The following is a 67,554-nucleotide window of genomic DNA, read 5'->3' on the forward strand; positions in this document are numbered from 1 at the left end:
GTTGTAGGTGTTGGTCTTGTGGTGGTGGTCTGTGACCTCCTAGTCGTGGTGGAGGTTGAACTGGTGGTTGTGGCTGCTGCTGCCGCTGCTGCTGCTTCGACCGTCAGTGCAGGTTTGTGAGGCGGCCTCCTCCTCACCGCTGCTTTCTTCTCCGGTGTCCTGCTACTAGGGCTGTCACAATTATTACATAATCGTCTAATCGTGATTATTTGACATTATCGCAATTATTTTGTCATAATCGTCATAATCGTGAATGTTGAAAAATGTCAGAAATAGTGGAAATAGCAGATCTACAAGCTCACAACGCGTCGCATCGCGACGCGTTGTGAGCTTGTAGATCGGCTATTTCCACTATCAATGTTATTTTTTTAAGTATAGTAAGTTGTCAAATATGTCAGTAATGTATTTGTGTGTTTAGGTTATATGTCATATCTGCCATATGCAACTTCAAAGCCTAAACAGAAATCTAATTATCAACGACAAAAACACAATTAAATCGTTAATCGCCAATTATTTGAGTGACAATTAATCGTCATGTAAAATGTCACATCGTGACAGCCCTACCTGCTACTCGCCGCCCCGGCGCCTCGCGCGCCGCCCGCGTCCCTCGCAGCAGCTCCCGGAGCAGGCAGCGATCCCACCACCTGACCCTCCACCCTCGGAGGCAGCGCTCCAACCACCTGACCCTCCACCCTCGGAGCAGGCAGCGACCCCACCACCTGACCCTCCACCCTCGGAGGAGGCAACGATCCCACCACCTGACCCTCCACCCTCGGAGGTGATCCCACCACCTGACCCTCCACCCCGGCCGCCTTGCAGCGCTGCACGAAGCCCCTCTGTCTGGCCTTCTCCTGCTTGCGGACGGGGCTCTGGTCCATCACCTCGTAGACGGCCTCTAGCCTGACCGGGTAGGGATACCTCTCCTCCACCTAGATACGGTAGATAGATAGATAGATAGATAGATAGATAGATAGATAGATAGATAGATAGATAGATAGATAGATAGATAGACTCAGCACAAAAAGAAAGGAAACTTGACTTCAGTCCATTATATCTCCCATTTAATAATACCAAATTGTATTGTGTTTTATATCATTTTTATCGTTGATTTGTCACCTTTACAACAAGGTACAGTTTGTAAGCATCGGGCATTCGTGGAATGAGCCCCACAGCCAAACGTGTGGGTAGCGCCGAACCAAAACGTGCCAAGATTTGGTCTATTATGTCTCCCCTTTGATTATGCCAAATGGTATTGTGTTTGATATCATTGTTATCGTTGATTCGTCACCTTTACAATGGGGTACAGCTAGTAAGGATCTGGCATTCGTGGAATGAGCAACACGGCCAAATGTGTGCGTAGCGGCCCTCCAAAAATGGTCAAAATGGCCTGGCAGGCCTGTAATACTGTTCTTTTGGTGTTCATCTTTTTTGCTTGGTTCATTGAATGATTGCACTCTCCCACAGTAATAAGGAAAAGAAAAAAAACAACACATGTTGGCCATTTTTACACTGTTAATGTTAAGCTCAGTGTCAGGGAAGCCCAAAACGAGAGTAAATTCCAGCAGAACAGTATTGCAAGCCATTTTGGCAAAACTTTGGTCTGCGCTACCCACACGTTTGGCTGTGTAGCTCATGCCTCGAATGCCCGACGCTCATAAGTGAAACAGCAATACTTAAAGGAGCTATAGTCAACTTTTTCATTGTAGGGCCGACACTTTGTTTACATCCTAGTCTATAGACTAGAATGTAAACAAAGTGTTGGTCTGACAATGGCCAAAATGATTATTTTATCATTTTTTTGGCTATTTTTTGAATAGAAACACATATATGGAGCTTATTTTTTTATAAAATATTTTCGAAACATTATTTTTATTTTAGCATCCGTTTTTCAAGAAAAAGTTGACTATAGCTCTTTTAAAGAAGAAGAAGAAAAAAGAAAGAAAATATCAATACTTAAAGGAGTAGTTCACCCCCAAAATGACTTTTTTTCTATTGATTAGTCACGCCATGGAGAGTAGAGTTCAATAATATGTTTAGTTTTTTGTCGCATTCCTAAGACAAAAATGTGATAACAATAAATTTACCCCGATTCGTTCCGGATGGAGACCCGTTTCGAAACGGGTCCCCATCCGGAATCAATGGGGGTAAATTTTCTGGAATCAAATTTTTGTCTTAGGAATGCGACAAAAAACAAAAAATATTATTGAACTCTACTCTCCATGGCGTGACTAATCAATAGAAAAAAGTCATTTTGGGGGTGAACTACTCCTTTAAGCACAACTATCAATAAAGTACCAAACAAAAGTGTCCATAACAGTCAATGCTAGTCAGTGCTACAAGTATCTCACCACCATGTCAAACACAAGCAAAATACTCAATACTACTAACACAATCTAATAGTGCAGAGCCAAACAACAACAAAAAGATCACACCCAATGTGAAGTGAGCGGTGGTCGTGCTTGCATAACGTCTTCAGACTAGGATATAGGTCTAGGATGTAATTGGTGATGTAATACAGGCCACACACACGCACATTGCTATGGCAAAACACTGAGGAAAAAGTGGCTACAGACACACACACAGCCACTCTATGGAGCGGTTTACCACCGCTCCAAAAAAAAAAAGTGTCCATTGGTCAGTGCAAGAAACACTAAAAGAAAACAAGAAAGGGTGACACAGCAAGACGCACATGAGCACCCTCCCTGGAAGGTCCTTAGAGGTCAGAGTCAGTACAACTACAGTCCCAGTTAAATAAGGTTACCTGCAGGTTCCTCCTCAGAAGGACCATAGAGAACCATCCCTACCTGCAGGTTCCTCCTCAGAAGGACCATAGAGAACCATCCCTACCTGCAGGTTCCTCCTCAGAAGGACCATAGAGAACCATCCCTACCTGCAGGTTCCTCCTCAGAAGGACCATAGAGAACCATCCCTACCTGCAGGTTCCTCCTCAGAAGGACCATAGAGAACCATCCCTACCTGCAGGTTCCTCCTCAGCAGCACCATGGAGAACTTGCCCTCCTCCAGCTTCAGGAAGCTCATGAGCCTGGGTACGAGTGTCGGGTCCAGGGCCTCCTCTGTCAGCTCCCCGCGGCCGGACACCCGACGCACCGTCCCGCCCGCCTGGCCCTCCCCGTGGAACACCACCACCTGTATGAGGGAAAAACAGTCATATCCAGTCGGGTGATGTTGACAATTTATTAAGAACATTCAGCAACAGAGAAACGGCATACACAGCACCAGAGCTCTGGCCTGCTGGTCGGAGTTTGAACCCATGTGGGGCAGGAGACCTCCTGAAGTGTCATATGGCAGTGGTCGGGACCCCCAGGGGGGGTCTCCAGATGATTAACATAATGTGCAACAAACCAGATTAAGGTATACGTGTATAGAGGGTGTATGCACATTTCTAAAGTGGCAATGTGAGGACTTTTTAATACCTCTAAAATGACAAATTAAACATTGGTCAAATTGTCAAATATTAGAGGCAGACATTGTCAGACAGACAGGCAGATCTACATGCTCACAAGGCAGATCTACATGCTCACAACGCCTCGCAACACGAGGCGTTGTGAGCATGTAGATCTGCTATTTTCACAATAGAACTGTGTTTTACAAAATGCAATGCCCCAACTCTTAGTGCTCGTTAGGGTGGGGGGAGGGGGGGGGGGGTCCCCAGATAAAATATGATTATTTTGGGGGTCGGTGCCTGAAAAGGTGGAGAACCACTGTCATATGGGACTCTTATACACATACTGTAGATGCTCTCCATAAATGGAGATAGAATAGAACCACTGTCATATGGGACTCTTATACACATAGATGCTCTCCATAAATGGAGATAGAATAGAACCACTGTCATATGGGACTCTTATACACATACTGTAGATGCTCTCCATAAATGGAGATAGAATAGAAACAGCTATATTATAACAAGGCTGACTGGTTAAGTTAGCAGTGACCATGTCTTTTAGGACATGCTGACACGGGAGAGTGTTTTTTGCAGGTCTTTCAGTCAGTCTGAGTGTATCAAAAAGCAAGTGTTAAACTGGTGGGACCAACGGTGCTTAACCCAGTTGCTTTATTGATACACTCGGACTGAAAGACCTGCAACAAAACTCTCTCTTGACACTGCGAAGTAGAAGTCACAGTCAGCTGTTGGTATGACAGCTGCAGGCAAATGTACAGTACATTAGTGTGAGATTTGCTTTAAACTAAGTTCTATACAAAGTTGAATGTAAGTATAGGATAAATACTCTATAAATATTTCTACCACACCTGCTGCATGTGGCGCTCCGCCATCTCGCAGTAGATGTCCGGAGTCAGCAAGCTCGCCATCAGCCTGCCATATGGGAAAATACAACATCAGGATATTTGTCAAAGCTGTAATCACGATACACAATCTTATCACGATCCTTTTTCATGTTTTTTTTTTTAATGGTTAAATTAAATAAAAAGGGGTAACAGAACATTTAGACCAGTGGTCCTCAATGTAGGGTCCAGGGACTCTCTGGGTTCCTTTTGGGAGGTCTAAATTGAGCCTTACAAGTATGTAACTCTGACAGTATACAAATGACAGTATACAGGTCCATTTGGGTTCATTTGTACACTGTCAGAGCTGGCTAATACGACAAATATGCCGGGTGGACCATATATGGGTCTATTGGCTGGAGCCACTGAAAAGGCTTATCATGGAGACATGGTATCGTCTTAGCGATATATTTATCACCCTATCGCCCAGCCCTACCTGTAGTAGCCGTCCGACGGGTGCGGCGCCGAGATGACCAGCACGCGGTTCTTCCCGGCGAAGCTGGCCAGCACGTTGAGCGAGCCGCCGGCGTTGGAGGAGGAACCAGAGAGCGTCCTGGTGGGAGGGGGCGGGGCCGCCACGGTCTGCGGTTTGATGCCGACACCTAGGGTCACCATTAGGACATTATACATGACGATTAATTGTCACTCAAATTAATTGCGATTAACGATTTAATTGTGTATTTGTTGTTGACAATTACATTCCTGTTTGGCTTTTAGGCTTTGAATTTGCACTTGGCAATCATGACACATAACTTAAATATACAAAGAAATGCCTGACATATTTGAGAACTTTATACTTAAAAAAGAACATTGATAGTGGAAATAGCCGATCTACAAGCTCGTGATGCGTTGTGAGCTTTGTGAGCGCGTTGTGAGCGTTGTGAGCTCGATTATGACGATTATGCGAAAGTATTGCGATTATGCAAAAGAATTGCGATTAGACGATTATGTAATAATTGTGACAGCCCTACCGACACCACCACCACCGTCCGGGGTAGTGGAGGAGGAGGTGTGGTTGGTGGGGGGCCACGGCTGCGGCCCTCGCCTGTTGGACGGGACCCTGACCCTCTTTGGTCCCGTCCTTCGACCCGGGTCTCCCTGCTGCTGCTGCTGCTGCTGCTGCTGCTGTGTGCCTTGGTGATGTGCTGAGCGCTGGGCGCTGCCGTCGGCTGCACTCAGGCTGTTGGTGCTCCTCTCTTTGTTAGCGACGTGGAGGTTCTGCTGCGTTCTGTAGGACAGCAGGGACGTGCAGAGAACGTTAGAGAGGCAGTAGTCTCGCCTAGCCAGACAACTATTCCACAATCTCTGAATGCTATATAGAGTCTGGAACAGCAGCTCCCTAACGGCGAGTAATGGAAACGGGCGTTACCGTTCAAGAAAATATATTTTAAAATGTCATTTCTGCTAAGCAGCAAGCTAAACATGCTTATATGATTTTTATTTATACAATGATAAATGTGTGCGATGTGAGACTGAAACGGAAGTGACGAGGGGGCTTCACTTCCGCTTCATCTCGCACTCATCGTTTCTATTTCCCTTTCCCAGACTGTATGCCGGGAGTATTTGACCAAATCGCGAGACTAGTGCCGGGAGCATTTGACCAAATCAGACTGTATGCCGGGAGCATTTGACCAAATGAGACTGTATGCCAGGAGCATTTGACCAAATCAGACTGTATGCCGGGAGCATTTGACCAAATCAGACTGTATGCCGGGAGCATTTGACCAAATCAGACTGTATGCTGGGAGCATTTGACCAAATCAGACTGTATGCTGGGAGCATTTGACCAAATCGCGGAGGCAACAGTCTGGCCACGCGAGACTAGAGAGGCAGGGGCTGAAATCTCTAAAAGGGCACATTTGGTGAAAACATCGAAAATAGCTAGCAGGGCCTTTCTGTGTGGAGTTTGCATGTTCTCCCCGCGTCTCCTATAGGGTAGGTACCCTCACAAAAACATGCAGTAATCCTGGTCTCTATACTGCCTCCCACTGGCCAGCCGGGGCGCCTGATGGAGGGGAAAGGAACTGGTTGGAATAATGTGTTCCTTCCACGGGTTACGTCCATACCGGGGAAATCCCCCCTGTCAGGTGAAAAGAAACAACTTGGGCAAGTCATGCATAGAAGGAAGCATGAGGTCAGTCCGTTGTCTCCCCCAGAGGGAGAGCAGAGCCAATTGGCACTGGGTGAAAATGGGTTACAAAATCGTGGGATAAAAATTATATATATATAAAAAAAAAAAAAGAAGATAGAGGACCTCCAAGCTCATAGCCTGGGCTGGCTTCCAATTTCGGGCTTTTGATCCGGTAGGGAGCGGAAGAGCTCCTACGTTTTTCTGTAGTCCAAAACGGACTACGCTTTGGCCGGAAACAACGACCGGAAACAGTTTTAACCCGTACTTGCGCATGCGCTAACTACTTGCGCATGCGCTAAACTGGGTTGAAACTGTTTCCGGTCGTTGTTTCCGGCCAAAGTGTAGTCCGTTTTGGACTACAGAAAAACGTAGGAGCTCTTCCGCTCCCGACCGGATCAAACGGCCCGTTTAGTAAACGAAGACCAGGCTTTCTCTCAGGGGAAAGCCTGGTGATGCGAGGTTACCAAGCTCACAACGCGTCGCAGCTGTGAGCTTGGAGGTCGGCTATTTTCGGTGCTTGATGTCACAATGAAATAATCATAATCAAGTGGTGTAACGGCATGGAATTTCTACACAGAGAGGGCAATTCTTTCAACATAAAATGCTGCATTCAAGTTCAGGAGAGTTTGGACAAGGCAATTCTCTTGAATGCTGCCTTCAGGTATGGCATGGAAAGAGGGGGCATTTGCATTGCTTTCACCATAGTAGAAACTGCATTCATGGTCTGGAGAGGGCACTTTTTACAGATGGATAAAAGCAGTGCTGTGTTCTAGCTGTAACGCACGTATACAGCGTCTGCTGTCGGAAATACAAATATGTCAGCAAATGACTAGTCCGCGTTTTCTCAGCCCCTACCAGCGCTCAACTTCAGTCAAAATAAACTAAACTCCTTTACTACTCACCAAACCAAAGGTAGTTTTACGTCGTTGAAAGTCTATTCTCCGCGGTGGTGAGCCCCTCAACACCCCACCCACTCTGTAAAATACATTATTTTTCTCATGAAATAAAACGCACCCACCTCGAGCCACCCAGCGGCCACCGCAGATACAATGGTTCACAACCCGGAAATAAGCGGCGGTCAAGTTGGATGCACTTTATTTCATGCCAGAAATAGTGTATTTTACAGAGTAGGTGGGGTGCTGAGGGGCTCACCAATGTGGAGAATAGACTTTCAACAATGCAAAACTACCTTTGGTTTGGTGAGTAGTGAAGTAGTTTTGTTTATTTTGACTGAAGTTAAGCGCTCGTAGGGGCTGAGAAAACGCGGTCTAGTCATTTGCCGACGGGTCTGTCAGAGCATCACTGGAGGTGACGCGATGGACCAGAGCTACTTTCAAAGTAGCGTATTTGATAGGCATTATGCACTGGCGTCTGCCCTGGCCACACGAATAGCAGCTGATCATAGATTATATATGCCCTAAATAAAATGCCTAGAACACACCACTGGATAAAAGGGCAGGGGCTCAAGCCCCCTTTGATGTCAGTGTGTGCACCACATGCCTGTTGGACGGGCCCCGGTGGAAGGCGCTCTGTCTGACCATGGTCCTGGAACCCTGGCCGGAGGCGTGTCCGCTCATGTGCAGTAGGAACATCACACCTAACTGTAATGTCCACCTCATGTTGGCGCGTCCCCAGGAGATCCTACCGTTAGAGACCACTGATGATCATAGGGAGAACTGGTTCGGAGAGAAGGAACGCATCGTCTTCGTCTAGCCTGCAAGAAAAACACTTTTTTAAAATACAACTATTTTTGAAGCGGTGAAAGCCGCTTCCAAGGAGTGGCTTTGTCTGTCCCGTACATGTCCATATATGGTCATTCCAGTCCAGAATGAACAGGCTTTTGTCTGTCCCGTACATGTCCTGTACATGCAGGATTGAGGATTGGTCAAGCTTCACATGACAATTTGGCCCTCCAGACAAAATCATTCATTCATTCAGAATTCATAAAAAAATATAGAACTAAAGCACATAGAAAGTATAGATCTAGAACACAGATGTCATAGCTCTAGAACACATAGAATAAAAATTCACCGCTTCACTTCGAACCGAGGTTTGATTTTTTTAAATCCATGATGGGCTTTGTTTATGTAAAGTTTTGCATCTTCTATTGTCAGTGAGAGTGTAGCCTATGTATGGCAATGGCAGTGATGGAAAAAGTACTGATTTAAAGTATCAATACTACATCGTAGAAGTACTCTGTCACTTACAAGTAGAAGTCCAGAATTCAAAATTTACTTGAGTAAAAGTACAAAAGTATTGTCATCAAAATGTACTTAAGAGTACTAAAAGTAAAAGTACAAAATGTTTGAAAATAGCAGATCACAATGCGACATGTTGTGATCGACTATTTTCAAATAGTCAAGGTAGGCTATAAAATAGGGCTAAAGTGGTGTATGTATGTTTTATAATATTATAATGTATATCTGCAAAGTAACTAAAGTGTTCAAGTAATTGTAGTGGAGTAAAAGTCCAATATTATGATCCAAGATGAATTAAAAGTATTGGAAATTGGAAATACCCAATAAAGTACAAATACCTCCAAATTGTACTTAAGTAGGCTATACAGTAGGCCTACTTAAGTAAATGTACTTATTTAGTTAGTAGATACGTTACACACCACTGATGAATGGTAGACTATATTGTCCTTTAAACACTACCATCAATGCAGGACAAAGAAAGCTATACGTAATATAGACTACCATAAGAAAAATAATGTAACTTAAAAAGCCCACCTTTTTACTTTCACATTGCCAGGCAAGAAGGGAAATCCTCGCAACATTCAGTTGCTTTGCATAAAACAACTGTAATTCCCATAGGCTGTACAGGGCTGTAGGGCTCTAGACTGTAGCCTAGAAGTAAAGCAAAAATAACGGTAATCAGCTCTCGCCGAAAAACGATTCTCCCCCTGGATTAATAGGTCTACATCCGAACCGACGTTGGTCGTTCACAATGCCTTGCTGTGTCTGCATTGTCTCCTTGTTCTCCCCCGTTAATAAACGAGTTAAAGTTGTGCGGCTGGTGTTGATAGAAGAGGCTCCATGCAGGCTGCAGACAGTCTAGAGATGGGATTTATGGCTCTTTGAAGTGAGCCGGATCTCTGGGATCCGTTCCTTTCAAAGAGCCGTTCACAAGACTGGCTCATTTTGGTCTACTTTGTAGATTTTGATTATAATTACAAATCACTTCAACCCTATAAACATTTCGGCCATATATAGGTAGGCCGACATTTCCCCTATTTCTTTCTACATTTTATTCATTGGAAAACGTGTCATATGGATGAGACATTCTGCAATGTGCATAACTACTTTCTACTATTGGTAGCCACTTTAAGTAGCAAGTAGCCTACATTTTAATTCCAAACTTCTACTTGTGGCAGAGTATTTCTACATTGGAGCATTTGATACTTTTACTTGAGTAAAGAATTTACTACCCCTCATCAGTTGCATAGTGTTTTACAACAACAACAACAACATTAAATATCCCATAACCCCCCCCCCCCCCTTTCATAGTTCCATCATTAAAACATGGAAGCCTCAATACTTGTGTCATCCCACAACCTAATTAGAATGGGTGGTGTGTATGTATGTCTGTGCATCTGCAACTCCACGTTCAGTAGTTGTTCAATTGTCTAAAAAACATAATACAAAAATCAATAACGCATATACCTTGCTGACCATCAACTTTTTTTTTTTTTTTTCTTTTTAACTAGATGGGAGCGACCCAAAGGGCCGCGAGCCTCTAGTTGTAATTATTTGACGGTTGACCCGTAGCTTTAACTATCTGGATATGGTTTAGATTCATGTTAATTGTCTCACAATTCATTCACACATTCACTATAGAATGTTTTACATTTTTTAAATTGTTTCCCCCCTTTTTTCCTGACTATATCTACTGCATAGTACTGTGTTCTATCCACCTGTCATTCCATGTTATATGAGATACTTCAATGGTTTCCTGTGGAAATAAGCTTAGTCTTTTCTAGGATCTCCTTTTAGTAGACCTTGTACTAGTGAACTGTACCGTCATGAAACTGTACTTTTTCCTATGCAAACTAATAAAGTCTTCTTCTAATAAAGTCTTCAATCAATCAATCAATCAATCAATCAATCAATCAATCAAAAAGAGGAACGGCTCCCAATACTGCGAACCGGATCCCATCGTTCATTTCAAAGAGCCGTTCAAAAGACTCGATTCGTTCGCAAACGTCCCACCTGTCTTGTCTTGTCTTGTCTAGTCTAGTGTGGTGGTGGTGGTGAGGCTGAGCTCTGCGCTGTGAAGGCAGACATGTAGGAGCGAAACCACGGCCTCCGTCTGCGCTCTGTCCCCTCCTAGGACCTGGAGGGGGGGGGGGGGGGGGGGGAGGAGGGGAGGGGGAGGAGGGGAGAGGGGAGGGGAGGGGAGGAGGGGGGGAGGGGAGGGGAGGGGAGGGGAGGAGACCACGTTGCCAGATGTTGCGAGAGACAAGCAAACAGCTCTATGAAAACATTTAATTAGGATAATAAAGTTGGTTCTTTCCTTTTCTTTATGTATCGAGACTTTATTTAGGTGCTTAGAAAAGCCCTATATGAATCTGAGCAGATTGTATTACGATTGTTATGATTATTATAATCACACAAAGTTTGTGTAAACAAAATGTCATCGAAAACATTATTATGCTGACATTATATTGCATATTCCGGTGAGAATAAAAGTTATGGCAGCCATGTTGATTGTTTTCACTGCAGAGCAGATGTAGGCCTATACACCAGACATGTGACATGTACTGTATGATCAAATGAATGAATGCGATGATAACAGCAGACCGAATGATTGCGACCGTCAGGTCGCAAGTTACTATGAAAAGCTCCACCGGCTGTCCATCAGTCAGTCCGTCTAGCCTCGGGATCGGGCTTTTCAGCATCCGTCAGTCAGTCTGTCCATCATGTCACGTCACGTCTCTCCATGTCACACTTTTGCCCTACTCTTATCTCGGGCACAGTTGCCCCTAATCATGCCAAACTTTGCACACACACTCCTTGGATGGCAAACCACAACCATCCACTCATTTCTCACATGGCCCTCTTCTAGCGCCACCATCAGGCCGATTTTAGCAAAACAAATGTTTGGACACTGCTCCTACAGATTTTGGCCTAAAATCACACAAAGTGGTACGCAGTCATCAACATGGATCTGTCCCATTTCCCATATTCCCTCCTGATTGGCTACCATTGCCTTCTAAAGTTTGTGTATGCAACGTGACGGTCGCTTATCTCCCGATTATGGAGTCTTACTGGTATAAAATGTTAGTAGAGGAATACTGTGTGAAACAGGCCATGACCAAAGCAATGTATAGATGATAACTACCTACTGAGTGACAGTAGGTAGAATCTCTACTATGGCACTGATTACAGTTGATAACGGCTGTTTACTTAATGTGCTGATAACATTCAAAGCAGGTGAGTTAATATAGATGGACCGCTGGTTAGATCACTCTGTTAGTGTTAGCTGCAGCACATACCACTGTACAGTCACTATGCAGCACACACCACTGTACAGTCACTATGCAGCACATACCACTGTACAGTCACTATGCAGCACACCACTGTACAGTCACTATGCAGCACATACCACTGTACAGTCACTATGCAGCACACACCACTGTACAGTCACTATGCAGCACATACCACTGTACAGTCACTATGCAGCACACCACTGTACAGTCACTATGCAGCACATACCACTGTACAGTCACTATGCAGCACATACCACTGTACAGTCACTATGCAGCACACATGCTTTGTTCTGACCTGATGCTCACAGGTAGTCAAAGTGCTCTAACTAACAGTATACCAGTAAGACTCCTACGGTCGCTTATCTCCACAAATAGGGCAAAAAAATGTTTTTCCTAAATCTTCCTGATCCATGTTGATGACATGAGTGTAGACATGCTGTGTAGTGATTTTCGTGATTGTAGGGCAAAATCTGTAGGAGTTACGGCATTTTATGTGAGCTGCAGTGGAGGGGGTCCTCCACTGGGGGCGCCACCACTTTTGCATCCGTTCTGGAGCACCAGGAGTGGGTGGTCCCCAGGAATTCCCCGTGAGCAGCCCCGTTGGGGTGGTCATTTGGTCATTTTTGCACTTTTGTTCATTTTTTACACCTGGGGGTCCCCCAGGGTCCTGGAGGTCCCTGGAGCTCCGGGGGTCCTTGGAGGTTGTAGTTTGACAGGTAAGGAGTGTGTGTGCAAAATGTTGCATGGATGGGGGCAACGGTTGTGGAGATATGAGCAGGGCAAAAGTGTGACGTGTCACTCACAGAGGGACATTTTTTTACACCTGGGGGTCCCCCAGGGACCTGGGGGTCCCTGGAGCTCTTGGTAGTAAATGCGACCTACGGTCGCAATTAACTGGGATAAAAAATTGTCCAAAGTGTACATAGAGAAACAAGGACAGAACCCACAGTCAGTATAGATAGTGAGACATAACCGGTCTCTCAGGTCTGCCTCTGCCATCCAACTGACACCCCCCCCCCCCCCCCCCCCCCCTGACAAACCCTCAGCCTGTGTCTCCACCATGGGGTTACGAGCTTTCAGCCGCTCTGCCCCTCACCTCTGGAACTCCCCCCCCCGACATCAGAAACTGTGAATCACTCCCCACATTTAAAACCCACCTCAAAACTCACTTCTTTAGGCAGGCATATGCCTGACCTCTTTGTTGCTCTGCTGCTAATTGTTCTGTTTTTATTGTGATTTTGTGATTTGTTCTGACTGCTGTTTTTATATTGTTGTGCTCTGCTGCAAATTGTTCTAGTTGTGATTTTGTTTTGTCCTTTGTATTAACTGCTGTTTTTATACTGTTGTACGCCGACCTTGAGTGCCTTGAAAGGCGCCTAAATAAAATGTATTATTATTACTATTATTATTATAACCTTTGAAGTTGACTTCATCATTGATCAATGATCATTAAATGTGTGTTTATTCATGATATCTCATTTAAGAAACTAAATGCCCTTTCAAACGGTTGATTGTGAAACATGAAGGACCCGTTTATTGTTGGAATTGAAGAAGCAGACACAGACTTTGCCATGCAATTTCCTTTATTTCATTTTCTATATTTACTGTGTAGGGTTATATAGGGTTAGAGTGGTGAAACAGTACGGAACAAATATAGAGAAACCTTAAAGGTCTGTTAATATATTTCACTTTGAGAGGAGTAAATCATCCAGGAAATACTAGTAAGTAAATATCGAAGGGAAGATGAGATTCATCATCATTTCTGGATCACTGACAATATTTTATATGAATCAAAAAACATCAAAATCATTATGTAAAACCAAATCAAATCAATTACTAAACGGAATATGTTGTAGTCATTTAAAGATGCCCACTGGTTCACACGGCTGGCTTTTCCCCTGAAGATCCAAAGCAGACAGAAAACACATTTAGTTCAACTCCAACACTGCTGACATGTCACTATTTTACATCCTTCTATTTTGCATTCGGGTACACATTATTGTGTATCATTATTTTATGCTTTAACTATTGAAAAATAGCAGATATACAAGCTCAAAGAGCAGTGCTTGTAGATCTGCTATTTTTGATCTTGAAAATTAGAATTTTGAACCCAATTCTATAAGTGTCTTTTGAATCCTTCTAAGACTTTTTGAAAAACCTATGTTTCTATGTCAGCAATCTGGCCAGCCATCGTCAAAGAAAAGGTCACTTAACTGGAGCTCAGTTAGTCTGTTCTTGAGAGACGACTATGTCAGTGGTTCTCAAACCTTTTCATGTGAAGGACCCCCAAAATGATATTTATTTGGCCACGGATCCGCATCTCAAAATATTTCGTTCCAGGGACCCCCCAGAAGCAACATTTGAGTTACAAACGTTTGCTTTGAAAATATTCAAAGATTTGCACTCGGTGCCGCACTGTGAGCTTGTATATCTGCTATTTTTCACTGGTTAAAGCATTCAATAATTCTAGGCCTAAATGGGTTAAGATGTTATTGTTGATACTCACAGGTGATTGGTCCAATGGTGAGGGGCTTGATGGGTACAGATGTGGAAACAGAGCGAACTCGCCTCCCTGAGCAAACCTGTCAATGGTGAAGGAAGAGGAGTAACGTCACACGTAAGCCTGCAGCACCACTGCTAAGCAACTTTGTTCAGCTTCAGCTGGACATTAAAGAGGTGGTGCCATAGTTTTGTACGTTTTCTGTTTTTCATGTGTCTAGGAGGTTGAAAGTACTTCATTAGACACCCTGGTGTGGTTTTCATGAGCAATTATGTATTCTCTTGGTATTTGTTTGTTTTCTCTTGGAGGCTGCCACCTTGTGGTCAAAAGTGTCAGTTAAAAAACACAGATACTAAGTATGTCACAGTATCAACTCCTCCCCCAATTACCATTCACCCAACACTGTGGGGTGTGGCTAACTTCAGCTGGGTCACCACCCACCATGACATCCATGCATACTTAATGAACTGGAGGTGTGGCCACATAAAAACCCAATTTTAACTATTTCTGTATACTTTTTTGGAAAAAATCTTCCTCCTAGTATAATCATAATACCTGATAATCATGTTTTAGAGGGGGGAAAAATCATGGCACCACCTCTTTAAGAACAAGATCACGTCATTGTGAGAAAACAGACTAACGCAGTGTCAACTGCTGTATATAACTCTTAAAAAAAATCACACCTAGTGTGAAGTGATATTTGTGCTATTTATCTTGTGATGTCAGTTATGAAATTGCTATCCTCAATCGTGACTGGACGTACAACAAACATAAAGAATGTAGGCCAGAATGTAGGCCCGGTTTCCCCCCAGTTTTCGACCGGACAAAAGAATGTTTGCGAAAGGATGTAGGCCATATCTAGGCCTTATGTATTTATGAGTTAATGTCATTAAGCGTCCTGCTAAAAATGGCTAATTTGGGATGAGGCCTTATGTCACAAAACATTTTGAGCCCTTTGTGCCACAATGTGGGCCAGATCTAGGCCAGATGTAGGCTTCAGAGCCCGGATAGAGTCTGAGTACTTTTTTACACCTAGTGTGAAGTGAGTAGTGCTATTTATAGGTTCATTTAAAAACCCTCTAAGGCCCACGGTTGTAATATTACAACGTTTGTATTTTATCCAAAAAAAGGTTTAAATCATTTTATTTTAGCTCCCCCTACCACCTAAACACCACCATTGGATTCTATTGTTTAGTATTACAATGCCATTGGCCACAATATTTGCATATAAATACCCCCCACAGGGGCTGACATTCACACCCGCCACACCCGCTGAAATTCCAGAGTTTTGACGAACAACATCTCACTTTTTCATGGAAGCTATACCTCACAAAAACATAAGTAAAATGCCTGTACTATTTTTTTTGGTGATCATTAGAATGTCTAGAACATGTACATATGTTATTATTGTGAAAAATATCCCCCATATGTAAATTAGAGCATGATTTATGATTTTTGATTTATGGCTATAAAATCTTACAAAAACATTTTTTTGAAAAAAACATTACATTTTCCTCTTAATAGGACTCCTACAACACCATCTGATTTTTTTCAATTTTTTATTTCAAGTATTTCTTAATGCGGGCCTTAGAGGGTTAATCAAGCGTCCCACTAGCCAATCACAACGTGTCCTGCAAAGCTTGGCCAATGGGACACTGGCATAAAACACACTTTGTGGTGGACATTTTTTAACATGGACAACATACTTTGAGCTGTTTGTGCCAGGATGTAGGCCAGAAATTCAAGTCCGCGCTTCAATTTACTACATTTAATATTTTTGAATGTGTTTTCCCATTGGGCCCTGACCGGACAAAGCCAGATGAAGGAGCTAAAATAGAGCATCGCTTAAAAAAGGAGGTAAGTTAGTAAGGTAGCTTAACACTTTCCATGCCAGGGCCAAAATGGCCCAAGGTCCCTGTGCCAGGATTTTGTATGTTTTTCTTTACTATGCAAGATTCGCACTTTTAGATTCTTTCCCCCACAGAAACAGACACAGTTGTTGTGATTCAGTGGCAACAATAATTTTGTCAATCAGACAAATGGTTCCAGAGATAGAGCTGAATGAATAAAAAAAAGTGTCCATCCACTAGAATGGCCTGGACACACATTTTCTCAATCAGCTAAACGAGGGAGCCAACACACAAACAGAGAAAAGCACCTCTCTGATCTCAGGTCATTTTGACATCTTTAAAAAAAAATAAAAAAAAAATGAAAAAAATTAAAAATAAAAATAATTAATAATAATCTTTTTTTATTATTCTCGTGACATATGCTGCCAGCTTTAGACGAACAGGAATCACAACAGACCTTCATAACTACTGTATATTTACAGTACTGTATCACCAGACAACTGTATATTTACAGTATAATGTAGAGTGAAACTTACAGGGGAACAGGAGGAGGCTCTGTTGTCACACAGCTGGAGGCTGCAGTGAAGGTAGACATCTCTGTTGTCCCCCTGGAACAGGAAGAACAGGGCAGAGAACCCAGCATGGAGGGAAGAGCCGCTCTCAACCACTGTCACCTCACGACGGTCACTAGGACACCTGGGGGAAAAGAAGAACCACTGTCACCTCACGACGGTCACTAGGACACCTGGGGGAAAAGAAGAACCACTGTCACCTCACCACGGTCACTATAGGACACCTGGGGGAGATGAAGAACCACTGTCACCTCACCACGGTCACTATAGGACACCTGGGGGAAAAGAAGAACCACTGTCACCTCACGACGGTCACTAGGACACCTGGGGGAAAAGAAGAACCACTGTCACCTCACGACGGTCACTAGGACACCTGGGGGAGATGAAGAACCACTGTCACCTCACCACGGTCACTATAGGACACCTGGAGGAAAAGAAGAACCACTGTCACCTCACGACGGTCACTAGGACACCTGGGGGAGATGAAGAACCACTGTCACCTCACCACGGTCACTATAGGACACCTGGGGGAGATGAAGAACCACTGTCACCTCACCACGGTCACTATAGGACACCTGGGGGAAAAGAAGAACCACTGTCACCTCACGACGGTCACTAGGACACCTGGGGGAAAAGAAGAACCACTGTCACCTCACCACGGTCACTATAGGACACCTGGGGGAAAAGAAGAACCACTGTCACCTCACCACGGTCACTATAGGACACCTGGGGGAAAAGAAGAACCACTGTCACCTCACCACGGTCACTATAGGACACCTGGGGGAAAAGAAGAACCACTGTCACCTCACGACGGTCACTAGGACACCTGGGGGAAAAGAAGAACCACTGTCACCTCACAACGGTCACTATAGGACACCTGGGGGAGATGAAGAACCACTGTCACCTCACCACGGTCACTAGGACACCTGGGGGAAAAGAATGGTCAGTTTGGAGGCTCACGACACATCACTATTTCGTCCTTCATTCATCTAACTAGAAAAGATGCAGAAAGAAAGAAGCTCGGAAGTATTAAAGAAAAGGTGTGGTGAAGGTGCTCTTTGGTGGGGAACTGGAGGAACAGGTGAAAAAAGAAAACCAAGGCACTAAGCCTTTAATAAGTGTTGGCTAAATCATAATTGAAAAAGAGGTTAAAAATGGGATCACCCACACGTTTCGGCTCCTTTGAGCCTTCCTCTGGGTATGAAAAGATGCAAATGGAAATTGCAAGTGTGGTTGCTGACTATATTCTGCAGTAAGCTAACTGTCATGTGAAGCTTGACAAATTCATTCCCTATTCATTATTCATTCCCACTTTGATTCATACTGATTCCCACTCCCATTGATTCCCTATTGATTCCCATTCCCAATGATTCCATCAATTTCCAATGGCAGCAGAAAAGTTACGCTAGTAATCAAGTCACGTCATTGATGATGAAAGTTACAACATTTTTGAGGAGTAAAGGTGGTTGCACACTGCAGCGTTTTTCGTTGCGAAATGCGTTTTTCAGGGCAAGGAGAGAGAGATTGATAGAGAGAGCAAGGGACCGAGTGGTGCGCGAAATGGGCGGCAGTGTGCAAACGTGATTGATTTTTAGGTTGATTTTTTTATTTGCGTGCTCCGAAATTCACTCCGAAATTCGGCCCGAAAAACGCAGCAGTGTGCAACCAGCTTTACCCTGCGATTTCCAAGCAGAAAAAAAGTCCATAAAAAGTTACAGGTTACTCTAGAAGTCTATAAAGTTTCCCTAGAACTATAATGTGTGTTATCTAATAAAGATATCAAGGAGGTGGCATACATTTCTCCAGTAGAAGTTCAGTTTCCCTTGTCTTTGTTTGATTGGCTCAGTAGCAGATTTGAACTGGAAACAAACGTGACACTGATTGGCTTGGCACCAGGTTCAAACAGGAATAAGATAAAGGTGTGCCACGTTCTGAATTCCCAGGACTACACAAACTGTCACAAACCACCTGCTGATGCTTAAGACGGAAACATACTTGTTTTGAATGAAGAAGTGTCGCACAGGGGCATCAGAGCTGGAGGTGTGAGTGGCGTAGCAGTCGTCCAGGACGACCACCAGGCTTGGATCAGTTTCTTGTACAGATACTCCCACATACAGGACAGAGCCCACTGGCAGGGTGACTGGACCTGCTGGGTAAGGCTCTGTGTAGTTGGAGTCTTGGAACAAGAACATGGAGGCGTTGGCTTGTGAACCCACACCTGAAATGTCACCTTCAACCCCACGACCTTCAGTCCTGTCAAGGAAACATGACACTTACAGGAGCATCTTGTACTTATGGTCAGACATGTTTAGCTCATTCATATACAAAATGTTTTCTAAAGCAGTCTGTGATTTTCAAGATTCAGTTCAATTCAGTGAGAGTTTGATATATTCTGGTAGGTTTTCCTGCAAATAAAACGTTAGCCTTGACTGAAGCTTGGCTAATTAAAGACAGAAATCTATAGCCTCTTATTTTATGGCAGAAAAAGACATTACAACAATGGGTGATGATTTAGTCTGATATCTGTCATTAATCAAATCTGTTCTGTGAAAGCCACCTTAGCACAGTTTAGAGCCTCACTAGCTTCACTTATTATATCTACATTAAAAGGTATTAAAGGACAACTTTAGTTTTTTACAACAAGGGTTCATATTTTCGATTGTAATTAAAGAATATAAAAGATGAGCGTTAAATTGATTTCATTTACTTCTTTCTATTGTTTTAGAGATTCTTATTTCAGTGGTTGGGGGCATGCGTACAAGTGGCTAAATATGTAATTTTACACAGAATAAGTCCATTCCCAAGATACAACGCAACATTTCATGGTTGGATGTGACTTATGTGGGGGCTAGAAGTGTTACTGTAAATAGCAATAAAGAAACTGCTGGCTTATTGTGTCTAAAAAGACATATTTAGCCACTTGTACGCATGCCCCCATGCATACTCATGTCCCACATTTTAGCATGGTAAACGCGATAAAAAGATAAAACGAAGCAAATGAAAACATTTTAACACTCACTTTTTCTTTTCTCTAATTACAATCTAAAATATGAACCCTTGTTGCAAAAAAACAAAGTTGTCCTTTAACTGTGTTCATCACAGCTATCATTGTTATTAACTACTGTGAACTGGTTACTAACCGAATGTATGGTCTGATGGCCCCAGTGAGGCTGGTCTCTGTGTCCAGGGGATAGGCACAGGAGAAGGGAAAACTCTCAGGAGTTGAGGCATTATTAAGGTAGAAGAATACACTGTTGGAGTAGATGGCATGGGTGCTGTTGGTCTGAAAGACAGAGGTGAAATCAGTTGAGTGAATCATCAAGCCAGCTGCAAACATCCACCACACAGTATGAGTGAAACACAATGCATGAAGTTAATACAACCAGTAAAGCCGACATCATAGTCGCCTGGGCGGTGGAAGGCTTTACACCGCGGTGTAGTCTTTTCGAGTCTTTTTGAGTCATGAAACTACAACGTTACATCATTCCTCGCGGTGGAGAGCTTTCCACCGCAAGTCCCAACACATCTCTCTGTTTTTACTATCAGACAGACAGGCTCTACACCTTGTTCACTGATTGGTCAATCTAGACTACACCGCGGTGTAAAGCCTTCCACCACCAGGCGTACTATGATGTCCTGCACTTATTTTCTGACTTGAGGTGGAAAGCTTTCCACCGGTGGATAGCTCTCCACCGTACACTCTGATACGGGCTTAACACTCCCTAAATCGGGAGATAAGCGACCGCCAGGTAGCATACCCAAACTTTAGAAGGCAATGGTAGCCAATCAGGAGGGAGTATGGGAAATGGGACAGATCCTTGTTGATGACATGACTTTAGAGATACTGTGTACCGCTTTGCGTGATTTGAGGGCAAAATCTGTAGAGCAGTGTCCAAAAATGTGTCTTGCAAGAATCGGCCTCATGGTGGCGCTAGAAGAGCGCCATGTGAGAAATTAGGGGTATGAGTAGGGGAAATCGTCGTGACTGTCTGTCTGTCTGTCTGTCTGACTGACTGACTGACGGACGGACGGACGGACGGACGGACTGACAGAGGGACAGCCGGTGGAGGGTTAATACAATAAAAATACAATTCATGGTTTTACCTGCAATGACTATAATTAGAAACTTACATCGCAGGAGAAGAGAAAGGAGATCATTTTTGTGCAGTGAGAAGATCATGCTTCACAGACAATAACAAGTTACAGTAGCAGATATACTATACTGTATCCTCACCGTCAATAAGTTCCCACAGGAGTCGGCCTGACGTTCCACCCGGAACCACACTGTCCCGTCACTCTGTGTGAAAGATGAGCAGGCTGGATCGGCCAGGTGACCAGAGAATCCATTCAACCCAGAGAACCCTAAACTGGACAGTCGCAGGCCAAGTTGGATTCGAGTCTGACCACAAATCAGTTCAGAAGCTGAAGATGGCCGAGGAGGTTGAGTAACTGAACCTGGACTTGGAGGCTGAGAACTGACTAGAGCATAAGTATGGAAAGGTGAGAGAATTGTTTCAGCAATCTTAATATAACATAAGTAGTTTTAATATATTGAAAAATAAAGTATTTAAAATAATAATAATAATAAATAAATACATACATCTTCAAGTCCAAGATTGATAGATATGTACACTTTTACATCATTAATATATTAAAGGACCACTTCACCTCTGGGACAAGCAGATCTTATTTTATTGTTGTTTGGGACACGATCAACAGAATCCTAGAGTTATTCTTTTGTGTTCAATCTGTGTTTTTAGATATTTTAGTATTTCAGCATGCTACAAAGCATCATATGATGCATTTTGCATTATATGATGCAATATCATGCTACAAAGCATCATATGACCAGTTATAGCATGCTGAAATACTAACATATCTAAAAACACAGATTGAACACAAAAACATAACTCTTGTGTTGATCGTGTCCCAAACAACAATAAAATAAGATCTGGTTGTCCCAGAGGTGAAGTGGTCCTTTAATATGGCTTATGTGGTTCATATTCTATGAACTTTACTTTACCTGCACAATAGTTGTATTCAAATTCTGGAGGTGATACAAGCTTGTAGACTAAGTAGTTCTGACAGTTCTTGACATGGATGGCAGGCCAGGTAAACTGGCAAGAGCTGTACAACCGCCGCTGCCAATTGCCTCTTTTGTTGCTCGCATAAAAACTACAGGGTGTGCGCTGTACAATTCCATCCGACACAGAAGGATTATTCTGGTTAAACCATAAACTAACACCCCCGCACGCCCCACACCCTAGCCCAGCTCCTACCCAACAGAAGGTGGGTATCTGAGCGTCGCTTTTCCCCAGGAAGAATCTATACCAGCCGTGCCAGCTGAAGTTCTTGCCACAGTGCGGGGTTTCTTTATAATGCGTCCCATATATTGATCTCCAGGTCTCATTGAGTACGGTGTAATGTTGGCATGGATCTGCACAGCGAGAGCTCCCGTTAACACTGATGCAGTCCTCACCTAGCGGACAAAGCTCTTCATCACAGGAGAAGTGAACAGTGGACCTGGCCGTGGAGGGAGGCACGAGGCACTGAAAGGAGCCAGGTGTGTTCACACAGAGCTGAGAGCCATGGCTGCTGCAGGGGGCCTCAGGGAGCGAGCACTCATCAATGTCCACACAGCCTCTCTCTGGTGACCATCTGTAACCATGGTGACAGCAGGAGGAGTCACTGCACAGCTCTACATCCCAACAGGCGAGGCCGTCACCGACAAAGCCGTCTTTACACACGCAGGACACTGATTGGCTGGAGAAGGTGTTAACTCTCTCTGTGTTGACGGGTGACTTCAGGCATTTAGCGTGAGCGTGACATGAGTCACAGCTGAGGATAGTTGGACCTGGGAAAGGAATTAGTCCTTTTTTTGTCAAATTTAAATAGAATCCATGTCCTTATAGGGTGATAATTCATTACAAAGTAAACCATAACCAAGTCATTTTGTTCAATTGTCTGTTTTAATCCTTTTTTCTTTTTTTTATCTGCTCCCTTTGTCTGCTGAATATTGCTTGTACGGACTTATACTGTTGTTCCACAAATAGGCCTATACTGGTTTTCCACTTTCCATAAGTATTATGTTAAGTAAAAAAAAAAACATAATGAGGGGGGAGTGCATTAAGAATTTAACAGATTAAAAACTTCTAGTTTGTGGTTTACAGTCTGGTAAATAAAAATAATATATATATATATATATATATATATATATATATATATATATATATATCTATATTCAAAATGTTAAAATACTGACTTTTTTTCATCTCAGGTACTTCAGTCAGATTCTTCCCTATCCCAGTGGTTCTCAATCCTTTTTGGCTGCAGTTCCGTGGCCAAATACATATCATTTTAGGGGTCTTTCAAATTAAAAAGTTTGAGCACCACTGATATAGAAATCTAGGTTAAAAAAAGGATTTGAAATATTCAAACACTTGTACAAACTTTCACGATAAAAAAATTAAATAACAGATCTACAAGCTCGCAGCTTGTAGATCTGCTATTTTTCAATAGTTAAAGCACAAAATGTGAGGGATTCCTTGTACCCAGGGGCCAGAATTTGGTGTGACAACCCTGACCACAAGGCCAAAACACCTCGCTTTTGTTACTTTTGATGCTTCTTGTGTGTGTGATGCTGGTTTTTGGCTGCAGTTAAGTAAGAGGTTACACTGCTTTCCAAAGCCAAGTACCCCCTTCCCCTGACTACAGCAAAATTGACATCTAAAGTCCAGTTCCAATACCAATACGTAAAAAAATAAAACAGCATAATGGCAAATAAACATTGCTTTCTATTCATAAACTGTTACTACTAGTCAAGTAATTGATGTAATTTGGTTTAGAAATGTACAGATGAGCAAGCTCACACAAACTCTGTCAATGTTATCATCATTAAAGGACAACTTTAGTTTTTTACAACAAGGGTTCATATTTTAGATTGTAATTCGAGAAAAGAAAAAGTGAGTCTTAAAATGTTTCCATTTGCTTCGTTCTATTGTTTTATCGCGCTTACCGTGCTAAAATGTGGGGCATGCGTATGCATGGGGGCATGCGTACAAGTGGCTAAATATGTATTTTTAGACACAATAAGCCAGCAATTTCTTTATTGCTATTTACAGTAACACTTCTAGCCCCCATAAGTCACATCCAACCATGAAAGGTTGCGTTGTATCTTGGAAATGGGCTTATTCTGAGTAAAATGACATATTTAGCCACTTGTACGCCCCCAACCACTGAAATAAGAATTTCTAAAACAACAGAAAGAAGTAAATTAAATAATTTTAACACTCATCTTTTATATTCTTTAATTACAATCTAAAATATGAACCCTTGTTGTAAAAAACGAAAGTTGTCCTTTAACCATAACAGTAAAATACATATACCCATGTTATAGTTTGTCTCACGTACCCCCTGCTGTACCCGTGCAGTGGAGGCTCCTGGGAATAATCGGCGGGGGGGGGGGGGGGGGGGGCTTCAATTTTCCAAACGGGGCACTTAGGTAACCTTTTATTTTCATTAAACTATTAATTAATTTGAAAATGTATATTTATAATAATCAACAAAGAGCACATAGGCTATTATTAACACATGTAAAACATCTTAAAACAATGGTGGGGTAAGATATACTGGCCAATCTGGACTGGGGGGGGGCACAAAGTCTAATCTGGGTGGGCATTGCCCCCCAATGCCCCCCTGTGTACCCCTAGGGGTACACGTACCCTAGGGTGGATCTTAAATTACCTTTTTTAGATTTTCTTGAGTCTTACCCCCCAATAAACCCTTTTGCAAATCCCGCCCCATTCTGCCCTGTTACTATGATGGGACATTAACCCTGGGCAGATTGTTTTTTATAGTGGAAGTGGATGGTTTTTTTTTTCCCTTCATAGCCTCATTACAGCTATATAAAGTACCAAAGGAAAAACACCTAGGTGATATTAATAAAAAGGGAAGACAAAGGTACAGTAGTTACATTGCAAAACAGGGGATTTACCCGAAAATATATGTTTTAATTTGTTTAATCCCAGTGGGACAGAATCCTCTTTGCAGATTCTTTTATAGTGGTAGTGGATGCGATTTTTTTTCCCTTCATAGCCTCATTACAGCTATATAAAGTACCACAAAAAACACATCTACGTGATATTAATAAAAAGGGAAGAAAAAGGTACAGTAATTACATAGCAAAACAGTAGTTTTCCCCCGAAAAATAAATGTTTTAATTAGTTTAATCCTCTGGATCAGAGATAGAAAGAGAAGCGCATTGCATCTTGGGTACTAGGAAGAGGACAGAGAGAATGTTTCTCCTCACATAATAGGCTGGCTTTTCGTAATTCTGCCCATTTAAATTATATGTACCCAATCGTGACTCTTAGACCATTGATAAGGTACATGTGAACTAGTTTGTTGAAGCTTATTCGTTATGATGAGCGAGATCGCTTGACGCTTGCCGTCGCTATCACCGTACCGGCCGATCTCCGTGTCGCGCACTGCGGACAGTTTTTGAAAGGCTGAAGCAACATTCTCCACTGCACAAACTCCACCCCCGATAGCAAAAAGTGAATGTTTTTTTCTGGTTGGCCAGTCAGGGAGTCTCAGGGACCAATCAGAAGGCTGACAAACGGTCTATTGTGTTCCAATGTACAAAAAAATGCTTTGGTTAAAATTTGGTTGAATTTCAAGCATATTTAGAGGTAGCTCAATCAAGTCAAAGATTGTACATTTTATTGGTCAAAACGAATTGCACTGCAGGTACATTTAAGTTATACATTACACATTATTCTTACACTAAGCACAGAAATGATATTTTTTAAGCTTACAAATCTAAACACAAATCTGATTACATGTTTGTCATAATATGTCAAACCAGAAGTAATGTATTCTAGGAAATAGCAAAGCAAAGAATGACAAATTGCTATTTTTCATTTAACATGCACAATGACATGTCTTTATTGCACACTCTTCATAACCCTAACCCAATCATACTCACAACACACAACAAGCACACAGCCCCACTTCCTTGTTTACCCCCAAAACCCCCGAAAGTCTCTGCAGTATAGTAATTCGGTAGTTACTGATCAATTAAAGTTTGTTTACGGCTATCGGGATACTTGTGCCGATGGTTCTGCACAATTTGCAGCAAGTATTGGAGTTGGGACTCACTCATCTTTAGTAATGAGACCACAATATTCTTGTAGTAGGGAAACCCCCACGCTCTGCATGATCATTGACAACATTCATCGCCTTCGCTACAGCCAGAACTTCTTGGTAGTCCACCCTGGGCTCCCACTCATCGGGATCAACGTCAAGGAAGTCATCTGGGAGATCCATCATTTTGAAAAGCACCTTGGATTTGGGAGACACAAAATCTTCAGTGTTCTTCCTTGCAATTGTTCCAAGGTCAACAGTAATTCTCTTCATATGCCCCTGTTCACCATAAGTGATTGGAAAACTTTTGAGAAGCAGCTTTAGACACCTCAGCATTTATTGATGAATAAAGAGCTCCAGGAGCTACCCATCATGCCCGTTGGATGGCAAAGGTTATTTATTGTTTGAAGATCTGGATGTTTCATGGCCAATTCAAACTGACCCTCAGGGAAGAAAAAGCATGCATGGATTTGTGCATTTTGCATTTATGTGAAGGCATGGATGATGGCAACTGTTGCTGTCAGCGCTCCACTAAATGACTTGGCAGCTGTTAAAATCGTTGCTGGAATATTCATCAATAAATGCTGAGGTGTCTAAAGCTGCTTCTCAAAAGTTTTCCAATCATTTGGCTCCAGAGATCGTCGGACTTGCATTGTTTGACAGTCAAGTGAGCGCGCAAACGAAGAGGCTGATGGTGAGAGCCATGAAAGATGGAAATGAAGATGATGAACAGGGGCATATGAAGAGAATTACTGTTGACCTTGGAACAATTGCAAGGAAGAACATTGAAGATTTTGTGTTTCCCAAATCCAAGGTGCTTTTCAAAATGATGGATCTCCCAGATGACTTCCTTGACGTTGATCCCAATGAGTGGGAGCCCAGGGTAGACTACCAAGAAGCTCTGGCTGTAGTGAAGGCGATGAATGTTGTCAATGATCATGCAGAGCGTGGGGGTTGCCCTACTACAAGAATATTGTGGTCTCATTACTAAAGATGAGTCCCAACTCCAATACTTGCTGCAAATTGTGCAGAACCATCGGCACAAGTATCCCGATAGCCGTAAACAAACTTTAATTGATCAGTAACTACTGAATTACTATACTGCAGTGACTTTTGGGGGGTTTGGGGGTAAACAAGGAAGTGGGGCTGTGTGCTTGTTGTGTGTTGTGAGTATGATTGAAGAGTGTGCAATAAAGACATGTCATTGTGCACGTTAAATTAAAAATAGCAATTTGTCATTCTTTGCTTTGCTATTTCCTACAATACATTAATTCTGGTTTGACATATGACAAACATGTAATCAGATTTGTGTTTAGATTGTGGAAGCTTAAAAAATACAATTTCTGTGCTTAGTATAAGAATAATGTGTAATGTATAACTTAAATGTGCCTGCAGTGCAATTCGATTTTGACCAATAAAATGTACAATCTTTGACTTGATTGAGCTACCTCTAAATATGCTTGAAATTCAACCAAATTTTAACCAAAGCATTTTTTTGTACATTGGAACATAATTGGGGGGTAAGACTCAAGAAAATCTAAAAAAGGTCATTTAAGATCCACCCTAACGTACCCCCATTTGAGAAACACTGCTCTATAAGAGGGAATTAGAGTCAGTTTACCTGGTGAGTTCCCACTAACATTCTGTATGAACACAACTAACACAACAGCTGCCACCACTCTGGTCCACATTCTGAACATCTGAAAAAAAAAAAGAATAAAAAAAAGAAAGAAAAATAGAAAGAAGTATATGGATTTACATTTGATTCATTTACACAATACAGCAACAGAATGAAAACTAAATATCACTGGTTCAATGCAAAGATAGAAACATTTTTTAGTAAGATATTAAGATTATAATTGAATATGTATGCTCTATAGATGTGAATATGAAGTTTCTTGTCTTTGCTCTTACCTTGCAGAGGTTGTGTAGGTGAAGCTGGAGGTGAGAATTTATAAGCCTCTGTTGTCATTGTTGGGACCAAACCATGTGACTGTCTGATACAGGGACATGTGTACACAATCAGATAAACACTGCTCTATAAGCCTATAGTAAATATAGAAATAATTAACTGATAAAAAATGTCTTTAGAGTGTTCCAAGCGGCCAGACAGTTGGTGTAGACTATATCTATATATTTTACAATGTTACACACAGGGGTGTCACACCAATTTCTGGGCCCTGGGTACAAGGATTCACTGCGGGCCCCCGCACAATTATTTTGTGCTTTAACTATTGAAAAATAGCAGATATACAAGCTCACAGCGCGGTGAAAAATAGAGGTTCAAGAAAACACATGCAGTCTTGTTTTACACACATTTATGTTAGAGGTAAACAATTAAGTCTCATGGTGGCTCTAGAAGAGGGCCATGTGAGATGAGTGTGCACGTGCAAAGTTTGGCATGGATCGGGGCAACGGTGGCGGAGATATGAGAAGGGCAAAAGTGTGACGTGTGACTGACTGACAGACAGCCGGTGGAGGTTTTGATAGTAACTGCGACCTTACGGTCGCAACTATTCCACACTTTCGGGACAACAGCTGAAAATGTGCAGCCACCATTTACACTCCTTCATATCCGTGAGAAACGACAAGTCATTCTTATCACTGTGAGAGTTGGAACGAATGAATTAAACTAATGTATGAGTTTATTTGTCTGGACCAGTGGTTTTTAACTTCACACTGAAGGTCAGGTCCAAATCTCTAGGCACAAAGGTATTCATATCCGTGAGAAATAGCCTGCATGAGACCTGTTATCACTCTGTAAATGTCTAATTGTATTAACTAATGCCAAATAAAAGGTATAAGCAGTTACGCCCCAATTCATAAGACTAAATATTTTTAGATGGGGGCCGTAGCCAAATACCTATTATTTTGGGGGCAATTCACAGAGTTTGAGCACCACTGACAAAGAAACATAGTTCAAATAAAAAAGGATTTGAAATATTCAAAGACTTACAAAAATGTTCACGATTCACAAAGTTAGAGGTATAAACAAATATCTCAGACGATGCTTACCATAATTCAAGTGATTCAAGAGAATGAATAGAGAGAGAATTATGAATTATGTTTTCACTTTATTTCTCACAATAATAATACAATTCTTCCCAATCGACACCTATGGAACTTGCATGCTATTTAACTTCTTATCGTTGGTTAAAGAGTGATCTTGGTCGTTTCATTAAGTGTACAAAAAATACAGCATAAAACTTTGATCAGATATTAATTAATGAATGGCAGCAATAGGAACAAAGGCGTGGCCACTCATGTAAACATCAATCAAGAATGTGACAGCCATAGATACTGAATAGTATAACCAGATCATAAGCACACTAGGGCATTCACGAATAGTGATTTTTAGTATTCGAATTATTCGACCTCAAAGTATTAGAATAGTCGAATATTTGACAGGACTGGCCAAACTGTCAAATATTAAGTAAGCAAGAGGTGAACATTGTGAAAATAGACGATCTACAAGCTCACAACGCCTCACAACGCCTCGCAACTGCGGAACCGAGTCACATTAAATGCAATACTTACAATCCCAAGTGCTTGTCAGGGTGGGGGTCCCCAGTTCATATATGAACTGGGGACCCCCACCCTGGTATAGAGCATTAACAGATTCATCCACCAGGGACATCGACAACTCATTCATATGACTTCCTATCTAGCCAAGCTTTAGAAACTATACATTTTTAAAGAGAAAACAATAAAAATAAGCGAATATTCGACTTCGGTGAATAATGTCGAATAGTGACTTTGATATTCGAATATTGTAATATTTGGTGAATGCCCTAATGCACACACATTGCTGGGAGTGTGGCTTCTGAAGGTCTAATTGTGAGTATTCGGTCTGTGCGGTAAAACAAGTTGAAATTAAATGTAATGAGAGCTTTGATCCATGCAGTTTAGTAAAAACCCATGACATGCTGGGCAGCTTGGGGCAGCAGTGGTTCAGAGGGTAGAAGTGACCGCTTGTGAACCGGTTCGATCCCGGGCTCCCCCAGAGTTAGTGTGGAAGAGTCCTTGAGCAAGACTCTGAACCCCTAACTGCTCCTGATGAGCAGGTTGGTGCCAAGCATGGTTTCCTCTGACATCACTGTGTGAATGGGTGAATGTGTTATATGATATACATTTACCATTAACAGTACTTTGTGTGACACAAAGAAGAAGAAAACAACAACAACAAAAAAACAACAAGAAAACGTGTTTACACAAAAGCAAAAAAAAAAAAAAAAAAACACGTAGTCACTGTGACACCCCTCCCAAAAACAAAGGCGTTTCCTGAGCCCAAACCAAGGTTTGCTGCATGTGGGAGGCTCTCTCCATTCCGACATGTCGCCACTCCGAAATTGACTTCTTATTGTCGGAGTGGCGACACTCCCATAGGGGTTAGGTTTAGGGTTAGGGTTAGAGATAGGGTTAGTGTCGGAATGGAGACATGTCGGAAAGGAGAGATATCGGAGTGGAGAGAGCCTCCCGCTGCAAGTCACCCCCCATCTCTCTCCTCATTTCCTGTCCTGTCAATAACGGCATAAAAGCCCCAAAACATATATTATATTAAAAAGAAACTAAAAAATAAAAAAACAAAGGCACTTGAGCTAAAGTAAGGCACTGATCTGATTATCTGGCTCTGAACCAAGGACCTCTGGTGACAACTATAGACGTAGAGGATGTTTGAGGACCACATTAGTCATAGTGTTTTGGATAAAGTTGAATTTAGTTTTAGTCACATTTACAAGCTAGTCATCGTAGATGTTTTAGTCGACTAAATATCGTAAGATTTTAGTCATGAATGATTTTACACTTGGTTGCATGCTGAAAATAGGAGATCTACAAGCTCACAGCGCGTTGCGCTAGATCTGCTATTTTCGGTGAAATCTGGCTATTTTGACGTCCCATCATTCCGACTAAGGGTTAGGTTTAAGGTAGCCGGGGGTATCTTCACTTTTCGGGGTTTGATCCGGTCGGGAGTGGAAACCACTTTACGTCATGTTTCAGTACTCAAAGAACTACACTTTGACCAGAAAGATCAAACCGGATTCAGTTTTAAGCCAAAATAATTCCCCTGCGCTCAAGGACATACTTTTAGGACCTACCAAATAACCCTAACCCTTGATGCAGAGTAGTTTTGCTTTTGGAAAATTAGTTTGGTATATGCATCTTTTAGTCCAACTGTTAGCGACTGGCAAGACTACACTAGGCTACTCAAGCATTTTAATAGGGATTGGGGAAACAAACGGGGGAACAAAAACAAAGCGACGCTGCTTCTTCTGCTTGTGGTTTCCGCCCAGACCGGATCAAACGGCCTGTTGTAAAACGAACATGGTGACGCGAGGTTAGGGTTATGGTTAGGTTTAGGCATAGTGGTTAACATTCACCAGGTTAGCATTCACCAGCGTAGAAAAGATGTGCCGTCGAACAGATGTTACAGTAAGTGGAAATGACGACACACTCCCATGTTCAGCAACCAAGACATAAAATAACTCGTCTTTTAGTTCTATTAGTCCCTCCCTTATGCTGCATTCACACTGCAGATATATAGTTGAACGTTTTGCTTGCTTGGTCAATGTTATCTCAATGGAAACCAGCTTTAAAGATACAGGAGATGCTCAGAACAAAGCTTTGGAAGCTTTAAAGCTGGTTTCCATTGAGATTACATTGAATTACCAAGCAAAACGTTCAACTATATATCTGCAGTGTGAATGAGGCATAAGTCTAGTTTTTGTTGACGAAATTGACACGTTTTTTTATTTAGTTTTGGTCAGTGTAAAGAGGTAGTCGACGGAGATTTTTCGTCATAGTTTTAATCTACAAAACGGACCCTGGAACAAAGGAGCTCCGGTGCTGTGACAACTGTTACAGATGGAGAGGATTTGTGAAGACCACGTTAAAACTCACACCTGATATTAAAACTCTACGTCTGTGTTCAAACATCATGCATCACATGTACACCAGGACAGTGGTCCATTCTCAACCTTTTCAGGCCGTGAATAGTTATGTTTGAACTGGGGACCCCCAAAAATATCATGTTTGAACTGGGGACACCCCAAAATAATCATATTTGAAATGGGGACCCCCCAAAATAATCATATCTGAACTGGGGACCCCCCAAAATATCACATTTGAACTGGGGACCCCCCCCCCAAAATATCATTTATGAACTAGGGACACCCCAAAATATCATATTTGAAATGGGGACCCCCCAAAACAATCATATTTGAACTGGGGACCCCCCCCCAAAATATCATTTATGAACTAGGGACACCCCAAAATATCATATTTGAACTGGGGACCCCCAAAATAAAAAATGATCATATTTGAACTGGGGACCCCCCAAAATATCATATTTGAACTGGGGACCCCCCCCCCCCCCAAAAAAAATAAAATAAAAAAAATCATATTTGAACTGGGGATCCCCCACCCTAATAGGCACTTGGAATGTAGGACTTGAGGCATTACATTTTCAGTTCCACAGATAAATATTGTGAAATTAGCAGAACTACAAGATAACAGTGAGCTTGTAGATCGTCTATTTTCACTATTTTTGTCTCTTTCTCATATTATTTGACCATTTGGCAAATGTTTCACCAGTTTTGATTTTGATGCATTAATGTATTTTTATTTTCTTTCTTTTTTTATATAAGTCCTTAAATTGTCACTACACTGTCATCTGAACTCAAAAAGGCAACAATATCATTCAACATTTACTCCTTTGAGGTGCTTGGAATCTGGGGCTTAGATTCTAAGCCTTTGGTGCCCTCTAGCTGTAGCAGCAAAACACATACAGTACATACTGGGTTGGTGTTGTTCTGATGAGACTGTTTTTCATAACTAGTAAAGTAAGACAGGAATGAGGCTGATGATTGTGCGATGCTGGATTGTCGTCTGGTAGCAGGGATTGTGTGTTGTCTTCGTGCCTTCACATGAATCCAGCGCTACGGAGAAGAACAAAGAGAAAAGTTAAATCATGGGTCTTCAACAGGGGGTCCGGGACCCCTAGGGGGTCCTCATAGTTACTACAGGGGGTCCTCCAAATCTTTGAGTGATAGAAACCTATTTTTCTCTTTTTTTTAATATTAACCACTTGAACCCTAGCATCCACATTCTGAGAACTTTAGCCAAAAATTGCAGATCTACAAGCTCACAATGCCCGTTGTGAGCTTGTAGATCTGCTATTTTTTTCCCCCTCCGCTTTGGTGCGGAGGGGGAAAAAGAGCAGACTAAGTACAGAGTGAAAGGTCAAGTTTATTAAGTATTGACGGTTCAAGTGGCTAAATATCTGAAAACACAAATTGACATGAATCCAAAATACACTGATGATTGAAACTATATGGAATCTATGAAAAGGTTGTGGGGGTCCCTGCTTCATCTCTGTCTCAACTAAGGAAGGGGTCCTTGGCCTGAAAACGTTGAAGACCCCTTAGTTAAATCATTTAAGGAAATATTAGCGTGTAGTTTAAGAATAATGTTGGTTGCAGTGATTTGATGAGATGAAAAGGGACTCGCTCGCACTACGGTTGAAACAATATAACTATAATTTTGGAATCCAACCCTTGATGCTGAGTTCCAAGCAGGGAGACATACTGTAGAGCAGGGATACTCAACCTTCTGAACCAGTGGGCCAAATGCCAAGGGGCCACGGGTCAGTTGATAAAATGACATTACTTGATAACCTCTCTCTTTTATTTGCTTTATTTCCACACAACGTAAGACAAGTGCAATGTGCATTATTTTATGGCTTGGAATTCCATTAATATTCTGTCAATGACACAATTTGCAATAAGTAATTTGCAAAATGTTCTCTCTTTTTAATAATTCCCTGTTCAATTAGCATATTCCACACAGACATTAAAACAAATGTACATTTGTCTGCTATTTGTCTGGTTTGTTGTCTATCTGTCTGCCTGCTATCAAGTGGGATAACATTAAAAATAGCTGAGCACATCTGTCTTTCAATTGCGTCACAGTTTTATTTTTTGCAGAAAATAAACTTCCCAGACGGTTTAGCTACCAAATGGCTAACGATGCAGTTGTTAAGTAAAGTACACAGCTGGGAGCTCTTGTCTGCCCCGAGTCGACGTTTCATCCGGCAAGTTTCTGCATCTGGAAGGTGGCCGATCTGCAAGTGTGAGCTTGTAGATTGGCCACTTTTGGCACGCAACACAGTGATGTGACGGACGAGGCCTGCACACAACAGCGCCGTAAAATAAACATCCGATGCAAGGTACAGTAGTTGGGAACACGGGGCCAACATGTTAGCCAAATCCATATCATGCGAGTTCAATGCAATTTAATTAAAAACCTCTTCGCTTAGTGTTTCCATTTCCCTTTTGCGCATTTAGTTTTTTTGATAAAGCCTCAAAATCCACCTCCTCCAAGCGCATAAATGTTTTTTTGCAAATAATGAGAGTTTAGAATTTCCATTAAAAGAATTATGCGCAAAATCCATTTAGACCTGGTTGTTTTACCTTTAAGGCCGGGTGCTACGTCTGTGTCACTTCAGTATTTGCTATACATCATTTATTTTACGTTTTTGTAATAAGAAATGTAAGGTTTTCAGAAACCTTAGGTTAGGTTTTAGAAGGTGTTTCCAGACTCAGCCTCAGGTCTAAATGGGTTAATGCGCAAAAAACGGCTTCATGGAAACGCCACTATTGTCACTGTACCTTTGTGCAAAATCTTTTCATTCCTGCCCTGTCCTGTGTGTGTGTGTGTGTGTGTGTGTGTGTGTGTGTGTGTGTGTGTGTGTGTGTGTGTGTGTGTGTGTGTACTTCTTGCGGTCCTTGTCTTTCTTCACATTGAAGGTCTGTCCCTGCAGCAGCAGCTCTGCAGCCTCCTTGCGGTTGCTGAAGGCATTAAGCTCCTCCTCCAGACTCCTCCTCTTCTCCTCCAGCTTGCTGCGCTCCTCCTGGTGAAGACGCTTCAGCTGCTCAAACCTGCTCTGTAGCTGTTGGACACACACACACACACACACACACACACACACACACACACACACACACACACACACACACACACACACACACACACACACACACACACACACACACACACACACACACACACACACACACACACACACACACACACACACACACACAAAGCAGCAGGGGTTGGATTTAAGTTCACCGACCGCTCTAGCCTGGCGTTGCTCATACTAATTCCTCATTGCGTATCGGATATTAGTGAGCAGAATTTTCATTTCCAAGGGGTGTGTTAAGAAATGGTTCTGTATGGACACGATTGGTTAGACCAGACCAATGCTGGGCCCTGATTTGTCCCCCAGGGAGGAAATTGATTCACAATTGAGCGGGGCCAGACCCATATTCACCAAGGGCAAGTTTTGTTGCCCAGGTGGATTGGTCTGGTTGCTCGAGAGGGCACACTAGCAGTTTTCATGTGAAGTTCAGGGACATACAGCAGTAGCTAAATGTGGCATTAAAAGATTACAGATTTCTATCGAATATCGATAGAAATATAATTGCAATGAAATTAAGTTGATTTTTAGGGCAACTGTTGTATGATTGCAATCTCAAACTCGAGGTAGCCTCGGAAACCCAGGCTTTTACACTCGAGGGTGTAGGTTATGCGATTATTGTACCTTCTGTGCTGCCTACAGGCATTCACCTTCGGGCTCGTGCCTGTGGCAACGCAGACGTTCCAATAATCACGATAACACACACCCTCTCGTGTAATATTGCTTAAATGGTAGCCGGGTACCTCGTAGTAGTCGGGAGGTCTGATCCCATTTTGCCTATTAATATTCAAATTATGAATTAAAAATGTTTCAATATGTCATTATGATTCCAGCCCACATGGTGTCTGAAGTGCGTGTATCAAAACAGCGGCACAGTTCGGCCAGTGGAGACGCCCCTATACTCTATAGAGACGCCCCTCTTAACAACACACACGCATATATTGATATATATAGGCTATATATATATAAAAAAAACTGTTAAAGCCTGCACTTGACACCTTTGTGCTGTGCTCAAAATAAACTTGACACTTGTACTGTGAAAGGCCTCTCATTTTATTTATCTTCTGTGCTGGGTGTTTTTTTAATGGGTTGGCATGGTACAAAAGAGAAATTAGAATGAGTGAAAACGGCTCACAACACACTTTGAAAAGTTTTGTTCACTACTAGAAAATGCAGACATAACTTAGAAAATGCAGACATAACTGTTAATTACAACAGCCAAAAATGTAATAGGCTACATTTGTAAAACATGGGCTGTAGGAAACAATTAAGGAAACCATAAAATGTGAATTAACGTTCATACTCATCATTTCCTTAAAGCTTATTCGAATTTGCCTTTACTTTAACATTAAAACCCGAACTACTGTCATACTCAAGATAACTTATAACGTGTCGGGTTATTGTTAAAGTAACGCGCTACGCGCCTGACAGAGATGACAGCGTCCCCACCCGGGTGCCGCATACGGGCTTAGGCCAATCAGAGGCAAGCGGGACAAGAGGGGCGTTTCCACTGGCCGAACTGCGCCGCTGTTTTGATACACGCGTCTGTACGTGGTGTGTGGCTGCTGGTCCTCTCACCTCCCTCTCCTTCTCTTTGAGCTGGGTCTCTCTCTCACCTCTCTCTCCTTCTCTTTGAGCTGGGTCTCCTTCTCCTTGACTCTCTGGACGAAGGACTGCCTCATCTCCTCCTCCCTGTGCTGCAGCTCTCCTTGGAACTCCTGACGCTTGGACTCGTACGTCTCCTGTAGACTGTGCACACGCATGCAAGCACGCACGCACGCACGCACGCACGCACGCACGCACGCACGCGGACAGAGGCGTCAAAGGGGGGGGGGATGCATTTCTTACAATAAATTCATGAATGTCTCTATGACTATCTGTGTTGATTATTCTGTTATTAAATCACTTTAAGCTAACTAACTTCAATGCAAATTATAACTATATTATCAGGTATTATATTCTCCACAACACGTGTATCCCTCCCATCTTGACAAATGTTTTATTCCCCCGGTTCGGTAGGTCAGCACAGGTGCAATGTATTATTGTAAATTAGCAGCAGCGACACTCTTTTCAAATGTTTTTTACTTGTACCTGCGGTAGGATAATATACAATCATCCACTGATGGACTAAACATCATGCTTGTTGCTAAGGTATGGCAACATGACTAGTGCCATGCACGCACGGCGTGCGTGCATGGCACTAGTCATGTTGCCATACCTTAGCGTTTGCTGAACTGACGCCACCCATCTGGAAGATCTGGGCAGCACAGTCAGAATTATGTTTTTTGACTTCTCCAGTGCTTTCAACACTATCCAACCGTCTCTGCTTGCGGAGAAGCTTACGCTGATGGGGGTGGACAAGGGCTTTGTGGCATGGATCACAGACTACCTTTCAGAAAGACCACAGTCTGTGAGACTGCAGAGCTGTCGGTCTGATGTGCTGGTGAGCAACACGGGGGCCCCGCAAGGAACTGTGCTCTCACCCTTCCTGTTCACTCTCTATACATCGGACTTCCTCTTCAATTCCAAGACCTGTCATCTGCAGAAGTTCTCAGATGATACCGTGGTGGTCAGCAAGATCTCGGGTGACAACACGGCTGAGCACGATGGTGTGGTTAGGGACTTTGTGCAATGGAGCGAGGCTAACCATCTCAGGCTCAACGCAAGCAAGACCAAGGAGATGGTGGTGGACTTCCGCACCTCCAAGAGAGTCCCCCCGGTGCCAAGCACCATTAACGGTGAGGTGGTTGAGCTTGTGGATAACTACAAATTCCTCGGAGTACACCTGAATAGTTCACTGGACTGGTCGGACAATGCACAGGCGATTCACAGCAAGGGGAAAAGCAGGCTGTTCCTCCTGAGAAGACTGAGATCGTTTGGGGTGTGCAATAGGATGCTACAGATGTTCTATCAGTCTGTCATGGCAAGTGTCCTCTTTTTTGGTATAACATGTTGGGGTGGCAACAACAGAGCAGGTGACACGTTTAACCTAAACAGACTGGTGAAGAAAGCAGGCTCTGTCGTTGGGTCCTCTCTGCAGGGGGTGGAGGAAGTAACCAGTGTGCGCACAGCGAGGAAGCTGGATTCCATCTTGGAGAACTCCTCCCACCCCCTCCATCTAGAGATCACCAGTTACTGGAGTAAGAGAGGAAACGACCGCTTTACCTACCCAGTACGGAGATGTGAGAGATTAGGAAAATCTTTTGTACCGGCTGCCCTTAAGCTGTACAACGAGACACATAACGGACGCTTGAAAAGGTCTCCCTTCCTAACTTAGACTGACGGAACCTTTGCTGTATTGACATTGACCTCTAAGGAACTATTGCTGTATTGACTTTGACCCAAAAGGACCGTCCAGGAAGAGTGCTCATGTGCGTCTTGCGGTGACACGCTTCCTAGTTTCTTCTTTTTTCGCACTGATTTTTTTTTACTTTGCACTATTAGTTTGTGTTGGTAGTTTCTGAGTATTTTTGCTTTGTTTAACAATGACAGTGAGATACTTGTTTGCACTAACTAGCATTGACTGCTATGGTCTTTTTTGCAAGACACTTTATGTATATATACTTATATATTATTCGCCCCCTCTATTGATGCACCTTCTCTTTATTGGTACTGTACTGCTCATTTTTTTGTTCTCTTGTTTCTTTCCCTCTTATCTATTTTTTCTTACGTCTCTGTAACTTTGTAAATAACTGTATACTGCTGTGCTACTACTGGACAACTGAATTTCCCCCTTGGGATAATAAAGGTATCTATCTATCTATCTTATCTATCTTATCTATCTGTGGATGGATGAGACACACAAGACACCAGGGATTCAGGATTCCTTATCCATAACACACAGTGGTCCTCAATATGTCTGTACATGGCTAAATGTGTCCGTGGCAAAGACTTGGTCTTGTCCGTGGCAGATTTTAGATCATTTATTTTACACACCATTATAACGTTCTTATTTTCATCATGAGAACCGATTACTGAACGTCAGGTCTCCAGGTATGGAGAGTTTGCGGACTCAAATCACTTTACAATGGTTCATTCATTCATACAAGGGTCTGATCTAGCATGTTCAAAGCACCATCTCTTCAGTTCATTCTATGTATATATTTACAGTTACATCTAATCTTAGTAGTACCACCAACCCTTCTCTAAACGGGCTTCAAAACATTCCTCAAACAGCTACAATTCAACCCCCAAAACATAATCCACTTTCTTCTGGTGCTCCGCAGGGTTCCACAGTCCCTACTAATTCTACATCATTCCATTGATGGCTGTGGGGAAGTGGATCAAAGCCTATTCTACAATTGCACTTTTTTCAAATTTCTCTATATAAAGAGTGTCAGCTTTGTGGTTGAAACGGTGAACAGTCTACGCCAGCGTCCTCACTTCCAACATTCACACACCAACGGTGGCAAGCTAGCAGCGACCGACCCACTGCAGGAGTTGACACTAAGGTCTCAGAGGCCCTTGCCTGTCGGGCAAGTACAGGTCATGTTCTAGCAGAAGAAGCGGCGTCTCTTTGTTTTGGTTCCCCCTGTTTGTTTCCCCAATCCCTATTAAAATGCTCCAGTAGCCTAGTGTAGTCTTGCCAGTCGGACTAAAAGATGCATATACCAAACGAATGTTCCAAAAGCAAGAAAGACTACTCCGCATCAAGGAGTTTATTAGGTAGGCCCTAAAAGTATGTCCTTGAGCGCAGGGGAATTATTTTGGGTTAAAACTGAAATCCGGTTTGATAGTTCCGTCCAAATTGTAGTCCTTAGCACTACCAGACTGGCTTGCTCTCGGGGTGGGGGTCCCTGTACTACCTGACTGGCTTGCTCTCAGGGTGGGGGTCCCTGTACTACCTGACTGGCTTGCTCTCAGGGTGGGGGTCCCTGTCCTACCTGACTGGCTTGCTCTCGGGGTGGGGGTCCCTGTACTACCTGACTGGCTTGCTCTCAGGGTGGGGGTCCCTGTACTACCTGACTGGCTTGCTCTCAGGGTGGGGGTCCCTGTACTACCTGACTGGCTTACTCTCAGGGTGGGGGTCCCTGTCCTACCTGACTGGCTTACTCTCAGGGTGGGGGTCCCTGTACTACCTGACTGGCTTGCTCTCAGGGTGGGGGTCCCTGTACTACCTGACTGGCTTGCTCTCAGGGTGGGGGTCCCTGTACTACCTGACTGGCTTGCTCTCAGGGTGGGGGTCCCTGTACTACCTGACTGGCTTGCTCTCGGGGTGGGGGTCCCTGTCCTACCTGACTGGCTTGCTCTCGGGGTGGGGGTCCCTGTCCTACCTGACTGGCTTGCTCTCGGGGTGGGGGTCCCTGTCCTACCTGACTGGCTTGCTCTCGGGGTGGGGGTCCCTGTCCTACCTGACTGGCTTGCTCTCAGGGTGGGGGTCCCTGAAGCCCATCTCCTCCAGCTTGCAGCGGCGGTACAGCTCATAGTGCTGGGTGTGGGTCTGTTCTCTCAGGTCCTCCATGTTGACACAGATCAGCATCTCCCTCAGCTTCACAAAGTCACAGTGGTTCTCATTCTCCACTGAGGAGGGGGGGGGGGGGACGCACGCACGCACACACACACGCACACGCGCACACACACACACACACACACACACACACACACACGCACACGCACACGCACACACACACACATTTTAATTCCTTTATTGGATTACGATTAGAGACATAAATCATCAAAATTCAATAGTAATAAGAGGCAATGCAGTACAGTGCAAAAGATCATGTTCACAAATAATGTCCTTAATTCCCTAGGCTATAGGGCAGATCATGAAACACATAAACTATGGATATACTGTAGATGGCACCGTCTTTTCCAAATAAAGTGGCTGCCAATAATGGCAGACACAGAGCAGAACTTAGCCAATTGTTTTGCTGCTTTTTTTTGCCAGTCCAGCAAGTTGGAGTCCTCTCACACACATTTTATGAACATGCCCCAGGCTACCAAATATCAAAATTATAATTTTACAATTATAACCACAAGCAGAGATGGCATTTGCAAGGGGCTGATATTTTGACCATTTCTAGCTAAAGCACACACACACACACACACACACACACACACACACACACACACACACACACACACACACACTCACACGCGCACACACACACGCACACGCACACACACTCTGTTGTAATACTGTAGATGCAGTGGTTCCCAAAACCTTTTAGCCCGAGACCCAAAAGAGGATTTAACCCCATTTAGAACGGGTACACATTATTGTGTATCATTATTTTATGCTTTAACTATTGAAAAATAGCAGATATACAATCTCACAGCGCGGCACCGAGTGCCTGGGGATGGGGTGTTTACCTTGCACCACGCCCCAGGGGTACTGGGGTCTGGGGATGGGGTTTTAGGGGTACTGGGGGTGGGGTGTTTACCTTGCACCACCCCCCAGGGGTACTGGCGAGCTTTCACCATCTTGTTCCCAATCTTCACCTCCTCTGTGCTGCCGACCACAGCGAAGGGCAGGATCCCCTGGAACAAGACCAACACCACAACATTTTATTTTGCTCCTTGATGGTGATTTTACACCTGGTGGCATGCTGAAAACAGCCGATCTACAAACTCACAACGTTGTGAGCTTGTAGATCTGAGCGCAATTAGTTCTACTGGATCTCTCCTCCACTAGTCCCTCCATAACATTTTAGTCTAGTTTTTATTATTTGTTGACAAAATTGTCAATATGTTTAGACTCACCTCTTCAGTATTACACCTAAGCCCATAACGCTTACTGTAGCACTCGCCTCCTCTCAATGACAATACAGTTAAGATAGTGTAAAGGTATTTATCTGTGTTATAGGTTTTTGTAATAATGGGAATGTTTTGGGGATTATCTCAATGTACGTGACAAGAGGGAACCAATATTTTCGGTTTGGGGGCATATAGTCGGACTCAACTCATTTAACGCCGATCCTGCAATATCTCTCGAAATATTGAAAGGTGTCCACAGTGCCGATCCCACGATGTCGCACGAAATATACTGTATATACAGTAAAGCTGGTCCACTGGGTCCAGTGAATAACCCTGGCACGGGTGAAGTCGCCGATTCATCATCATCGCGCATCCACCAATAGTGATCCCATCCCATAGAAACCAACGGCCTTTCTCATCTTTACAGTCCATTTTCTCAAAAAAAAAAACACTTTTGATGCCAAGGATGGCATTGGATTATCGCTAAAATAGCATTGGATTCTCGCAAAAATTGACTGTAGTGGAGCGAAGGTTCTACAAACAAAGAGAGTTGAATGAAATTCTCCATGAGAAAGAAAGTCATTAAAGTCTCCATGTCTCATTTCTACCACGTCTGAAACTACAAGTTAAGCAAGTATCCTTCAGTATTACAATTAGCCTTGCAAGCCATCCCGAGTTATGTCATCACCAATGTGCTTCCTTTCTCGGTCTGGTGTCCCTCCCATCGAGTCTCTTTATGAGAATTAGGTTTTGAATTCCCAATCAAAAGGCTGCATTTCGAGCGAACCTGCCTCACACCACTCCTGATTGGTCGAGCGGCTGCTACAGCTCTCACATTTTATAAACAAACATGGCGGACCCCATGTCCGATGCGAGTTAACAAATCGCAAATAAAAGCTGCATTAAGCGAAGTTTTATCTGAAATCGACGGCATCTCATAACTTAAAAACGAACAACAGTTTGCACCTTTGGAATTTCTGTCTGGAAAAGACGTATTTGATGTTCTCCCGACGATGTTTTGATGCGCTGATGACTACTGAATGGACCTGTCAGTCAAAGTGAGTTTCTACGTCATGGCGTAATGCATCGTCTATGGAGAACTCCCAGAGTCTCTGCTGTTGCGAGGCTATATTACAATAGCATTTCTATGGAGAACTCCCAGAGTCTCTGCTGTTGCGAGGCTATATTACAATAGCATTTCTATGGAGAACTCCCAGAGTCTCTGCTGTTGCGAGGCTATATTACAATAGCATTTCTTAGGTTCTCCCAGAGTCTCTGCTGTTGCGAGGCTATATTACAATAGCATTTCTTAGGTTCTCCCAGAGTCTCTGCTGTTGCGAGGCTATATTACAATAGCATTTCTTAGGTTCTCCCAGAGTCTCTGCTGTTGCGAGGCTATATTACAATAGCATTTCTTAGGTTCTCCCAGAGTCTCTGCTGTTGCGAGGCTATATTACAATAGCATTTCTTAGGTTCTCCCAGAGTCTCTGCTGTTGCGAGGCTATATTACAATAGCATTTCTTAGGTTCTCCCAGAGTCTCTGCTGTTGCGAGGCTATATTACAATAGCATTTCTTAGGTTTTTACGGAATAGGTGCTTGGTCTACCTATGTTATCTTTCTTAGATTACCATTTATATGCAATTGATGTTGATGAGCTGATGTATAACCTTGCTTATTACCCGGCTTGGTTGAATGCTTGATTCTGATTGGTCGAGCGCTGAAATCACCTGTGAATTATAGGCGTATAAATAATGACCGCTCTGCTCTATAATTCACCGCTGCCTAATCAAAGGCTCAGAACACCTGCTGCACTCAGGCTGCGCTGTGTGAATTTGGTGCCGTATCCATTCTATCCAGTTAGCATTTGTTTTTAGGTTTTTTAGAACTTTGATTATATTGTGTTTTTTTCTAGATAGATATCCATTTGCACTTGTTATATTGCTGTTGATGTACTGACATTATCTTGTGATGTTTTGTATTTGCTTATTGTAAGTCGCTTTGGATTAAAAGCGTCTGCTAAATGCCTAAACTGTAAACTGTAAACTATCCAACATGTCAGCCATGTAAACAAACACACAGCGTCATTTACAACCAAACGTTGCTCTGAAGAATGTTTTTGGAAACATTTGAGGCGAGAAATAGACGACGCAGTATCAGAAAATGGATTCTATCTGATCAGCACTTCCTTGTTTTCCAAGGCGACCGACCGTGTTGCGCTGGGAGAAACGCCCAGCGCAACACTTGTGGAATACTTTCAGCCGTCTGTAAACAAGGAAATACTTTGTTTTGTTTTCAGTTTTGAGTCAAATTATTAATTGTATTTGTTAGCCGGGTAATAAGTGCTATAAGGACTTGCTGCGCGGTCATTATGGTGTATATGGACACTTCAGGCTGATAATTCCCCTTATCTGCCTGTGGTGTCCATATAAGCCATAATGACCGCGCAGCAAGACCTTATCGCATACTGTTGTAAGTCCCTCTGGATTAAGTCATCATATCTTAGTTTCCGTTTTTTGTTTTGTTTTCGCAGGTGAAAAAGGGCAGTGGAGGAACATTGTGCGTCATGGTTTGGGTGGAGGAGAACCTGCCGAGGCTCACACTCACGTTCATGGTGGAGTTGATGCTGGACACGGTCTCGTCGTCGATGGGGAACTGGTAGATCTGCACGCCGTTGCTCACCAGCTCGCTCATGATCTTCAGCTTGAACTTGTGCAGCTCGCTCTTGGAGATGGTGTCGGCCTTGGCGATCACCGGGATGATGTTCACCTGCCAGGAGAGATCACAGTTACTCTTAAGGTCATCTTTTAGATTGACCTTTTCTCACAGAAACAACACTATACTACAACCAGGTGGGGATTGGGCATTGCAGTAAATTAGAGTTTATCATGATTTATTATGTGTGACGTTATTAGAGTAGATCATGTGTTCATTGATTATATTAATATCTAGGTCTGTATGATGATACTAATACTTGATAGTTAGGAGTCGAGAGGTCTTCAGTAGGCCTCAGTAACTATTGTTTTGGTAAAGCCTATCTTGTTATGGTACAGCTCGTTCCAGAGGCCTTGAAGCCACAGTATAACTCTAGTGTCTGACCATTCTTCTTGGCAGAACTCTTTTACCACTGCCCAGAGTGTTAACTGTATTTCTGTCTATGATATCATGTTACATAAACCTGACCACACCACCACCTAATATAATTGTCTTGTCTCCTCATTTTCTTATGATTATTGATTGATCTGAATTCCACCACAGCATCTGGCATACCGGGCATATGCCTGCTGGGATGGGCCTGTGGGCCAGTGTGCCCAAAAAAAAAAAAAAAAAGGATTTGACACCATTTTAGGATAATTACGGTCATTTTTGGCTGGGCGCCACTAAGTAGAGAGAGGTGCAATCCTTCAGTAGCACCGGCACACAGAGCAGAGAGACATCACATGATTGGCCCACTGGCTTGTCTATCATCTGAATAGCAGCCTAGCAGCCCAATCACAGGCTACTGTGGCCCAGGAGTCCCACCCATACATATGACAGCTGATATGTTCGGTTCGTGCCAGTTGTGGTGGGCCGGACTGGGCCAAGATGCCAGGGCAGATGTGGTCAGTGGGCTTCATGTCGGTCAAGCGGTCATTAGGGATGCCCTTCCACACAGCTCACAAACCTATCACAACCAATGATCATTGATTTAAATACTAGAACAGTCAGGCCTGTAATTTCGTCATTTTAGGGGCAAGGCCACTTGGTCTTTGGCATTTTTTTAGGGCACAAAGGCCAAATGCCAGGCCAGGAAGGCCATCAAATACAACAAGATTTTAGTCCATTGAAATAATTTGTTGGATGATAACCTAATCTGCAGTGAAATAGATAAATGATGGTATTTACAATCTGATCCATGCTCAGCCCTGCACCAATCAAAGTCACTGGATTGGTTTAAAGATGGGGACTCAGGGGAGTTAAGATTTCAGAATCTCAGCAAAAGACACAGCTGTCTACTGTCTACAATATTGATAAAGCTAGCCTTACACCTAACAACTCTGAAAAGATTTCTCAGTCCTAATAAAATCAAGACGAGTCACGGCGCGCTCCCGTGATTCAGTCGTTACTCAATCGTTAAGTGTGAGTTAGTGGTCCGACTCGATTTTTCCCCCGACTTGAGACCCAGATTCTGTTACGAGAATATCAAACTGTTTTGATATTTCCACAAATCGGGGCTGAGTCTGAAGTTCTCTGAACCAAAACAGAACGCTAGCGAGCCAAAAGCCATTCATTACCCAAGATGCTGAGCTGCCAGCCTGGCCGCCACTACTTAGCTGTTGGTGCGGCTACGGCAGCCCTTTGTTTCACCGCTTATCACAATAGTACATTATTCCAAACATTCAAAGTTGATTTATTGAATTAATAAATTGATAGGATCAATCTGCGCCTGCTATGGAGAGGAGAGAACGGGAGAAGAGAGGGCTGAGGGAGGAGGGCAGAGCTCGTTGTGTGTGCAATCTGTGCGTGCAGTGATGGAAAAAGTACTCACATGTTTTACTCAAGTAAAAGTATCAATACTGCGATGCGACATGTTGTGAGCTTGTAGACTGGCTATTTTCATTTAGCCCAATAGGGCTAAAGTGGTTAATGTTTTATAATATTATAATTTATATCTGCAAAGTAACTAGTAACTAAAGCTTTCAAAGTAGTGCAGTAAAAGTACAATATTTTCCTCTGATGTAGTGGAGTAGAAGTAAAAGTACTGAAAACTGGAAATACTCAAGTAACGTACAAATACCTCAAATGAACTTAGTTGGCTACTTTGTGTGTGTGTGTGTGTGTGTGTGTGTGTGTGTGTGTGTGTGTGTGTGTGTGTGTGTGTGTGTGTGGGAGCTAGTCAGAGGACTAGGAACACATGGTTATAATAGCCTAGGCATATTTCAGCAAATAAAAGGGAATCTTGAACCAGTCTTTACAAAATCTTTAGAGGCATCTCACATCTAACTACTGAAATCTTTTAAAAATCATCGTTAAGTCTTTGGAAAGTCTTTTTCAAATCTTATAGTGTGAGAGGGTAGTCTTTTAGAAATCTTTCCAAATCTGTCCAAAATCTTTTCAAAGTTGTTAGATGTAAGAGGGCCTTAAGAAAGAGAAAGAGGAGAAAGTGGTACAGTCAGCTGGGGCATTAAGGCCACTGTGTCACACCTACACGCCCACTCCTCGTTTCATTCACAAAACACCCACTCATTTCACAACACAGTCACACTCTATAGTTTACCCTGAGGACAAATACTAGAACCACTTTAACATACAGTATGAGCCACACTTTTTGTTTTTGTTGTTATTATTATAATGTTTTTGGATTTGGATTGCATTTCGAATTTTGACCCGATTCTATAAGTGTCTTTTGAATCGTTCTAAGGTTTTTTGAAAAACCCATGTTTCTATGTTAGCAATCTGGCCAGCCATCGTCAAAGAAAAGGTCCTTTTCACTTAAACTGGAGCTCAGTTAGTCTGTTCTTGAGAGACTACCATGTCAGTGGTGCTCAAACCTTTTCATGTGAAGGACCCCCAAAATGATATTTATTTGGCCACGGACCCCCATCTCAAAATATTTAGTTCCAGGGACGACCCCCCCCCCCCCCCCCCCCCCCCCCCCCGAAGCAAAATTTGAGTTACAAACGTTCGCTTGAAAACACATAATATTCAAAGATTTGCACACATTTTCACGACTTTTCAAAAATAGCAGATCTACAAGCTCGCAGCGCAGTACTTGGTGCCGCGCTGTGAGCTTGTAGATCTGCTATTTGTCACTGGTTAAAGCATTCAATCATTTCTAGGCCTAAATGGGTTAAGAGAGCTGCATTCTGTCATGAAAGGTGCTATATAAATAAAGTTTCATTCATTCATTCATACTGTCATCTAGATTAATGTGCAGTGTTGTTAAGGGAAACAAACCACAAACAGACGTTCATAACGCAGACAGATCATCACTGCCAGGTTTCTGAGGAACCAGAACGTCCCAGGTTGGGTTTCAGTACAACCGTCACTCCTCAGGGGAAGTGGGACAACAGCGTTGTTTCTTTGACTGAAAACTATGAGGAAAAATGTTCGCCGACTACCCTTTTTTCACTGACGAAAACGAAATAAAAACAATGCTATTTTATAACTAAAATGTTGGGGGAGGGACGAGTGGAGAAGAGATCTGGTCGTAGAACTAAAAGACAAGTCATTTTGTGTTTGTTTGCGCTCTGGTGTTTTGGGCTCTGAAAATAGCAGATCTACAAGTTCTCATCGGCTGTTTTGAGCACGGAACCAAGTCAGCTACACCACCACACCACACCACATAAAAATATCGACATTTTCCATTACACAAAAGTATCCCTATTGGTAAGAAACAAATTGGCCCTTTTAACTGTGATCATACTGTAATTAGTGTTGCCCGATCCCGATCACGTGATCGGATCGGCCGCCGATATGGCCGTTTTTATAAGATCGGAGATCGGGAAAAAAATATCGAAAAAAAAAAAAAAAAAAAAAAAGTTTTTTTTTTTTTTTAATTTTTTTTTTTCTGGGAGTACTGAAAGTTACAGGTAAGGTGAATGCGATATGAAATGTAAGCTTACCATAATCACAGTAATCCTTAATCATTTTCAATCATATTCAAGGGCTTTTGGAGAAATGAGACAGACAGCACTGCAGAGGGAAGGTGATTGTGTCAGACTCTGTGTCCAGCTGGCAGCTGATGCCAATAAGTAGTAATTGGCCCCTTGTTAATGGATCAAAGGAAGGCAATTATGTCTCTCTGCACACTAGCTGCTACAGATGCATACTTTTCAAGCAGACTGGTTAATTGGTTCTTAACTTATTTTGTTTCAACTTTAAAAATGGCCAATGTTTTGTTGATTATTTTTTATGTTGTAATGGTCTATTTTATTAAATTCTTTGAGATATTAAACAGGTTTTAAAAGTCCTTAAATCGTGACTTCACTGCCAAATTTCAAAGGCCACACCAAAGGTCCGCTGCACAATGATTGAGAAACACTGCACTAGTAGGCCTATATCACTATACACTACTCATAAGCTTTGTTTTTAATTTGTTGATTCAGTGCTGCACTAAGTGATAGAATGAATAGATTTTTTTTTTCTTAATGCCTTGCCAAAAGATCGGATCGGGAAAGATCGGGATCGAATCGGAAGCAATAATATTTGATCGGTATCGGATCGGGAGCAAAAAAAACCCTGATCGGGGCATCCCTAACTGTAATACAATATAAATTTGTATTACAACTATCCTAATTATATAATACACTATAATGGATTATAACTGTGATTATAATACACTATAAAGTATTAATGTATTACTATGCTAACTATAATACACTATAATAGATTATAATAGTGGTTATAACACAATAGAATCTATTACAACTATATCCTGGTGGTCTAAATGAAAAGTAAATGAGTGATCGGTCATTATGAAGTGCTTGGCCCTTTTTGGCCCTGCTCAAACCTACTCTGGAGTGGATACTTTTTAGTACCACGTTTAGTACCACTTTCACACCACTCTACCCAGGTCCTTGTAGGGGGAAAGCTGGCACAAGTGGGCGGTGGGGAGTGGTGTGGTGTTGGGCCATGTCAGTGGAAAAGGGGCTTAAGTGCAGCAACGAAACGCGTCCGCTATCCCTCCCACGATACCCGGTGACATAATCCCTCACGCACCCTTTTTTTTGTGTTCCCACGGAATGCCAGCGGAATGCCATCAGTCGTCAACCTCTGTAGAAACTAACGTACGTCTCCGGCTGTGAGGAGTGCGCGCTGACTCAGCCGGCCGCTATGTGAGGCATGCTCAGTCCTGTGTTCTCAACAGACATAATTACAAAGCAACAAGTGCCCTGGTTACTGCTGCCACTGCTCCATGCCCAAACACTTCACCACTCAAGCTGTTTGGGGAGTTTAAAAGCAAAACATGGAATTGCCTGCTCGCCCTTTCCAAAAGTGTCTCTGTATAAATGTGCGAGAGAGTTTTCTTCTTTTATAATGAAATCGTAATTAAAAGTTGGTTGTCGATCTACAAGCTCACAACTTGTAGAGCTTGTAGATCTGCTATTTTCAGAGCGCAACACCTGAGCACAGCCAAACATAAAATGACTTGTCTGTTAGTTCTACTGGATCTCTTTCTCCAGTAGCCATAACATAGTTTTTGTCCATGAAAAAAGGTAGTCGTTTTTCATCATTGTCGTATGAGTGCTAGTGTAGGGATTATCTGAAGGGATGTAAGTACAAGTCGGACAAAATAGTCCGAACTCGTGAACAGATACCAGAACAGAGAACCACTGGGTCACTCAACACAGGTACAAAAGGGAGTGCTGTTTGACAGTCAAAGTCCTGTTAAGAGGAACGAATACAAAACACTGAACACTGATGCTGAGCTTCAAAGCAGCCAAAAGTACGGCTCCTCCATACCTCCAAAACCCGATCAACCCCTACACCTCCACCCGTTCACAGGGATGCTGTCAGAACCCCCGCTAAAAACCCCAGGACAAAAATCCACTCGCCCGAGACAGTTTGTCCTCCTGGCCCCCAAGCTGTGGAATAAACTCCCTGTCGCACTTGGAACAACGGACTCACTCGCTAGCTTTCGCCGTGGACTGACGACTCACCTTTTCAGACTCCACCTAAACCCTTAGCACTACAAAAAAAATCAATGACCATACATGAAGCTAGTTAGCATTTGTTTTGAGGTTTTTTAGAATCCTTTTTTCTTTACTGATTATATTGGCATATTTTTTAGATTGATAATCATATGCATTTGTTATATTGTTGTTGATGTTCTGACATATTATCTTGTTTATTATCGTGATGTTATCTGCTTATTGTAAGTCGCTTTGGATTAAAAGCGTCTGCTAAATGCCTAAACTGTAAACCAGGGTTCCCCAATAGGTGGCCCGCGGGCCATTTGCGGGGTTACTGTCAGGCGGCAGGCCCCCACCAACCCCAGTAATAATGGTGGTATAAGAGCAGCAACAACACTAGTATATCGTCGTTGTCAGGTGGAAACCTCGTATCTCCAAATGTGTACGTTCTTTCGCAAAGTAAAGCCCTGCTTCATCATTCAAGGCCCTCTCACAAAAGTAGTGAAAACAGCAGATCTACAAGCACACAACGCCTCGCAGTGCGAGGCGTTGAGTGCTTGTAGATCGGCTGTTTTCACTAGTTTAAATCATTTTTAAAATGATGAATGCAAAACGAACAGTTTTGGACATACAAGATTTTCACCCGACAACGACGATATCTGAACTGTCACTGGAGTAGCGGGAACGCCACCGTCGCCCCCTGCAATGCTGTGGCCCTCGGCTTGGTACTCTAGACATAACTTGGCCCTTGGGGAAAACTAATTGGGGAACCCTGCTGTAAACTGTAACAAACAGGCGTGAGGGTCCCTCTCACCTTGCTGTCCAGCTTCTTCATGGTGACCAGGTCCAGGGACTTGAGGGAGTGTCCCGACGGGGCGATGAAGTACAGGCAGGCGTGGATGCGAGAGTCGTGGTAGTTGTGCAGCGACCGCTTGATCTTCAGCTCCTCCTGGAGGTAGGACTCAAACTGGGTGTCGATGTAGTCTACGATGTGCTGGTAACTATGGTAACAATGAATGAATGAATGAATGAATGAATGAACGAACAAACTGTTGTGGCCTCCTGGTGGCGCTATAATAAGCCAATGTGAAAAGGGTGTCATGTCTTCTTCTGCCTTTAACAGTGATTGTACGCTGCATGCTGCGTTCATGATTTGAGGCATTTTGTTCTAAACGAACCAACAGGACACCATATACTGTATATACCAGGGGTCTTCAACCGGGGGTCCGGGACCCCTAGGTGGTCCTCAGAGTTACTACAGGGGGTCCTCCAAATCTTTGAGTGATGGAAACCTTTTTTCTCCTTTTTTTTAACCACTTGAACCCTAGCGTCCATATTCTGAGAACTTTAGCCAAAAATAGCCGTTGTAGATCGGCTATTTTCGGGAAAGACGTTTGATGTAGAGGGGAAAAAGAGCAGACTAAGTACAGAGTGAAAGGTCAAGTTTATTAAGTATTGACCGTTCAAGTGGTTAAATATCTGAAAACACAAATTGACATGAATCCAAAAAATACACTGATGATTAAACGGTGAAACTATATGGAATCTATGAACAGGTTGTGGGGGTCCCTTCATCTCTCTCTCAGCTAAGGGGTCCCTGCTTCATCTCTCTCTCAGCTAAGGGGTCCTTGGCCTGCACACGTTGAAGACCCCTGGTGATGTATACAGACTGTATTACCTCTCCTGCTTGTTCATCTGGTCTCCAAAGCCCACGGTGTTGACGATGGTGAGCTTGAGGCGGACGTTGCCCTCCTGCAGGTCGTAGGTCTGGGCAGACAGCTTCACCTTGGCCTCAAAGTGAGACGACTCACAGTTCTCAAAGTTGGTGCTGAACAGCGTGTCCATCAGGGTGGACTTACCGATGCCCGTCTCACCTGCAGGGGGCGGTGAGGAGCAGAAGAGACATCATGAGATGAGATAGATAGTACCGATTCAATGTTTTTTCTTAGATGACCAATAACATCTTCTTGTGAGATTGTAGATCGGCTATTTTCAAATAGCCGATGTACAGCATACAGGTTTAAAGTGACAGTTTAAAGTAATCCTGGTCTCTATACTGAGGGGAAAGAACTATTTGGAATAACGTGTTCCTTCCACGCGCTACGTCCTACCGGGGAAACTCCCCCCCTGTCAGGTGAAAAGAAGCGAACTGCTCGCTCCTCCTGCACTGAAGGAAGCATGAGCTCAGTTCGGGGCTTTCCCCAGGTTGGCAGAGGGAGAGCAGAGCCCAGGATTAGTTTAGGACATTGGCACTGTGTGATGGCTTACAAAATCGTGGGATAAAGATTTAGGGGGGAAAAAGTGTTCATGCAGCCTATAATAATAGTCGCTTCTTACTATAGTCGCTTCTTACTTGTTTTCGTAGACCTGGTTGCTTATTTCTCTCACACACACACAGCGTCGGACAACGCAGACAGCACTGCTAGTTTCACTCACCGATGCAGAGGATGTTGAAGCAGAAGCCCTGGCAGGTTGACTTGTTGACCAGTTGATGAGGCAGGCCGTCAAAACCCACATGACCCGACAAGGACAGGGGGCGGGCACCCTGCACACACACACGCACACGCACACGCACACACACGCACGCACACACACACACACACACACACACACACACACACACACACACACACACACACACACACACACACACACACACACACGCGCGCACACACACACACATCAACATGATGATGTGTGTTAATTACAATCCTAATTACAAACCCTTAAAATTTGTAATTAATTTTGTTGTAGTAGAAAGATAATTTTAAGGCTTAAAACATGTGCATTATGTGTTAGTGTTAAATTAAATGGTAAATGGTAAATGGTGCATTTATATAGCGCTTTTTATCCAAAGCGCTTTACAGAGATTGTGCATTACATTCACCCATTCACGCACACATTCATACACCGGTGGCGGAGGAAACCATGCAAGGCACCAACCTGCTCACCGGGAGCAATGTGGGGTTCAGAGTCTTGCCCAAGGACCCTTCGACATTAACTCAGGGGGAGCCCGGATTCGAACTGGGAACCCTTCGGGAACTCTTCGTGCTCTAATAACGGTTTCTCTACCTGAGCTATGCCGCCCCCCAAATTATTGTTAAACAACTGCAACTACACAATTAGAGAAATTGTTATATTGATCAAAGCTTGCCAGTTTATCTCTATTGTGGTACCAACATCAATACAGCATGGACTTGTGGACAAAATCTCAATCTCAGGTTTTGTGTCTGAGAGGCTAAATGACTTCAAAAGGTGGTCCGTGGCTCAAATACCAAATACATGTCATGCGTTGCGAGGCGTTGTGAGCATGTAGATCTGCTATTTTCACAATTTCTGCCTCTAATATTTGACAATTTTTTGGACCAATGTTTAATTTGTCATTTTAGAGGCATTAAAAAAGTCCTTAAATTGTCACTTTAGAAATGTGCACATACCCTCTATACACTTAAACTTTATGTTAGTCTGTTTACTGTTGAGTGAGAAAACAACGTTGCACATTAAGTTAATCACCTGGGGACCCCCCAGAATAATTTGGGGACCCCCATGTTGAGAACCTCATATGCTCATGGTATGTGGCTATAACAACAATACTAGTTATCACCAACCCAGTGTTAAACACAACCATAATGATAATAGACTAAAAATCAATAAGGGTATTATTGTGTGGCATTTTGATGCCAACACTTCCTTACTTTTACTCAAGTACATTGTGAATTCCAGACTTCCACGTACTTGTAACTGCTGCATTTCTACATTGCAGTATTGATACTATATAGCCTACTTTTACTTGAATAAAAATGACTACTTTTTCCACCACTGCAAGTTATGAGATGCATAAAGTGGTTCCTGTGTAAATAAGCCAAGTGCTTTTCTAGGATCTCCTTTTAGTTGACCTTGTACCAGTGAACTGTACTGTCATGAAACTGTACCTTTTCATACTGCAAACTTCTAATAAAGTATTCAATCAATCAATCAATCAATCAATAAATCAATCATTTAGCACTTTTACTTTTGGTACTTTGAAGTACTTTTTGATGACAACACTTCCATACTTTCTTTAACTCAAGTAGGCTACATTTAGAATTTCGGCTTCTATTATTAACTTTTAGCCTACTTACTATTTACTAACATAATACTTCTACATTGCAGTATTGATACTTTTACTTATTGTAAAACATTTGAGTACTTGCCCCCACCACACTGTCAACAAACCAGCGTTAAACACAACAATAATAGCTTTAAAACATTCAATAAAGGTGCATTGTTTACCCCCTGTCCCTGGCCCTGCGCGTTGTCCGTTGAAATCATGGCAGCAAGAAGCTGTTTTTTAATAGTATTTATTAGTAAAGTATAAAAGCAGTGAATGATTCTCCTGTTCAAACTTCTACACATGAACGAAACTACTTTTTCTCTCCCCACCACTTATTAGAGGAGAGTCCACTTCCACAGCCCAGAGGGATGTTTGTACAACAATAACTCCTTAACAACCGTTTTATATTAAACTACACGCACATTTTTATTTGACTTTTGTGCTTTTTTATTATAAATGCTCGTAATATAGTTTCTCTTTTCGTGTTTTCGTGTGTAAAACAGTATAATATATCACACGGTAATGGTAGGGTCTAATGTTAGGGTTGGTGTGAAACAGGACGCCATTGTGGCTCCCTACGGACGCCTCTCTACGTCTACGTAATAGAGTGAGCCGGGTCCAAAATGGCGGTCCGCGTGTCGCAGTTTCCCCGCACGCAACGCGTCGTCGGTCAGGGTTGCTAGGAAGCGGAGATGACGCCTCCTGGTGGACGTAGAGATGAAGCGCATAGATAGGACATGATGCTTCATGTTACATTTTTTTGTTGTTCTTTTTTTTAAATAATTATTTATATACCTATTTTACTAAGTAAAAGTATCAATACTGGAATATAGAATACTCTGTTACGAGTGAAAGGCCGGAATTCAAAATTGACTTCAGTTAATTAAGTACCAAATTATTGGTGTCAAAATGCACTCATATTACCAAAAGTATAGAGCATCGCAGCGGAAGTGGATTCCTGGTGTCACTTAATATTCCCCATTCATTTTCGCCATAGACTTTTACAAAAATATTTATAACAATTATGTTAAGCCTCGAACCAAGCCATCCAGGATGGAGGTGAATCATGACCATATAACCTTTTCTTCTATGAAAAGAACATTTTGAAAATCACTAAACAAAGGGTAGGACTAGTTATTAAATGTAGTATATCAAATAATGTAATATTAAAATATGTTTTCACATAGGATCAAAGGTTATATGATCATGATTCACCTCCATCCTGGATGGCTTGGTTCGAGGCTTAACATAATTGTTATAAATATATTGTTATATATTTTTGTCTATGTTGGAAATGAATGGGGAATATTAAGTGACCCCAGGAATCCACTTCCGCTGTGACGCTCTATTTTGCAAACATAAATAAATAAATAAAAATTCAAGTGACAATAGAATGATGGAATGGAGTGGGACATCAATTTACGAAATAAGTTACGTTCAAATATGGAGATAGGAGGTTTCAAGATGAGAGGTTTCTGCCGACAGCAACAGCATGCAACGTGGCCCCCTGGAGTGAGTGTGGAAATACTGTGGCCCCCTCTGTCATCAATGTTGCCCAACCCTGGGCATATTATATTATTATTATTAGTAGTAGTATTAGTAGGCTAGTAGTAGTTTTCATTTATAGGGATCCTAAGCCTCCTGTCTGATAGCTAATTCTGTTTTTATTTAAAACTAGGCTATATGAAGAGACTCCATTCGTATCGTATCGTATCGTATCGTATTGTTTCTAAAGTGTAGTTGCTTATTTGGGCTTGTTTGTAATTGATTAAACAAGTGGTTCTCAAACATGTTCATGCAAGGAAACCCTCCAAATTAACGTGCAGCCACACCAAACATCTGAAATAATAATATGTGCAAGGGATTTGAGTTGTTGTTAAAATAAAACACATTTTACCACATTTTTCTTTTCCACTCAATACATACATTACATGTTTTAAATGTTTAAAGTGCTCGTGTAGCCTGTCCTAATAGACCTAGTAGACTTTTGGGCTTATTTTCACAGATCAGGTTGCTTAAATCTCTCTCGCAAATAAAGTCTGGCAACAGTCAGTGACTGTGACGCAAGGGGAACGAGGATTATTGAACTGTCATAATCCCCAACGTCAACGATTATATGATGTCTTGGAGTGAGGGGGAAACTTATGATCTTCATCATCTCATATCAGGCTATAATAATCATATGTCATTTCCTGGGGTGGTGAGTGGTGGTGATGCCCAACTGGTGCTGGGGGTGAGAACGTGTTGCAATGCCACAGAGTTCTAACGGGCCGGGGGCGGGGCGGCAGGGCGCAGAGACAGACAGGGATCTATGGTGGATCACTTTAGTGTTCCCCCTCCCCCAGGGTGACCCGGAGAAGAGCGCCACCGCCTGGGAGACCTTTTAAAAAGGGCTGCGTGCATGGACAACGTCACGTTGGTCAAAACCGACGGGTCAAATCAAATGCGTCTGGCTGAGGAAGCAGCAGTAGGCTAGACCTACCGATAAAAACACGCCATTAGCAAAACATCATCGGGAGTCGGGACAAACGGGTCAGGTGCTGAGGACACTGCGGCGGACAAGAGGAGGGTGACACTGTAGGCCTACTGTCACCGTGACAGTACCGGGACAGGAGGGACCAACTGACCCGGAGGACGCATCAGGCAAGTAGCCTATAGTATTTGTATTTGACAGCTTTAGTTTGCCTAGTTTACCTTACAGATTTAGATTAGCCTATTATAATAGAATACAATAAAACACACACAGTAACCACTGCATCTATTTCGGGCATTTCGTGGAAACAGGTGATATTTATAGTCCATCTGTTGTAGCCTATTCTGAGGGAAATGGGATCTTCGAGTATAGGCTACGTTTGCTTTCGGTCCGTTAAACTGATGCCAATACGTTTGTAGTTTTACTGCAAGTAGCCTACATTTTAATAGGCCTATAATAATAGGCTACCGGACTTTCACTTGTAACGGAGTAGCCTCCTCCTAGGCCTATCATAATCTACATTGCAGTATTGACATTTTTCATTATTAAATTCAAACAGAGATTTTCCTCTATTCATAGGTGGACAGCGCGGTGATCATGGTGGGGACACCGGAGCATGAGCTGTGCGCCACGGCCACCCCGGAGCGCACAGGGCGCACAGGGCGCACGGAGCGCACGGGGCGCACGGGGCGCGCCGGGGAGCAAAGCGCCACAAGCGGCGAGGCGCGCCTCCAACAAGCTGCAGCAGCACAACTCTCACCTGCAGGCTCAGGTTACGGAAATGACAGGGAGGCGAGAGGAGACACACTGATTTACCCTCGCGGTGGTGGAACCATTTTGGTTGACAATAGGAGCGAGCCGGAGAAAGTAAACTGTCACCAGCAAGACGCGCCTGTACTGGTGACTTTAGTTGAGGAGGAGGAGGAGGAGGGGGGTCGCGGACCATCTTCCTCCGACGGCATGGGGAACGTGGTGGGGTTCAGAGCCGCTGAGAGGAGCAGCAGCAGCGGCAGCGGCAGCGCTGAGGAGTCGGAGCTCCGCGGTGCTCAGAGGAACCAGAGGGACATTCCGCAGATTGCCATCATCGAAGCCTCGCCTCTCCCCGCCGAGGCGGACGGCTCCATGTTCGAGCTGCCCGGACTGCACTGTGGGCAGCAGGGGGAGGAGGAGGGGGGGCAGAGTGGCACCACCCCGCCAGGACAGGTAGGCTTATTATGGTTATGAACTTATGACTGCACTAAACTATAGGTCCTACTCCTAACCCCAAAGACCTGGACAGAATAGTTGTGTAAACTGAACTAAACTAAAGTAAAGGCTACAAGTGCATTTTCTGTCTCCTTTTTTCCTTTCTCTGTTTTTTAAAGAACATCAACAAGGTGTATAGGCTTATAATGCCTTCTCCTTTTGTCTGATTTATAATATACCTGTAATACATAAAAGTTTACTTTAAGTTTTTAAGTTAAAACAGAAACAATAACAACACATTGATACAAAAGACACCATGCATAACGGCCAATCTATCTACAAGCTCACAATGCATTGCTTTGGGCACTGTGAGCTTATCTGCTATTGTTGTACACAATAGGCAGCCTACATTTGAAAACTTCTTCCACTTTTGGTAGTTTAAACCAGTGGTTCTCACTTCTCAACCTATGAGGCGTTGTGAGCATGTAGATCTGCTATTTTCACAATTTCTGCCTCTAATATTTGACAATTTGGCCAATGTTTAATTTGTCATTTTAGAGGTATTAAAAAGTCCTTAAATTGTCACTTTAGAAATGTGCATAAACCCTCTATACACGTACACTTTATGTTGGTTTGTTTACTGTTGAGTGAGAAAACAATGTTGCACATTAAGTTAATCATCTGGGGACCCCCCAAAAGAATGTGGGGACCCCCCTGGTGGTCCCGACCCACAGGTTGAGAACCACTGGTTTAAAGGGGTAGTTCACCCCCCCCCCCCCCCCCCCCCCCATTACTCAACCCATATGAAGCATTGAATCCATGGAGATTTTTTGTTTTGTTTTCGTCACATTCCTAAGACAATAATTTGATAAGCGGGGGAGACTCACAGTAGGCCCTATATATTGTCATCAAATTGTTGGCTCAGGAAAACTAAAACATCTCCATGGTGAGGGATCAATAGAAGAAAAGGTCATGTTGGGGCTGAACCCCTTAATACCAGCATTTGTACTTTTTACTCAAGTGCATCTTGAATTCTGGACTTTTACTTGTAAGGCAGTGTTTCTCAACCACTGTGCCTGGGGACCTTTGGTGTGCCCCTGAGAAGGGTCAAGCTAGTGTGCCCCTTGAAACTGCTTGAAAGCCAGTATTGTATTTATAATTTTAAAAATGATTTAAACTAGTGAAAACAGCCGATCTACAAGCACACAACGCCTCGCACCGCGAGGCGTTGTGTGCTTGTAGATCTGCTGTTTTCACTACTGTTGTGCGACAGCCTTGTATGATGAAGCAGGGCTTTACTTTGCGAAGAAACATACACATTTGAAACTTGGAGATACAAGGTTTCATCCCGACAGTGAAGATATTTACACCCCTGTATTATGTTGGTGTGGCCATGGATTCTTGGGACATGAAAAGTGTGTCCATGCAGAATAAAGGTTGAGAAACACTGTTGTAAGGGAACGGTCACACTGCACTTTTATCCTACATGAGGACGGGTTCTGCCAATGCAGTTCAATGGGAATGGAGCGATTTGCTGCCATTTCTGCAAAATAAAAGCAACATTCTCATTGAAATGCATTGACAGAACCCGCCTCAGATAGACTTAAAGTGCGGTGTGACCGTGCTATAGGCCACCACACTGTTGTTCTTGTACAAAAGGTTTCTGTAAACTTTTATTTCGCCTATAGAGAGTTAAAAACAAATTCTGTTAACTTTTCTCTAACCCCAAAAGTCCATCGAGTTCTGTCCCTTTTCTGATTGGACAATCAGACAGGATTAGACACAAAAAGCCCATTCCCAAGATGCCCCGCAAACCTTCATGGGCAGAATCTTCAGATGTGACTTATGGGGGCTGGTGTAAATAGTAACAAAGAAATTGTCAGCTTATTGTGTCTAAAAAGAGACATATTTAGCCCCTTGTATGCATGCCCCCACCCACTGAAATCAAAATACTAAAATTGCTGAAACAATAGAAAGCAGTAAATGAAAACATTTTAACACTCGTCTTTTCTTTTCTCTAATTACAATCTAAAATATGAACCCTTGTAGCAAAAAAACAAAGTTGTCAAGTTGTCAAAGTCAACTCAAACAAAGGGTCAAACTCGTTCTTCTGCTATACAACCAAAATGTGGAACGCCCTACCGAAGGCCTTAAAGGAGAGTGGTTCCCTAGCATCCTTTAAAATCGCCCTGAAAAACCACTTACAGGCGGCAGCCATTCGCAACTGGTAATAACAAACCTAGCCCAGCCTCCGCTGACCCTTCTCTGTATTTACCTACTGTATATATCTTTTGCACTGTTTATTTGATTTTTATTTACTTTTTATTTTACTATATCTACTGCATAGTACTGTGTTCTATTTGTCTGTCATTCAATGTTATATGAGATACTTAAATGGTTTCCTATGGAAATAAGCTTAGTCTTTTCTAGGATCTCCTTTTAGTAGACCTTGTACCGGTGAACTGTACGGTCATGAAACTGTACCTTTTCCTATGCAAACTTCTAATAAAGTCTTCAATCAAATCAGTCCTTTAAGCAGAAATCTAACAGACTACATTTCTTCCCCCCACTGTGGCAGATTGAGGGTGAGTCTTCCTCCCTGTACGATGTACCAGGGTGCTCCTCCTCCTCCTCCTCACGTCTCCGGCGGAGGAGGAGCTCCACAGGGTCCCAGTGCAGCCTGAGGTCCGCTCACCCGCCGTCGGACGGCGACGGCGACGAGCCCCCCGGCGGCGGCGGCGGGGGCAGCCTGTCGGGCAGCGAGGACGCTGCCACGCCCCGGGGAAGCCGGCAGAACTTCATAGAGCTCATGATCAACAGCTCACCACAGGTGCGCCGCAGCATGGCTCTGAGAAACTCTGTTCACCTGACCAGGTAAGAAGCAGGGACAGTGGCTATCAATGACTTATTGTGACTGAGATTTGATAAAGGTGGGATCCCCACATGACACTTTTCACCTACTCATATCTCCGCCACCGTTTCCCCTACCCATGACAAACTTTGAACACAATCTCCTTGGCTGCCAAACCACAACCTCCAGCCCTCATTTCTCACATGGCCCTCTTCTAGCGCCACCATGAGGCTGATTCTTGCAAAACACATTTTTGGACACTGCTCCTACAGATTTTGCCCTAAAATCACGCAAAGCGGTACTCAGACGATATTCATAATTTTCACTCCCAGCACCTTATATTTTTAGCATAAATAGCGATTATGTTGTGAGGAAGACATTGAGATAATAGCCATGAAAATAACTTTATACTTCAAGTTTAAAATGATACTAAATATTCTTTTAAGTGTAAGTGTAAGTGTCTTTTAAATTCCAAATCTTATCAAATGATCTCGCGGCACCCCTGGACTGCCATCACGGCACCCCAGGGTGCCCCGTCCGTCACCCACTTTGAAAACCCCTGCTCTAAAGTTTGTGTATGCGACGTGACGGTCGCTTATCTCCCGATCAGGGAGTCTTACTGGTGTCCATCACTGTGTGTCCATCCAGGTGCAAGGACTGGTGTCGTAGTGACGGGGACTCCGTCTCCCTGGCGTCGTCCACTGCGGACTCGGACCGCGTGTCGGTGGCAGCCATCACCCTGGACCCTCTGGAGCACGCCTGGATGATGAGCGCATCCGACGGGGAGTGGGCCGGACTGCAGCTCCTACTGGCTGACGAGCCTGGACTGGTACCCATTACATTCTCACTTTACAGCAGGGGTTCTCATCCTATGGGTCGGGACCCCCAGGCGGGTCCCCAAATGTTGTGGGTAGGGGGTCCCCAGATGATTAACTTAATGTGCAATGTTGTTTTCTCTATCAACAGTAAACAAACCATCATAAAGTTTAAGTGTATAGAGGGTATCTGCACATTTCTAAAGTGACAACTTAAGGACTTTTTAAAACCTCTAAAATGACAAATTAAACATTGGCCAAATTGTCAAATATTAGAGGCAGAAATTCGGCTAAAAAAAAACAAAACGGCTATTTTCACAATAGAACCGTGTTATACAAAATGTGATGCCTCAACTCTTGCTCATCAGGTTAATATTTTTATATTGTATTAAATTCTTTCCATTTTCCCAAAAGAAATATTAAAAATGCATGAAAAACGTAATAGAAAAAACACGGCCAGCTCACGTATTAGGAAGGTAGTATGAGTCAACACAAAAAAAGTGAAATATCCCTTTAAAGATGTGTCCACCCACCCCCCATGCAGGTTCTGAAGAAGGACTTTGTGACAGGCTTCACATGCCTCCACTGGGCCGCCAAGCAGGGCAAGGCGGAGCTGCTGGCGCTCCTGGTGAACTTCTCTCGGCGCCACGGCGTGCCCGTGGACCTGGACGTGCGCTCTGGCGCGGGCGGCTACACGCCGCTGCACCTGGCCGCCATGCACGGACACGCCCACGTGGTCAAGCTGCTGGCGGACACCTACCACGCTGACCCCCAGGTCAGGGACTACAGGTCAGCACGCTCTAACATTAGATTGGTTGGATGATTGAATGCAGTGAAGATAGACGATTTACAAGCTCGGAACGCGACACAAAGCGACACATTGGGCTCTATTTTGATCGTCTTAAGTACCAGTTCTTATGCCTTAAAGCTATACTCTGGAAGTTGCTCAACTACTGGTCAGTAGCTGTATTGCTTTTTTCGGCCGTTTTTCACCCGGGGTCGCCGTAGATCACCGGAGCGGGGCCGCGGACTACCGCGACGCCTGCATCTCGCCGAGACGCATCCGTAGAGGGGTCTCGCGTCCCTCTGCGACCAGGCGTTGGGGAGTAACAGGCTAGACTCCTACACCAGCGTAAACACTGTTGCTGAGACAACTAAGGCCATGGCTACACGGAGCTGGATTTTTCATACATCCTGTTTTTTCAGATATCCACATAGAAAAATATCTAGGTCCACACGGAGCTGGATATTTCATATATCCTGGTTTTTCAGATATCCACATAGAAAAATATCTAGGTCCACACGACAAAGATATCTAGGTCTAACAAGCACGCACACAGTAAAGTCTTCAGAGATATCCGGGTTCCATGTCTACACGGATCCAGTGAATCGGATATTTTTCAATGTCTTCACTTATTTATCCGGTTTAAAAAATATCCATCTTCGCAGCTGAAATATCCAGCTCCGTGTAGCCTTGGCCTAAGACAATCAACATACAGACTATTGTGTGCTTGTAGCCTAAGGCCAAGGCTACACGGAGCTGGATATTTGTGAATCTAGGCATTTTTTGGTGCTGTTGGGGCTTGTAGCCACACGAAGCTGGATATTTTGGCAGTGAATCTGGATATTTTTCAATCCGGATAAATAAGTGGAGACACTGAAAAATATCCGCTTCACTGGATCCGTGTAGTCATGATACCCGGATATCTCTGAAGACTTTACTGTGTGTGTGCTTGTTAGACCTAAGATATCTTTGTCGTGTGGACCTAGATATTTTTCTATGTGGATATCTGAAAAACCGGGATATATGAAAAATCCAGCTCTGTGTAGCCATGGCCTTAGTCTGCTATGTTCACTAGTTCGGGTCCTGGGCAAACGTCATAATCTCTCTTTCGGGTCTCGACTGAAAAGTGTGGGCACCACTGTTCTAGAGGATAGGATGGCATCTACTTTCTGCTCTGTCATCATGTCTGCTGTTTAGCTTCAGGTCTAATGGGACGCCAGAGGCTCCCAGGCTGAGACATTAAGAGACATCCATTGTTTGGGATTGGATAGTTTTGACTTGAGTTGGACCAGTCAGTCCTGAAGAGCATACTTGACCTCAAACCTCATACTTCCACTGTCTATAGCAGTGGTTCTCAACCTGTGGGTCGGGACCCCCAGGGGGGTCCCCAAATAGTTTTGGGGGGTCCCCGGATCATTAACTTAATGTGCAACACTGTTTTCTGCACTCAACAGTAAACAATTTTACAACTCAACAGTGACAATTTAAGGATTTTTAATACCTCTAAAAGGACAAATTATACATTGGCCAAATTGTCAAATATATTCACCATATTCCTGGCCATTCTATGGAGGCTGCCATTTTCCTTTTACAGAGGGCGCTGGAGCATTTTTCTTTGTGTGCTGCTTCATAAACATCTTTTCACTTCCTCCCAAGTAAGGAAGTGACATGGAATTGTCTGTTGCCAGGTTTGCCAAAGAAATAAGCCCAACAGAAGCAACTACAGTAGGCTATACCACTTTACATTCACATTTGAAAATAGCAGATCAGCAAGCTCACAATGTGTCACATTGCGACACATTGTGAGCTTGTATATTTGCTATTTTAAAAATATTGAGGGAAAACATTTTTTTAAATATTTTTCTGAAAGATTTTAACAACATAAATCTGTGTGGAGGTCCCTGGCACCACATATTTTCAGATGGGGGTCTGCGACTGTGGACAAATATGTAATCTGGGGTCCTTGATATGAAAAGATTTGGGAACCACTGGTTTAAAAAATATTAGAAAGTAAGCCCAATAAGCAACTATTTTTTTAGAGACACAAATTGCTTATTATAAGCAGACATGGCAACCCAGGTACATTCAGAGCCCAGAACGCCAACTACTGACACTTTAATGCAAGGACAACAGGAAACCAAATGATGTTTTTCAGGCCAGCTTTTTCAGCCTCCGCCTCTTTCAGGATATGAACAGGAAGCCGGGGGCGGGGCCAGGAATAACGTGAATAGAAGCAGAAATTGTGAAAATAGCAGATCTACATGCATGCTCACAACGCCTCGCAATGCGAGGCGTTGTGATCATGTAGATCTGCTATTTTCACAATAGAACCGTGGTTTACAAAATGTAACGCCTCAACTCTTAGTGCTCGTCAGGGTGGGGGGTCCCCAGTTATATGATTATTTGGGGGGGGGGGGGGTCCCCAGTTAAAATATGATTATTTTGGGGGTCGTGGGCTGTAAAGGTTGAGAACCACTGGTCTACAGGTCAGCAGGGTCTAACATTAGACTGATTAAATGATTGAATCATATTAGAAGTTTGCGTAGGAAAAGCACAGCGCAGGACAGTTCAGATACACAGTCAACTAAAAGGAATGAAACCCAAGAAGGCACAAGTGGAAATCCTTACACTGGCTCCCTGTGTGTGTGTTTGTGTGTGTGTGTGTGTGTGTGTGTGTGTGTGTGTGTGTGTGTGTGTGTGTGTGTGTGTGTGTGTGTGTGTGTGTGCGTGCGTGTGCGTGTGTGTGCGCGCGTGTCGAATAATTGATTTCAAAATACTACCTTTGGTCTATTTATTATAATTTAAAGAAGCTATAGTCAACTTTTTCATTGTAGGGCCGACACTTTGTTTACATCCTAGTCTATAGACTAGAATGTAAACAAAGTGTCGGTCTAACAATGGCCAAAATGATTATTTTATCATTATTTTACACTTTTTGTGGTCATTTTTGAATAGAAACACATATATGAAGCTTATTGTTTTATAAAATATTTTTTCGAAACATTTTTTATTTTTATTTTAGCATCCGTTTTTCAAGAAAAAGTTGACTATAGCTCCTTTAAAGCTTTGGATCATTGAATCTCCTTGTTGCAATATACAACTAAAATGACCTTTGCTTTGCTTTGCCTTGCAGCGGTAAGAAGGCATGCCAGTATCTCAGCGACGACGCCAACGCCGCGGTCGACACGCCAGAAATGGCCGGAGCGTCGCACGGTGCCGCCGCCGGCTGGGACTCTGACCAGGAGAACGCGGTCTACAGCGGGACCTCCGGGGCCCGCCGGAGGTTCTCCAACGTTCTCCACCCGCACCTGAACCCCCTGAGACTCCTGCACCCCCACCACCCCCACCCTAACCCCCACCACCACCATCTCCACGGCGACAGCGGCGTCGAGCACGGCGCGGCGGACGCACAGCGACGCAGCAAACCCGTCCGCCGGAAGTCGTCCCTCAGCGACATGATGAGGCCCAAGCTGCAGCGGCTCAGGGACCGCACGTCTCGCATCGTCCACAGCGTGTCGTTCCACGACGGCCAGGACCTCGCCGGCAGGCACGCGCATACATAGACGTCTGAGGGGGGCTCGAGCCCCTGCCCTTTTTACCCGTCTGTAAAAAAGTGCCCTCTCCAGACCATGGATGCAGTTACTATGGTGAAAGAAACGCAAATGCCCAGAACCGTCAGCTACTGTACACCTTCCTGGGGTCGGGTCGAGACCCTCCAGGGGGTCCCCAGATGATTTTGGGGGGAGGGGTCCACAGGAAGACACTGAAGGATCAATTGAAGGACTTTTAAGACCTTTTTCATACCTAAAAAAAAGGGACCAGTTCTGCATCACAAGTAATCCATAAAATATACAAAAAAAAATGGTGAAACATTGGCAAAATTGTCTAATAATATATCCACCTGTTTCCGCGAGAGTTTACTGGAGATTATTTGGACGACACTTCCGGTTAACAGCAGACATACAAGCTCACGTCGCGTCGCAGATGCAACCCGTTGTGAGCTTGTAAATCACACTCGGCTGCGGCGCCGGAAGCTCGGTGCAACGTCTGCGCAATGCACTATGGGGCGTTGGAAAGCCGTGGATAAGGATTCTTTTGAAATTGGCTGATCGACAAGCTCACGACGCCCCGGTTGTGAGGCGCAGTGAAATTGTAGATCTGCTCTTTTCACAATATGTATCTGTGGAACTGAGCCAGACAAAATGTAATGACTCCTCCTATGCAACTCAAAGTGCTTGTCAGGGTGGTCCCCCAGATCAAATATGATTATTATTATTCTTGCACTTTAATCTAGCCAATGCTGTTAGAGACATTTGTTTGATACACTACTGACAATTTACAATTACAATTTTACAATTTATGGCCAAATACCTGTGGCCAAATACCTGTAGAAGGTGGATTTAGAAGTCGGGTCAAAGATATTCAAAGACTTGCACACATTGTCATGATTTAAAAAAAATAGCTGATCTACAAGCTTGCAGTATATCTGCATAAAACAATGGTTAAAGTGGTTAAAATCTAACGCGAGTCGGGCGCGTTCCAGTTATTTGAGGCTTGAGGTCAGGCATGGCATGCATGATGCAGTAAATGAAAACAACAACATTGCTCTTCAGGACTGACTGGTCCAACTCAAGTCAAAACTATCCAATCCCAAACAATGGATGTCTCTTAATGTCTCAACCTGGAGCCTCTGGCGTCCCATTAGACCTGAAGCTAAACAGCAGACATGATGACAGTGCAGAAAGTAGATGTCATCCTATCCTCTAGAACAGTGGTGCCCACACTTTTCAGTCAAGACCCGAAAGAAATATTAGACGTTTGCCCTCAATTTGACACAATGTGTAATGAGCTTGTAAATCGTCTATATTCACTACTTGTCAATTAATATTTTTTATATTCATGGAATTTCTTAGATTAGATAGATTTAAAAAACTCTTTTGGAATATAGGCTACAGCAGGGGTAGGCAACCATAGGCACGGTGCCAACATTGGCACACAGGAGGGTGATCACTGGCACACTGGCAGAAGAGTGAGATTTATTTTTAAATCAAATCTTTTTTTAAACATGGTC

At 43.2% G+C, this 67,554-nt stretch overlaps 1 protein-coding gene across 2 annotated transcripts; it reads right to left on the reverse strand.

Moving 5' to 3' along the window:
* Positions 1-29,607: 29,607 nt before the first annotated feature.
* LOC308280577 (septin-8-A-like) lies at positions 29,608-54,668 on the reverse strand. 2 transcript variants are annotated; one of them, XM_080720905.1, is made up of 10 exons: positions 54,555-54,668; positions 52,719-52,827; positions 51,961-52,156; positions 51,097-51,283; positions 44,275-44,436; positions 41,357-41,453; positions 40,322-40,490; positions 36,587-36,719; positions 34,765-34,940; positions 29,608-32,928 (listed from the first exon to the last, which is right to left on the reverse strand). In XM_080720905.1, exons 1-10 carry the CDS (start codon positions 54,591-54,593, stop codon positions 32,913-32,915), a joined length of 1,284 nt encoding a protein of 427 aa, XP_080577031.1. In that variant the 5' UTR covers positions 54,594-54,668; the 3' UTR covers positions 29,608-32,912. The 2 variants fall into 2 exon arrangements, with proteins under 2 accessions (XP_080577031.1, XP_080577032.1); XM_080720906.1 differs by lacking the exon at positions 29,608-32,928 and having other exon boundaries at positions 34,777-34,940; positions 36,549-36,719.
* Between the last annotated feature and the right edge of the window lie 12,886 nt (positions 54,669-67,554).

The sequence above is a fragment of the Nannobrachium achirus genome (assembly GCF_963921795.1).
Source record: "Nannobrachium achirus genome assembly, chromosome: 24".
Classification (NCBI taxonomy): domain Eukaryota; kingdom Metazoa; phylum Chordata; class Actinopteri; order Myctophiformes; family Myctophidae; genus Nannobrachium; species Nannobrachium achirus.

Bases quoted from the DNA above. Each gene is read 5' to 3' on its own strand.
- LOC308280577 (XM_080720905.1), bottom strand. From the start codon at position 54,593: ATGATTTCAACGGACAACGCGCAGGGCCAGGGACAGGGG. The intron at 44,437-51,096 runs GTGAGAGGGACC...CTCTCCTGGCAG, and splicing joins TGAAGAAGCTGGACAGCAAG to GTGAACATCATCCCGGTGAT. The intron at 36,720-40,321 runs GTAGGACAGGGA...GCGTGTGCACAG, and splicing joins CCTGAGAGCAAGCCAGTCAG to TCTACAGGAGACGTACGAGT.